Source organism: Daucus carota, chromosome 9, assembly GCF_001625215.2.
Source record: "Daucus carota subsp. sativus chromosome 9, DH1 v3.0, whole genome shotgun sequence".
Lineage (NCBI taxonomy): Eukaryota > Viridiplantae > Streptophyta > Magnoliopsida > Apiales > Apiaceae > Daucus > Daucus carota.
The window spans coordinates 18,119,453-18,191,541 of record NC_030389.2 but is presented as its reverse complement, the minus strand read 5'-3'; the positions used below and the strand labels follow the sequence as shown (position 1 = coordinate 18,191,541).

Genomic DNA, 72,089 nt, shown 5'->3' with positions numbered 1-72,089 from the left:
AAGCTACAAGTTATTTTCAACTTCAAACGAGTCCGAATGAAGCTAAAAATTATTTTCAACTTAAATATAGTCAATAATGAAACTATAAGTTGTTTCCAGGCTCAAACGAGTCAAGAATGAAACTACAAGTCGATTCCAATTTCAAACAACCGAAAATGAAGCTACAAGTTGTTTCCAACTTCAATCTAGTCAATAATGAATCTACAAGTTGTTTCCGGCCTCAAACGAGCCAAGATTGAAACTACAAGTTGATTCCGATTTCAAACAACCGAAAATGAAGCTACAAGTTGTTTCCAACTTCAATCTAGTCAACAATGAATCTACAAGTTGTTTCCGGGCTCAAACGAGTCAAGATTGAAACTACAAGTTGATTCGAATTTCAAACAACTGAAAATGAAGATACAAGTTGGTGTCAACTTCAAACAAGTCCGGAATGAAGTTACAAGTTGTTTCCAACTCATTTAGCAAAAAAAAGTTGTTTCCAACTTCAATCTAGTCAATAATGAAGCTACAAGTTGTTTCCGGGCTCAAACGAGTCAAGAATGAAACTACAAGTCGATTCCAATTTCAAACAACCGAATATGAACCTACAAGTTGTTTTCAACTTCAAACGAGTCCGGAATGAAGTTAAAATTGTTTCCAACTTTAATCTAGTCAATAGTGAAGCTACAAGTTGTTTCCGGGCTCAAACGAGTGAAGAATGAAACTACAAGTTGATTCCAATTTCAAACAACTGAAAATGGAGCTACAAGTTGTTTCCAACTTCAATCTAGTCAATAATAAAGCTACAAGTTGTTTCCGGGCTCAAACGAGTCAAGAATGAAAGTACAAGTTGATTCCAATTTCAAACAACCGAAAATGAAGCTACAAGTTGTTTTCAACTTCAAACGAGTATGGAATGAAGCTACAAGTTGTTTCCAACTTCAATATAGTCAATAATGAAGCTACAAGTTGTTTCCGGGCTCAAACGAGTCAAGAATGAAACTACAAGTTGATTCCAATTTCAAACAACCGAATATGAAACTACAAGTTGTTTTCAACTTCAAACGAGTCCGGAATGAAGCTAAAAATTGTTTCCAACTTTAATCTAGTCAATAGTGAAGCTACAAGTTGTTTCCGGGCTCAAACGAGTGAAGAATGAAACTACAAGTTGATTCCAATTTCAAACAACCGAAAATGAAGCTACAAGTTGTTTTCAACTTCAAACGAGTCCGGAATGAAGCTAAAAATTGTTTCAAACTTCAATCTAGTCAATAATGAAGCTACAAGTTGTTTCCAGGCTCAAACGAGTCAAGAATGAAACTACAAGTTGATTCCAATATCAAACAACCGAAAATGCAGCTATAAGTTGTTTTCAACTTCACAAGAGTCCAGAATGAAGCTACAAGTTGTTTTCAACTTCAAACGAGTCCGGAATGAAGCTAAAAATTGTTTCCAACTTCAATCTAGTCAACAATGAATCTACAAGTTGTTTCCGGGCTCAAACGAGTCAAGATTGAAACTACAAGTTGATTCTAAGTTCAAACAACAGAAAATGAAGATACAAGTTGGTGTCAACTTCAAACCAGTCCGCAATGAAGTTACAAGTTGTTTCCAACTCATTTAGCAAAAAAAAAATTGTTTTCAACTTCAATCTAGTCAATAATGAAGCTACAAGTTGTTTCCGGGCTCAAACGAGTCAAGAATGAAACTACAAGTTGATTCCAATTTCAAACAACCGAATATGAACCTACAAGTTGTTTTCAACTTCAAACGAGTCCGAAATGAAGCTAAAAATTGTTTCCAACTTTAATCTAGTCAATAGTGAAACTACAAGTTGTTTCCGGGCTCAAACGAGTGAAGAATGAAAGTACCAGTTGATTCCAATTTCAAACAACCGAAAATGAAGCTACAAGTTGTTTCCAACTTCAAACGAGTCCGGAATGAAGCTAAAAATTGTTTCCAACTTCAATCTAGTCAATAATGAAGCTACAAGTTGTTTCCAGGCTAAACGAGTCAAGAATGCAACTACAAGTTAATTGCAATTTCAAACAACCAAAAATGAAGCTACAAGTTGTTTTCAACTTCAAACGAGTCCGGAATGAAGCTAAAAATTGTTTCCAACTTCAATCTAGTCAATAGTGAAGCTACAAGTTGTTTCCAAGCTCAAACGAGTCAAGATTGAAACTACAAGTTGATTCCAATTTCAAACAACCGAAAATGAAGCTATAAGTTGTTTTCAACTTCACATGAGTCCAGAATGAAGCTACAAGTTGTTTTCAACTTCAAACGAGTCCGGAATGAAGCTAAAAATGGTTTCCAACTTCAATCCAGTCAATAGTGAAGCTACAAGTTGTTTCTGGGCTCAAACGAGCCAAGAATGAAACTACAAGTTGATTCCAATTTCAAACAACCGAAAATGAAGCTACAACTTGTTTTCAACTTCAAACGAGTATGGGATGAAGCTACAAGTTGTTTCCAACTTCAATCTAGTCAATAATGAAGCTACAAGTTGTTTCCGGGCTCAAACGAGTCAAGAATGAAACTACAAGTTGATTCCAATTTCAAACAACCGAATATGAACCTACAAGTTGTTTTCAACTTCAAACGAGTCCAGAATGAAGCTAAAAATTATTTGCAACTTCAATCTAGTCAATAGAGAAGCTACAAGTTGTTTCCGGGCTCAAACGAGTCGGGAATGAAAGTACAAGTTGATTTCAATTTCAAACAACCGAAAATGAAGCTACAAGTTATTTTCAACTTCAAACGAGTCCGAATGAAGCTAAAAATTATTTTCAACTTAAATATAGTCAATAATGAAACTATAAGTTGTTTCCAGGCTCAAACGAGTCAAGAATGAAACTACAAGTCGATTCCAATTTCAAACAACCGAAAATGAAGCTACAAGTTGTTTCTAACTTCAATCTAGTCAATAATGTATCTACAAGTTGTTTCCGGGCTCAAACGAGCCAAGATTGAAACTACAAGTTGATTCCGATTTCAAACAACCGAAAATGAAGCTACAAGTTGTTTCCAACTTTAATCTAGTCAATAGTGAAGCTACAAGTTGTTTTCGGGCTTAAACGAGTGAAGAATGAAACTACAAGTTGATTCCAATTTCAAACAACCGAAAATGAAGCTACAAGTTGTTTTCAACTTCAAACGAGTCCGGAATGAAGCTAAAAATTGTTTCCAACTTCAATCTAGTCAATAGTGAAGCTACAAGTTGTTTCCAAGCTCAAACGAGTCAAGAATGAAACTACAAGTTGATTCCAATTTCAAACAACCGAAAATGAAGCTATAAGTTGTTTTCAACTTCACATGAGTCCAGAATGAAGCTACAAGTTGTTTTCAACTTCAAACGAGTCCGGAATGAAGCTAAAAATGGTTTCCAACTTCAATCCAGTCAATAGTGAAGCTACAAGTTGTTTCTGGGCTCAAACGAGCCAAGAATGAAACTACAAGTTGATTCCAATTTCAAACAACCGAAAATGAAGCTACAACTTGTTTTCAACTTCAAACGAGTATGGGATGAAGCTACAAGTTGTTTCCAACTTCAATCTAGTCAATAATGAAGCTACAAGTTGTTTTCGGGCTCAAACGAGTCAAGAATGAAACTACAAGTTGATTCCAATTTCAAACAACCGAATATGAACCTACAAGTTGTTTTCAACTTCAAACTAGTCCAGAATGAAGCTAAAAATTATTTGCAACTTCAATCTAGTCAAGAGAGAAGCTACAAGTTGTTTCCGGGCTCAAACGAGTCGGGAATGAAAGTACAAGTTGATTTCAATTTCAAACAACCGAAAATGAAGCTACAAGTTGTTTTCAACTTCAAACGAGTCAGGAATGAAGCTAAAAATTGTTTCCAACTTCAATCTAGTCAATAGTGAAGCTACAAGTTGTTTTCAGGCTCAAACGAGTCAAGAATGAAACTACAAGTTGATTCCAATTTCAAACAACCGAAAATGAAGCTATAAGTTGTTTTCAACTTCACATGAGTCCAGAATGAAGCTACAAGTTGTTTTCAACTTCAAACGAGTCCGGAATGAAGCTAAAAATGGTTTCCAACTTCAATCCAGTCAATAGTGAAGCAACAAGTTGTTTCTGGGCTCAAACGAGCCAAGAATGAAACTACAAGTTGATTCCAATTTCAAACAACCGAAAATGAAGCTACAACTTGTTTTCAACTTCAAACGTGTATGGGATGAAGCTACAAGTTGTTTCCAACTTCAATCTAGTCAATAATGAAGCTACAAGTTGTTTCCGCTCAAACGAGTCAAGAATGAAACTACAAGTTGATTCCAATTTCAAACAACCGAATATGAACCTACAAGTTGTTTTCAACTTCAAACGAGTCCAGAATGAAGCTAAAAATTATTTCCAACTTCAATCTAGTCAATAGAGAAGCTACAAGTTGTTTCCGGGCTCAAACGAGTCGAGAATGAAAGTACAAGTTGATTTCAATTTCAAACAACCGAAAATGAAACTACAAGTTATTTTCAACTTCAAACGAGTCCGAATGAAGCTAAAAATTACTTTCAACTTAAATATAGTCAATAATGAAACTATAAGTTGTTTCCAGGCTCAAACGAGTCAAGAATGAAACTACAAGTCGATTCCAATTTCAAACAACCGAAAATGAAGCTACAACTTTCCAACTTCAATCTAGTCAATAATGAATCTACAAGTTGTTTCCGGACTCAAACGAGCCAAGTTTGAAACTACAAGTTGATTCCGATTTCAAACAACCGAAAATGAAGCTACAAGTTGTTTCCAACTTCAATCTAGTCAACAATGAATCTACAAGTTGTTTCCGGGCTCAAACGAGTCAAGATTGAAACTACAAGTTGATTCGAATTTCAAACAACTGAAAATGAAGATACAAGTTGGTGTCAACTTCAAACAAGTCCGGAATGAAGTTACAAGTTGTTTCCAACTCATTTAGCAAAAAAAAGTTGTTTCCAACTTCAATCTAGTCAATAATGAAGCTACAAGTTGTTTCCGGGCTCAAACGAGTCAAGAATGAAACTACAAGTCGATTCCAATTTCAAACAACCGAATATGAACCTACAAGTTGTTTTCAACTTCAAACGAGTCCGGAATGAAGTTAAAATTGTTTCCAACTTTAATCTAGTCAATAGTGAAGCTACAAGTTGTTTCCGGGCTCAAACGAGTGAAGAATGAAACTACAAGTTGATTCCAATTTCAAACAACTGAAAATGGAGCTACAAGTTGTTTCCAACTTCAATCTAGTCAATAATAAAGCTACAAGTTGTTTCCGGGCTCAAACGAGTCAAGAATGAAAGTACAAGTTGATTCCAATTTCAAACAACCGAAAATGAAGCTACAAGTTGTTTTCAACTTCAAACGAGTCCGGAATGAAGTTAAAATTGTTTCCAACTTTAATCTAGTCAATAGTGAAGCTACAAGTTGTTTCCGGGCTCAAACGAGTGAAGAATGAAACTACAAGTTGATTCCAATTTCAAACAACTGAAAATGGAGCTACAAGTTGTTTCCAACTTCAATCTAGTCAATAATGAAGCTACAAGTTGTTTCCGGGCTCAAACGAGTCAAGAATGAAACTACAAGTTGATTCCAATTTCAAACAACCGAATATGAAACTACAAGTTGTTTTCAACTTCAAACGAGTCCGGAATGAAGCTAAAAATTGTTTCCAACTTTAATCTAGTCAATAGTGAAGCTACAAGTTGTTTCCGGGCTCAAACGAGTGAAGAATGAAACTACAAGTTGATTCCAATTTCAAACAACCGAAAATGAAGCTACAAGTTGTTTTCAACTTCAAACGAGTCCGGAATGAAGCTAAAAATTGTTTCGAACTTCAATCTAGTCAATAATGAAGCTACAAGTTGTTTCCAGGCTCAAACGAGTCAAGAATGAAACTACAAGTTGATTCCAATATCAAACAACCGAAAATGCAGCTATAAGTTGTTTTCAACTTCACAAGAGTCCAGAATGAAGCTACAAGTTGTTTTCAACTTCAAACGAGTCCGGAATGAAGCTAAAAATTGTTTCCAACTTCAATCTAGTCAACAATGAATCTACAAGTTGTTTCCGGGCTCAAACGAGTCAAGATTGAAACTACAAGTTGATTCTAAGTTCAAACAACAGAAAATGAAGATACAAGTTGGTGTCAACTTCAAACCAGTCCGCAATGAAGTTACAAGTTGTTTCCAACTCATTTAGCAAAAAAAAAATTGTTTTCAACTTCAATCTAGTCAATAATGAAGCTACAAGTTGTTTCCGGGCTCAAACGAGTCAAGAATGAAACTACAAGTTGATTCCAATTTCAAACAACCGAATATGAACCTACAAGTTGTTTTCAACTTCAAACGAGTCCGAAATGAAGCTAAAAATTGTTTCCAACTTCAATCTAGTCAATAATGAAGCTACAAGTTGTTTCCAGGCTAAACGAGTCAAGAATGCAACTACAAGTTAATTGCAATTTCAAACAACCAAAAATGAAGCTACAAGTTGTTTTCAACTTCAAACGAGTCCGGAATGAAGCTAAAAATTGTTTCCAACTTCAATCTAGTCAATAATGAAGCTACAAGTTGTTTCCAGGCTAAACGAGTCAAGAATGCAACTACAAGTTAATTGCAATTTCAAACAACCAAAAATGAAGCTACAAGTTGTTTTCAACTTCAAACGAGTCCGGAATGAAGCTAAAAATTGTTTCCAACTTCAATCTAGTCAATAGTGAAGCTACAAGTTGTTTCCAAGCTCAAACGAGTCAAGAATGAAACTACAAGTTGATTCCAATTTCAAACAACCGAAAATGAAGCTATAAGTTGTTTTCAACTTCACATGAGTCCAGAATGAAGCTACAAGTTGTTTTCAACTTCAAACGAGTCCGGAATGAAGCTAAAAATGGTTTCCAACTTCAATCCAGTCAATAGTGAAGCTACAAGTTGTTTCTGGGCTCAAACGAGCCAAGAATGAAACTACAAGTTGATTCCAATTTCAAACAACCGAAAATGAAGCTACAACTTGTTTTCAACTTCAAACGAGTATGGGATGAAGCTACAAGTTGTTTCCAACTTCAATCTAGTCAATAATGAAGCTACAAGTTGTTTCCGGGCTCAAACGAGTCAAGAATGAAACTACAAGTTGATTCCAATTTCAAACAACCGAATATGAACCTACAAGTTGTTTTCAACTTCAAACGAGTCCAGAATGAAGCTAAAAATTATTTGCAACTTCAATCTAGTCAATAGAGAAGCTACAAGTTGTTTCCGGGCTCAAACGAGTCGGGAATGAAAGTACAAGTTGATTTCAATTTCAAACAACCGAAAATGAAGCTACAAGTTATTTTCAACTTCAAAGAGTCCGAATGAAGCTAAAAATTATTTTCAACTTAAATATAGTCAATAATGAAACTATAAGTTGTTTCCAGGCTCAAACGAGTCAAGAATGAAACTACAAGTCGATTCCAATTTCAAACAACCGAAAATGAAGCTACAAGTTGTTTCTAACTTCAATCTAGTCAATAATGTATCTACAAGTTGTTTCCGGGCTCAAACGAGCCAAGATTGAAACTACAAGTTGATTCCGATTTCAAACAACCGAAAATGAAGCTACAAGTTGTTTCCAACTTTAATCTAGTCAATAGTGAAGCTACAAGTTGTTTTCGGGCTTAAACGAGTGAAGAATGAAACTACAAGTTGATTCCAATTTCAAACAACCGAAAATGAAGCTACAAGTTGTTTTCAACTTCAAACGAGTCCGGAATGAAGCTAAAAATTGTTTCCAACTTCAATCTAGTCAATAGTGAAGCTACAAGTTGTTTCCAAGCTCAAACGAGTCAAGAATGAAACTACAAGTTGATTCCAATTTCAAACAACCGAAAATGAAGCTATAAGTTGTTTTCAACTTCACATGAGTCCAGAATGAAGCTACAAGTTGTTTTCAACTTCAAACGAGTCCGGAATGAAGCTAAAAATGGTTTCCAACTTCAATCCAGTCAATAGTGAAGCTACAAGTTGTTTCTGGGCTCAAACGAGCCAAGAATGAAACTACAAGTTGATTCCAATTTCAAACAACCGAAAATGAAGCTACAACTTGTTTTCAACTTCAAACGAGTATGGGATGAAGCTACAAGTTGTTTCCAACTTCAATCTAGTCAATAATGAAGCTACAAGTTGTTTTCGGGCTCAAACGAGTCAAGAATGAAACTACAAGTTGATTCCAATTTCAAACAACCGAATATGAACCTACAAGTTGTTTTCAACTTCAAACGAGTCCAGAATGAAGCTAAAAATTATTTGCAACTTCAATCTAGTCAATAGAGAAGCTACAAGTTGTTTCCGGGCTCAAACGAGTCGGGAATGAAAGTACAAGTTGATTTCAATTTCAAACAACCGAAAATGAAGCTACAAGTTATTTTCAACTTCAAACGAGTCCGAATGAAGCTAAAAATTATTTTCAACTTAAATATAGTCAATAATGAAACTATAAGTTGTTTCCAGGCTCAAACGAGTCAAGAATGAAACTACAAGTCGATTCCAATTTCAAACAACCGAAAATGAAGCTACAAGTTGTTTCTAACTTCAATCTAGTCAATAATGTATCTACAAGTTGTTTCCGGGCTCAAACGAGCCAAGATTGAAACTACAAGTTGATTCCGATTTCAAACAACCGAAAATGAAGCTACAAGTTGTTTCCAACTTTAATCTAGTCAATAGTGAAGCTACAAGTTGTTTCCGGGCTCAAACGAGTGAAGAATGAAACTACAAGTTGATTCCAATTTCAAACAACCGAAAATGAAGCTACAAGTTGTTTTCAACTTCAAACGAGTCCGGAATGAAGCTAAAAATTGTTTCCAACTTCAATCTAGTCAATAATGAAGCTACAAGTTGTTTCCAACTTCAATATAGTCAATAATGAAGCTACAAGTTGTTTCCAGGCTAAAACGAGTCAAGAATGCAACTACAAGTTAATTGCAATTTCAAACAACCAAAAATGAAGCTACAAGTTGTTTTCAACTTCAAACGAGTCAGGAATGAAGCTAAAAATTGTTTCCAACTTCAATCTAGTCAATAGTGAAGCTACAAGTTGTTTTCAGGCTCAAACGAGTCAAGAATGAAACTACAAGTTGATTCCAATTTCAAACAACCGAAAATGAAGCTATAAGTTGTTTTCAACTTCACATGAGTCCAGAATGAAGCTACAAGTTGTTTTCAACTTCAAACGAGTCCGGAATGAAGCTAAAAATGGTTTCCAACTTCAATCCAGTCAATAGTGAAGCAACAAGTTGTTTCTGGGCTCAAACGAGCCAAGAATGAAACTACAAGTTGATTCCAATTTCAAACAACCGAAAATGAAGCTACAACTTGTTTTCAACTTCAAACGTGTATGGGATGAAGCTACAAGTTGTTTCCAACTTCAATCTAGTCAATAGTGAAGCTACAAGTTGTTTTCGGGCTTAAACGAGTGAAGAATGAAACTACAAGTTGATTCCAATTTCAAACAACCGAAAATGAAGCTACAAGTTGTTTTCAACTTCAAACGAGTCCGGAATGAAGCTAAAAATTGTTTCCAACTTCAATCTAGTCAATAGTGAAGCTACAAGTTGTTTCCAAGCTCAAACGAGTCAAGAATGAAACTACAAGTTGATTCCAAGTTCAAACAACCGAAAATGAAGCTATAAGTTGTTTTCAACTTCACATGAGTCCAGAATGAAGCTACAAGTTGTTTTCAACTTCAAACGAGTCCGGAATGAAGCTAAAAATGGTTTCCAACTTCAATCCAGTCAATAGTGAAGCTACAAGTTGTTTCTGGGCTCAAACGAGCCAAGAATGAAACTACAAGTTGATTCCAATTTCAAACAACCGAAAATGAAGCTACAACTTGTTTTCAACTTCAAACGAGTATGGGATGAAGCTACAAGTTGTTTCCAACTTCAATCTAGTCAATAATGAAGCTACAAGTTGTTTTCGGGCTCAAACGAGTCAAGAATGAAACTACAAGTTGATTCCAATTTCAAACAACCGAATATGAACCTACAAGTTGTTTTCAACTTCAAACGAGTCCAGAATGAAGCTAAAAATTATTTGCAACTTCAATATAGTCAATAGAGAAGCTACAAGTTGTTTCCGGGCTCAAACGAGTCGGGAATGAAAGTACAAGTTGATTTCAATTTCAAACAACCGAAAATGAAGCTACAAGTTATTTTCAACTTCAAACGAGTCCGAATGAAGCTAAAAATTATTTTCAACTTAAATATAGTCAATAATGAAACTATAAGTTGTTTCCAGGCTCAAACGAGTCAAGAATGAAACTACAAGTCGATTCCAATTTCAAACAACCGAAAATGAAGCTACAAGTTGTTTCTAACTTCAATCTAGTCAATAATGTATCTACAAGTTGTTTCCGGGCTCAAACGAGCCAAGATTGAAACTACAAGTTGATTCCGATTTCAAACAACCGAAAATGAAGCTACAAGTTGTTTCCAACTTTAATCTAGTCAATAGTGAAGCTACAAGTTGTTTCCGGGCTCAAACGAGTGAAGAATGAAACTACAAGTTGATTCCAATTTCAAACAACCGAAAATGAAGCTACAAGTTGTTTTCAACTTCAAACGAGTCCGGAATGAAGCTAAAAATTGTTTCCAACTTCAATCTAGTCAATAATGAAGCTACAAGTTGTTTCCAACTTCAATATAGTCAATAATGAAGCTACAAGTTGTTTCCAGGCTAAAACGAGTCAAGAATGCAACTACAAGTTAATTGCAATTTCAAACAACCAAAAATGAAGCTACAAGTTGTTTTCAACTTCAAACGAGTCAGGAATGAAGCTAAAAATTGTTTCCAACTTCAATCTAGTCAATAGTGAAGCTACAAGTTGTTTTCAGGCTCAAACGAGTCAAGAATGAAACTACAAGTTGATTCCAATTTCAAACAACCGAAAATGAAGCTATAAGTTGTTTTCAACTTCACATGAGTCCAGAATGAAGCTACAAGTTGTTTTCAACTTCAAACGAGTCCGGAATGAAGCTAAAAATGGTTTCCAACTTCAATCCAGTCAATAGTGAAGCAACAAGTTGTTTCTGGGCTCAAACGAGCCAAGAATGAAACTACAAGTTGATTCCAATTTCAAACAACCGAAAATGAAGCTACAACTTGTTTTCAACTTCAAACGTGTATGGGATGAAGCTACAAGTTGTTTCCAACTTCAATCTAGTCAATAATGAAGCTACAAGTTGTTTCCGCTCAAACGAGTCAAGAATGAAACTACAAGTTGATTCCAATTTCAAACAACCGAATATGAACCTACAAGTTGTTTTCAACTTCAAACGAGTCCAGAATGAAGCTAAAAATTATTTCCAACTTCAATCTAGTCAATAGAGAAGCTACAAGTTGTTTCCGGGCTCAAACGAGTCGAGAATGAAAGTACAAGTTGATTTCAATTTCAAACAACCGAAAATGAAACTACAAGTTATTTTCAACTTCAAACGAGTCCGAATGAAGCTAAAAATTATTTTCAACTTAAATATAGTCAATAATGAAACTATAAGTTGTTTCCAGGCTCAAACGAGTCAAGAATGAAACTACAAGTCGATTCCAATTTCAAACAACCGAAAATGAAGCTACAACTTTCCAACTTCAATCTAGTCAATAATGAATCTACAAGTTGTTTCCGGACTCAAACGAGCCAAGTTTGAAACTACAAGTTGATTCCGATTTCAAACAACCGAAAATGAAGCTACAAGTTGTTTCCAACTTCAATCTAGTCAACAATGAATCTACAAGTTGTTTCCGGGCTCAAACGAGTCAAGATTGAAACTACAAGTTGATTCGAATTTCAAACAACTGAAAATGAAGATACAAGTTGGTGTCAACTTCAAACAAGTCCGGAATGAAGTTACAAGTTGTTTCCAACTCATTTAGCAAAAAAAAGTTGTTTCCAACTTCAATCTAGTCAATAATGAAGCTACAAGTTGTTTCCGGGCTCAAACGAGTCAAGAATGAAACTACAAGTCGATTCCAATTTCAAACAACCGAATATGAACCTACAAGTTGTTTTCAACTTCAAACGAGTCCGGAATGAAGTTAAAATTGTTTCCAACTTTAATCTAGTCAATAGTGAAGCTACAAGTTGTTTCCGGGCTCAAACGAGTGAAGAATGAAACTACAAGTTGATTCCAATTTCAAACAACTGAAAATGGAGCAACAAGTTGTTTCCAACTTCAATCTAGTCAATAATAAAGCTACAAGTTGTTTCCGGGCTCAAACGAGTCAAGAATGAAAGTACAAGTTGATTCCAATTTCAAACAACCGAAAATGAAGCTACAAGTTGTTTTCAACTTCAAACGAGTATGGAATGAAGCTACAAGTTGTTTCCAACTTCAATATAGTCAATAATGAAGCTACAAGTTGTTTCCGGGCTCAAACGAGTCAAGAATGAAACTACAAGTTGATTCCAATTTCAAACAACCGAATATGAAACTACAAGTTGTTTTCAACTTCAAACGAGTCCGGAATGAAGCTAAAAATTGTTTCCAACTTTAATCTAGTCAATAGTGAAGCTACAAGTTGTTTCCGGGCTCAAACGAGTGAAGAATGAAACTACAAGTTGATTCCAATTTCAAACAACCAAAAATGAAGCTACAAGTTGTTTTCAACTTCAAACGAGTCAGGAATGAAGCTAAAAATTGTTTCGAACTTCAATCTAGTCAATAATGAAGCTACAAGTTGTTTCCAGGCTCAAACGAGTCAAGAATGAAACTACAAGTTGATTCCAATATCAAACAACCGAAAATGCAGCTATAAGTTGTTTTCAACTTCACAAGAGTCCAGAATGAAGCTACAAGTTGTTTTCAACTTCAAACGAGTCCGGAATGAAGCTAAAAATTGTTTCCAACTTCAATCTAGTCAACAATGAATCTACAAGTTGTTTCCGGGCTCAAACGAGTCAAGATTGAAACTACAAGTTGATTCTAAGTTCAAACAACAGAAAAAGAAGATACAAGTTGGTGTCAACTTCAAACCAGTCCGCAATGAAGTTACAAGTTGTTTCCAACTCATTTAGCAAAAAAAAAAAAATTGTTTTCAACTTCAATCTAGTCAATAATGAAGCTACAGGTTGTTTCCGGGCTCAAACGAGTCAAGAATGAAACTACAAGTTGATTCCAATTTCAAACAACCGAATATGAACCTACAAGTTGTTTTCAACTTCAAACGAGTCCGAAATGAAGCTAAAAATTGTTTCCAACTTTAATCTAGTCAATAGTGAAGCTACAAGTTGTTTCCGGGCTCAAACGAGTGAAGAATGAAAGTACCAGTTGATTCCAATTTCAAACAACCGAAAATGAAGCTACAAGTTGTTTTCAACTTCAAACGAGTATGGAATGAAGCTACAAGTTGTTTCCAACTTCAATATAGTCAATAATGAAGCTACAAGTTGTTTCCGGGCTCAAACGAGTCAAGAATGAAACTACAAGTTGATTCCAATTTCAAACAACCGAATATGAAACTACAAGTTGTTTTCAACTTCAAACGAGTCCGGAATGAAGCTAAAAATTGTTTCCAACTTTAATCTAGTCAATAGTGAAGCTAGAAGTTGTTTCCGGGCTCAAACGAGTGAAGAATGATACTACAAGTTGATTCCAATTTCAAACAACCGAAAATGAAGCTACAAGTCGTTTCCAACTTCAAACGAGTCCGGAATGAAGCTAAAAATTGTTTCCAACTTCAATCTAGTCAAAAATGAAGCTACAAGTTGTTTCCAGGCTAAACGAGTCAAGAATGCAACTACAAGTTAATTGCAATTTCAAACAACCAAAAATGAAGCTACAAGTTGTTTTCAACTTCAAACGAGTCCGGAATGAAGCTAAAAATTGTTTCCAACTTCAATCTAGTCAATAGTGAAGCTACAAGTTGTTTCCAGGCTCAAACGAGTCAAGAATGAAACTACAAGTTGATTCCAATTTCAAACAACCGAAAATGAAGCTATAAGTTGTTTTCAACTTCACATGAGTCCAGAATGAAGCTACAAGTTGTTTTCAACTTCAAACGAGTCCGGAATGCAGCTAAAAATGGTTTCCAACTTCAATCCAGTCAATAGTGAAGCTACAAGTTGTTTCCGGGCTCAAACGAGCCAAGAATGAAACTACAAGTTGATTCCAATTTCAAACAACCGAAAATGAAGCTACAACTTGTTTTCAACTTCAAACGAGTATGGGATGAAGCTACAAGTTGTTTCCAACTTCAATCTAGTCAATAATGAAGCTACAAGTTGTTTCCGGGCTCAAACGAGTCAAGAATGAAACTACAAGTTGATTCCAATTTCAAACAACCGAATATGAACCTACAAGTTGTTTTCAACTTCAAACGAGTCCAGAATGAAGCTAAAAATTATTTCCAACTTCAATCTAGTCAATAGAGAAGCTACAAGTTGTTTCCGGGCTCAAACGAGTCGAGAATGAAAGTACAAGTTGATTTCAATTTCAAACAACCGAAAATGAAGCTACAAGTTATTTTCAACTTCAAACGAGTCCGAATGAAGCTAAAAATTATTTTCAACTTAAATATAGTCAATAATGAAACTATAAGTTGTTTCCAGGCTCAAACGAGTCAAGAATGAAACTACAAGTCGATTCCAATTTCAAACAACCGAAAATGAAGCTACAAGTTGTTTCTAACTTCAATCTAGTCAATAATGAATCTACAAGTTGTTTCCGGGCTCAAACGAGCCAAGATTGAAACTACAAGTTGATTCCGATTTCAAACAACCGAAAATGAAGCTACAAGTTGTTTCCAACTTCAATCTAGTCAACAATGAATCTACAAGTTGTTTCCGGGCTCAAACGAGTCAAGATTGAAACTACAAGTTGATTCGAATTTCAAACAACTGAAAATGAAGATACAAGTTGGTGTCAACTTCAAACAAGTCCGGAATGAAGTTACAAGTTGTTTCCAACTCATTTAGCAAAAAAAAAAGTTGTTTCCAACTTCAATCTAGTCAATAATGAATTTACAAGTTGTTTCCGGGCTCAAACGAGTCAAGAATGAAACTACAAGTCGATTCCAATTTCAAACAACTGAATATGAACCTACAAGTTGTTTTCAACTTCAAACGAGTCCGGAATGAAGCTAAAAATTGTTTCCAACTTTAATCTAGTCAATAGTGAAGCTACAAGTTGTTTCCAGGCTCAAACGAGTGAAGAATGAAACTACAAGTTGATTCCAATTTCAAACAACTGAAAATGGAGCTACAAGTTGTTTCCACCTTCAATCTAGTCAATAATAAAGCTACAAGTTGTTTCCGGGCTCAAACGAGTCAAGAATGAAAGTACAAGTTGATTCCAATTTCAAACAACCGAAAATGAAGCTACAAGTTGTTTTCAACTTGAAACGAGTATGGAATGAAGCTAAAAGTTGTTTCCAACTTCAATATAGTCAATAATGAAGCTACAAGTTGTTTCCGGGCTCAAACGAGTCAAGAATGAAACTACAAGTTGATTCCAATTTCAAACAACCGAATATGAAACTACAAGTTGTTTTCAACTTCAAACGAGTCCGGAATGAAGCTAAAAATTGTTTCCAACTTTAATCTAGTCAATAGTGAAGCTACAAGTTGTTTCCGGGCTCAAACGAGTGAAGAATGAAACTACAAGTTGATTCCAATTTCAAACAACCGAAAATGAAGCTACAAGTTGTTTTCAATTTCAAACGAGTCCGGAATGAAGCTAAAAATTGTTTCCAACTTCAATCTAGTCAATAATGAAGCTACAAGTTGTTTCCAGGCTAAAACGAGTCAAGAATGCAACTACAAGTAAATTGCAATTTCAAACAACCAAAAATGAAGCTACAAGTTGTTTTCAATTTCAAACGAGTCCGGAATGAAGCTAAAAATTGTTTCCAACTTCAATCTAGTCAATAGTGAAGCTACAAGTTGTTTCCAGGCTCAAACGAGTCAAGAATGAAACTACAAGTTGATTCTAATTTCAAACAACCGAAAATGAAGCTACAATTTGTTTTCAACTTCAAACGAGTCCGGAATGAAGCTAAAAATTGTTTCCAACTTCAATCTAGTCAATAATGAAGCTACAAGTTGTTTCCAGGCTCAAACGAGTCAAGAATGAAACTACAAGTTGATTCCAATATCAAACAACCGAAAATGCAGCTATAAGTTGTTTTCAACTTCACAAGAGTCCAGAATGAAGCTACAAGTTGTTTTCAACTTCAAACGAGTCCGGAATGAAGCTAAAAATTGTTTCCAACTTCAATCTAGTCAACAATGAATCTACAAGTTGTTTCCGGGCTCAAACGAGTCAAGATTGAAACTACAAGTTGATTCTAAGTTCAAACAACAGAAAATGAAGATACAAGTTGGTGTCAACTTCAAACCAGTCCGGAATGAAGTTACAAGTTGTTTCAAACTCATTTAGCAAAAAAAAAGTTGTTTCCAACTTCAATCTAGTCAACAATGAATCTTCAAGTTGTTTCCGGGCTCAAACGAGTCAAGATTGAAACTACAAGTTGATTCGAATTTCAAACAACTGAAAATGAAGATACAAGTTGGTGTCAACTTCAAACAAGTCCGGAATGAAGTTACAAGTTGTTTCCAACTCATTTAGCAAAAAAAAAAAGTTGTTTCCAACTTCAATCTAGTCAATAATGAAGCTACAAGTTGTTTCCGGGCTCAAACGAGTCAAGAATGAAACTACAAGTCGATTCCAATTTCAAACAACCGAATATGAACCTACAAGTTGTTTTCAACTTCAAACGAGTCCGGAATGAAGCTAAAAATTGTTTCCAACTTTAATCTAGTCAATAGTGAAGCTACAAGTTGTTTCCGGGCTCAAACGAGTGAAGAATGAAACTACAAGTTGATTCCAATTTCAAACAACTGAAAATGGAGCTACAAGTTGTTTCCAACTTCAATCTAGTCAATAATAAAGCTACAAGTTGTTTCCGGGCTCAAACGAGTCAAGAATGAAAGTACAAGTTGATTCCAATTTCAAACAACCGAAAATGAAGGTACAAGTTGTTTTCAACTTCAAACGAGTATGGAATGAAGCTAAAAGTTGTTTCCAACTTCAATATAGTCAATAATGAAGCTACAAGTTGTTTCCGGGCTCAAACGAGTCAAGAATGAAACTACAAGTTGATTCCAATTTCAAACAACCGAATATGAAACTACAAGTTGTTTTCAACTTCAAACGAGTCCGGAATGAAGCTAAAAATTGTTTCCAACTTTAATCTAGTCAATAGTGAAGCTACAAGTTGTTTCCGGGCTCAAACGAGTGAAGAATGAAACTACAAGTTGATTCCAATTTCAAACAACCGAAAATGAAGCTACAAGTTGTTTTCAACTTCAAACGAGTCCAGAATGAGGCTAAAAATTGTTTCCAACTTCAATCTAGTCAATAATGAAGCTACAAGTTATTTCCAGGCTAAAACGAGTCAAGAATGCAACTACAAGTTAATTGCAATTTCAAACAACCAAAAATGAAGCTACAAGTTGTTTTCAACTTCCAACGAGTCCCCACAGATCTTGTCAGAATAGATGGAACTCTAATAAAATTCTCTCGATTACTGACTCTGCTGGAACCACTGTCCATTCTCATGAAGAAATTGCAGCAGTTGCTGTTGACTATTATCAGAACCTTCTTGGTATGCAAACCACGGTGAGCAGCATTGAGGATGATCTGGAGTTGCCCTGTCTATCCTCTACTCAACAAAACTTTCTTTGCACTCCATTTCTGGAGTCTGAAATACATGATGTGTTTAAACATATGGCAAAGAAGAAAAGCCCTGGACCTGATGGCTTAACCTCTGAGTTTTTCATTGCTGCCTGGTCTATTATTGGTCCAGAGGTGATCAAAGGTGTGCAATATTTCTTTGATACTCTCAGTATGCCTAGAATTATTAATTCAGTAGCTATTGCATTGGTTCCGAAGTGTGATAATCCTTCTTTTATGGAACATTTTAGACCTATTTCATGCTGTAATAGTCTGTACAAATGCATTGCTAAACTTATTTCTGGTTGAATTCAGAGGGTGATAGGTTCTCTTGTCTCCCCTAATCAATCTGCATTTGTGCCTCATCGTATTATTGGAGACAATATCATGCTTGTGCAAGCAATTTGTAGAGACTATCATAAAAATGCTGGTATTCCTCGATGCTCTTTTAAATTGGACATACATAAAGCTTTTGACAGCCTTAATTGGAGTTTTCTTTTCTCTGTTCTTGAGAAAATGAGGTTTCCTTCTCGGTTCATTGCCTGGATAAAAAAGTGCATTACTGGATGTATGGTGTCAGTCAAAGTAAATGGTGTTCTGGAGGGGTTTTTTCAGTGCAAACAAGGATTACGCCAAGGTGACCCTTTGTCACCTTACTTATTTGTCTTAAGCATGGAGGTGCTCACTGTCCTTCTCAGGACCAAGCTGCAAAACAGTCTCTTTAACTACCACTAGAGAACGAAGCAGCTCAAGTTAACTCATGTTATTTTTGCTGATGACCTATTCTTGTTCTGTCAAGGGGATATGCAGTCCATCTCTCTTCTTCTTGATACAGTAGATAGTTTCACATCTTGCTCTGGTCTGAGATTAAATGAAAGAAAGAGCCAAGCTTTCTTTTGTAATGTTGGGGAAGCAGTGGTTCCTAGTATTACTCAGAAGTATGGCTTCTCAGTTGGTGAGCTCCCAATATCTTATCTTGGTCTTCCTCTTATTACTGGTCAAGTAACTCAGCAGGTATGTGCTCCTTTAATTCAAAGATTATGCCAGAGGGTGGAAACCTGGTCTGTTAGAGTGCTGAGATACAGTGGAAGACTCCAACTAATTACCTCTGTTCTTCAAGGAATCCAAGGCTATTGGGCGACTTATCTTTTCCTGCCAAAAGGGGTACTGAAAAAAATTCAATCTATATTTGCTAGATTTCTCTGGAGTGGTAATTTGCAAACTGCTTGTCATTACAAGGTCGCATGGGAAGAATGTTGTGCTAAAAAAGATGAAGGGGGTTTAGGCATTCGGAATCTCTTTGAATGGAATAGGGCTGCAGTTTTATTTCAAATATGGAGATTATCTTCTCCTAATCCTGCTTCTTTATGGCTTCTATGGGTTCACTCTTGCCTACTGAAAAATAAAGCTTTTTGGATGGCGACAGTCCCGTATAAATGCCCCTGGAATATCCGGAAAATTCTTAATCACAGGAGGGAAGCTATTCATTTTTTGTCCTACACTGTTGCTACTGATTCTCAGTTTAAACTTTGGAAAGACCCTTGGCTTTCGGAACGCCCCTTGCTTGAGACTTATGGCACAAGTATAATCTCTGCTATGGACTCCTCTGAAAATGCTCTTATACAGTCTTGGATTATCAATGGTGTATGGGCTGTTTCTTCGTCTAATGACTACAGAGCTGTTGAAATTCGAAGCAAGGTATGTTCACATATTATTGGAACTTCTGATATGGTCCGGTGGGATGGGGAAAGTAATGTTCGAATGCGTACTGTTTGGGAAACCATAAGACGAAGGCATGCTCCTAAACCTTGGTTGTGTCTCGTCTGGAATTGTTTCTACATTCCTTCTTCTACTTTTATTACTTGGCTGGCTCTTCGTGGGAGGCTAAGTACAAAAGATAGACAAGTCTTCTTGAGCAATACAATTGACAGGAGATGTGTTTTATGCCGATGTTATGATGAATCAATTGAGCATATTTTTACAATTTGCCCATATTCTTATGTCTTATTTCGAGAATGTCCTTATGCCATTAATCTCGATTGGAATGGTTGGCAAGGTGGCGATTTCTTCCAAGATAGACTCACTGCTCTTCAAAAAAATATTGGGTATTTGTACATTACAATATCGATTTATTTGATTTGGAGGGAAAGAAATGACAGAGTTCATTCCAATGGCATTAAAAGAGTGGAGCAGGTTAATCAACATATCAAGAGGATGTTTAGGGAGAAGCTGTCAAGTTCCGTAGTGAAGTAGTAAAGGACCCAAGCCTTAGCAATATTTTATATTAATTTGTATTATAATGTAATGTACTGCTAGGACGTTTGTTTGTCCTTTGCTCTAGTTTAGCTTCTTAGCTTCACTTATCTCGACTATTAGCAGGCCTGTTGCTATAGTTATGGTTTATCGCGGGGTATGCCCCTAGAAATGTACCTTTTTTCCTTTTTATTCAATCATTATTTAGCAAAAAAAAAAAAACTTCAAACGAGTCCGGAATGAAGCTAAAAATTGTTTCCAACTTCAATCTAGTCAATAGTGAAGCTACAAGTTGTTTCCAGGCTCAAACGAGTCAAGAATGAAACTACAAGTTGATTCCAATTTCAAACAACCGAAAATGAAGCTACAATTTGTTTTCAACTTCAAACGAGTCCGGAATGAAGCTAAAAATTGTTTCCAACTTCAATCTAGTCAATAATGAAGCTACAAGTTGTTTCCAGGCTCAAACGAGTCAAGAATGAAACTACAAGTTGATTCCAATATCAAACAACCGAAAATGCAGCTATAAGTTGTTTTCAACTTCACAAGAGTCCAGAATGAAGGTACAAGTTGTTTTCAACTTCAAACGAGTCCGGAATGAAGCTAAAAATTGTTTCCAACTTCAATCTAGTCAACAATGAATCTACAAGTTGTTTCCGGGCTCAAACGAGTCAAGATTGAAACTACAAGTTGATTCTAAGTTCAAACAACAGAAAATGAAGATACAAGTTGGTGTCAACATCAAACCAGTCCGGAATGAAGTTACAAGTTGTTTCCAACTCATTTAGCAAAAAAAAAAGTTGTTTCCAACTTCAATCTAGTCAATAATGAAGCTACAAGTTGTTTCCGGGCTCAAACGAGTCAAGAATGAAACTACAAGTTGATTTCAATTTCAAACAACCGAAAATGAAGCTACAAGTTATTTTCAACTTCAAACGAGTCCGAATGAAGCTAAAAATTATTTTCAACTTAAATATAGTCAATAATGAAACTATAAGTTGTTTCCAGGCTCAAACGAGTCAAGAATGAAACTACAAGTCGATTCCAATTTCAAACAACCGAAAATGAAGCTACAAGTTGTTTCCAACTTCAATCTAGTCAACAATGACTCTACAAGTTGTTTCCGGGCTCAAACGAGTCAAGATTGAAACTACAAGTTGATTCGAATTTCAAACAACTGAAAATGAAGATACAAGTTGGTGTCAACTTCAAACAAGTCCGGAATGAAGTTACAAGTTGTTTCCAACTCATTTAGCAAAAAAAAAGTTGTTTCCAACTTCAATCTAGTCAATAATGAAGCTACAAGTTGTTTCCGGGCTCAAACGAGTCAAGAATGAAATTACAAGTCGATTCCAATTTCAAACAACCGAATATGAACCTACAAGTTGTTTTCAACTTCAAACGAGTCCGGAATGAAGCTATAAATTGTTTCCAACTTTAATCTAGTCAATAGTGAAGCTACAAGTTGTTTCCGGGCTCAAACGAGTGAAGAATGAAACTGCAAGTTGATTCCAATTTCAAACAACCGAAAATGAAGCTACAAGTTGTTTTCAACTTCAAACGAGTCCGGAATGAAGTTAAAAATTGTTTCCAACTTCAATCTAGTCAATAATGAAGCTACAAGTTGTTTCCAGGCTAAAACGAGTCAAGAATGCAACTACAAGTTAATTGCAATTTCAAACAACCAAAAATGAAGCTACAAGTTGTTTTCAACTTCAAACGAGTCCGGAATGAAGCTAAAAATTGTTTCCTACTTAAATCTAGTCAATAGTGAAGCTACAAGTTGTTTCCAGGCTCAAACAAGTCAAGAATGAAACTACAAGTTGATTCCAATATCAAACAACCGAAAATGCAGCTATAAGTTGTTTTCAACTTCACAAGAGTCCAGAATGAAGCTACAAGTTGTTTTCAACTTCAAACGAGTCTGGAATGAAGCTAAAAATTGTTTCCAACTTCAATCTAGTCAACAATGAATCTACAAGTTGTTTCCGGGCTCAAACGAGTCAAGATTGAAACTACAAGTTGATTCTGAGTTCAAACAACAGAAAATGAAGATACAAGTTGGTGTCAACTTCAAACCAGTCCGCAATGAAGTTACAAGTTGTTTCCAACTCATTTAGCAAAAAAAAAGTTGTTTTCAACTTCAATCTAGTCAATAATGAAGCTACAAGTTGTTTCCGGGCTCAAACGAGTCAAGAATGAAACTACAAGTTGATTCCAATTTCAAACAACCGAATATGAACCTACAAGTTGTTTTCAACTTCAAACGAGTCCGGAATGAAGCTAAAAATTGTTACCAACTTTGATCTAGTCAATAGTGAAGCTACAAGTTGTTTCCGAGCTCAAACGAGTGAAGAATGAGAGTACAAGTTGATTCCAATTTCAAACAACCGAAAATGAAGCTACAAGTTGTTTTCAACTTCAAACGAGTCCGGAATGAAGCTAAAAATTGTTTCCAACTTTAATCGAGTCAATAGTGAAGCTACAAGTTGTTTCCAGGCTCAAACGAGTCAAGAATGAAACTACAAGTTGATTCCAATTTCAAACAACCGAAAATGAAGCTATAAGTTGTTTTCAACTTCACATGAGTCCAGAATGAAGCTACAAGTTGTTTTCAACTTCAAACGAGTCCGGAATGAAGCTAAAAATGGTTTCCAACTTCAATCCAGTCAATAGTGAAGCTACAAGTTGTTTCTGGGCTCAAACGAGCCAAGAATGAAACTACAAGTTGATTCCAATTTCAAACAACCGAAAATGAAGCTACAACTTGTTTTCAACTTCAAACGAGTATGGGATGAAGCTACAAGTTGTTTCCAACTTCAATCTAGTCAATAATGAAGCTACAAGTTGTTTCCGGGCTCAAACGAGTCATGAATGAAACTACAAGTTGATTCCAATTTCAAACAACCGAATATGAACCTACAAGTTGTTTTCAACTTCAAACGAGTCCAGAATGAAGCTAAAAATTATTTCCAACTTCAATCTAGTCAATAGAGAAGCTACAAGTTGTTTCCGGGCTCAAACGAGTCAAGAATGAAGGTACAAGTTGATTCCAATTTCAAACAACCGAAAATGAAGCTAGAAGTTGTTTTCAACTTCAAACGAGTATGGAATGAAGCTATAAGTTGTTTCCAACTTCAATATAGTCAATAATGAAGCTACAAGTTGTTTCCGGGCTCAAACGAGTCAAGAATGAAACTACAAGTTGATTCCAATTTCAAACAACCGAATATGAAACTACAAGTTGTTTTCAACTTCAAACGAGTCCGGAATGAAGCTAAAAATTGTTTCTAACTTTAATCTAGTCAATAGTGAAGCTACAAGTTGTTTCCGGGCTCAAACGAGTCAAGAATGAAACTACAAGTTGATTCCAATTTCAAACAACCGAAAATGAAGCTACAAGTTGTTTTCAACTTCAAACGAGTCCGGAATGAAGCTAAAAATTGTTTCCAACTTCAATCTAGTCAATAATGAAGCTACAAGTTGTTTCCAGGCTCAAACGAGTCAAGAATGAAACTACAAGTTGATTCCAATATCAAACAACCGAAAATGCAACTATAAGTTGTTTTCAACTTCACAAGAGTCCGGAATGAAGCTACAAGTTGTTTTCAACTTCAAACGAGTCCGGAATGAAGCTAAAAATTGTTTCCAACTTTAATCGAGTCAATAGTGAAGCTACAAGTTGTTTCCAGGCTCAAACGAGTCAAGAATGAAACTACAAGTTGATTCCAATTTCAAACAACCGAAAATGAAGCTATAAGTTGTTTTCAACTTCACATGAGTCCAGAATGAAGCTACAAGTTGTTTTCAACTTCAAACGAGTCCGGAATGAAGCTAAAAATGGTTTCGAACTTCAATCCAGTCAATAGTGAAGCTACAAGTTGTTTCTGGGCTCAAACGAGCCAAGAATGAAACTACAAGTTGATTCCAATTTCAAACAACCGAAAATGAAGCTACAACTTGTTTTCAACTTCAAACGAGTATGGGATGAAGCTACAAGTTGTTTCCAACTTCAATCTAGTCAATAATGAAGCTACAAGTTGTTTCCGGGCTCAAACGAGTCAAGAATGAAACTACAAGTTGATTCCAATTTCAAACAACCGAATATGAACCTACAAGTTGTTTTCAACTTCAAACGAGTCCAGAATGAAGCTAAAAATTATTTCCAACTTCAATCTTGTCAATAGAGAAGCTACAAGTTGTTTCCGGGCTCAAACGAGTCAAGAATGAAAGTACAAGTTGATTCCAATTTCAAACAACCGAAAATGAAGCTAGAAGTTGTTTTCAACTTCAAACGAGTATGGAATGAAGCTATAAGTTGTTTCCAACTTCAATATAGTCAATAATGAAGCTACAAGTTGTTTCCGGGCTCAAACGAGTCAAGAATGAAACTACAAGTTGATTCCAATTTCAAGCAACCGAATATGAAACTACAAGTTGTTTTCAACTTCAAACGAGTCCGGAATGAAGCTAAAAATTGTTTCCAACTTTAATCTAGTCAATAGTGAAGCTACAAGTTGTTTCCGGGCTCAAACGAGTCAAGAATGAAACTACAAGTTGATTCCAATTTCAAACAACCGAAAATGAAGCTAAAAGTTGTTTTCAACTTCAAACGAGTCCGGAATGAAGCTAAAAATTGTTTCCAACTTCAATCTAGTCAATAATGAAGCTACATGTTGTTTCCAGGCTCAAACGAGTCAAGAATGAAACTACAAGTTGATTCCAATATCAAACAACCGAAAATGCAGCTATAAGTTGTTTTCAACTTCACAAGAGTCCGGAATGAAGCTACAAGTTGTTTTCAACTTCAAACGAGTCCGGAATGAAGCTAAAAATTGTTTCCAACTTCAATCTAGTCAATAATGAAGCTACAAGTTGTTTCCAGGCTCAAACGAGTCAAGAATGAAACTACAAGTTGATTCCAATATCAAACAACCGAAAATGCAGCTATAAGTTGTTTTCAACTTCACAAGAGTCCGGAATGAAGCTACAAGTTGTTTTCAACTTCAAACGAGTCCGGAATGAAGCTAAAAATTGTTTCCAACTTCAATCTAGTCAATAATGAAGCTACAAGTTGTTTCCAGGCTCAAACGAGTCAAGAATGAAACTACAAGTTGATTCCAATATCAAACAACCGAAAATGCAGCTATAAGTTGTTTTCAACTTCACAAGAGTCCGGAATGAAGCTACAAGTTGTTTTCAACTTCAAACGAGTCCGGAATGAAGCTAAAAATTGTTTCCAACTTTAATCGAGTCAATAGTGAAGCTACAAGTTGTTTCCAGGCTCAAACGAGTCAAGAATGAAACTACAAGTTGATTCCAATTTCAAACAACCGAAAATGAAGCTATAAGTTGTTTTCAACTTCACATGAGTCCAGAATGAAGCTACAAGTTGTTTTCAACTTCAAACGAGTCCGGAATGAAGCTAAAAATGGTTTCGAACTTCAATCCAGTCAATAGTGAAGCTACAAGTTGTTTCTGGGCTCAAACGAGCCAAGAATGAAACTACAAGTTGATTCCAATTTCAAACAACCGAAAATGAAGCTACAACTTGTTTTCAACTTCAAACGAGTATGGGATGAAGCTACAAGTTGTTTCCAACTTCAATCTAGTCAATAATGAAGCTACAAGTTGTTTCCGGGCTCAAACGAGTCAAGAATGAAACTACAAGTTGATTCCAATTTCAAACAACCGAATATGAACCTACAAGTTGTTTTCAACTTCAAACGAGTCCAGAATGAAGCTAAAAATTATTTCCAACTTCAATCTTGTCAATAGAGAAGCTACAAGTTGTTTCCGGGCTCAAACGAGTCAAGAATGAAAGTACAAGTTGATTCCAATTTCAAACAACCGAAAATGAAGCTAGAAGTTGTTTTCAACTTCAAACGAGTATGGAATGAAGCTATAAGTTGTTTCCAACTTCAATATAGTCAATAATGAAGCTACAAGTTGTTTCCGGGCTCAAACGAGTCAAGAATGAAACTACAAGTTGATTCCAATTTCAAACAACCGAATATGAAACTACAAGTTGTTTTCAACTTCAAACGAGTCCGGAATGAAGCTAAAAATTGTTTCCAACTTTAATCTAGTCAATAGTGAAGCTACAAGTTGTTTCCGGGCTCAAACGAGTCAAGAATGAAACTACAAGTTGATTCCAATTTCAAACAACCGAAAATGAAGCTAAAAGTTGTTTTCAACTTCAAACGAGTCCGGAATGAAGCTAAAAATTGTTTCCAACTTCAATCTAGTCAATAATGAAGCTACATGTTGTTTCCAGGCTCAAACGAGTCAAGAATGAAACTACAAGTTGATTCCAATATCAAACAACCGAAAATGCAGCTATAAGTTGTTTTCAACTTCACAAGAGTCCGGAATGAAGCTACAAGTTGTTTTCAACTTCAAACGAGTCCGGAATGAAGCTAAAAATTGTTTCCAACTTCAATCTAGTCAATAATGAAGCTACAAGTTGTTTCCAGGCTCAAACGAGTCAAGAATGAAACTACAAGTTGATTCCAATATCAAACAACCGAAAATGCAGCTATAAGTTGTTTTCAACTTCACAAGAGTCCGGAATGAAGCTACAAGTTGTTTTCAACTTCAAACGAGTCCGGAATGAAGCTAAAAATTGTTTCCAACTTCAATCTAGTCAATAATGAAGCTACAAGTTGTTTCCAGGCTCAAACGAGTCAAGAATGAAACTACAAGTTGATTCCAATATCAAACAACCGAAAATGCAGCTATAAGTTGTTTTCAACTTCACAAGAGTCCGGAATGAAGCTACAAGTTGTTTTCAACTTCAAACGAGTCCGGAATGAAGCTAAAAATTGTTTCCAACTTTAATCGAGTCAATAGTGAAGCTACAAGTTGTTTCCAGGCTCAAACGAGTCAAGAATGAAACTACAAGTTGATTCCAATTTCAAACAACCGAAAATGAAGCTATAAGTTGTTTTCAACTTCACATGAGTCCAGAATGAAGCTACAAGTTGTTTTCAACTTCAAACGAGTCCGGAATGAAGCTAAAAATGGTTTCGAACTTCAATCCAGTCAATAGTGAAGCTACAAGTTGTTTCTGGGCTCAAACGAGCCAAGAATGAAACTACAAGTTGATTCCAATTTCAAACAACCGAAAATGAAGCTACAACTTGTTTTCAACTTCAAACGAGTATGGGATGAAGCTACAAGTTGTTTCCAACTTCAATCTAGTCAATAATGAAGCTACAAGTTGTTTCCGGGCTCAAACGAGTCAAGAATGAAACTACAAGTTGATTCCAATTTCAAACAACCGAATATGAACCTACAAGTTGTTTTCAACTTCAAACGAGTCCAGAATGAAGCTAAAAATTATTTCCAACTTCAATCTTGTCAATAGAGAAGCTACAAGTTGTTTCCGGGCTCAAACGAGTCAAGAATGAAAGTACAAGTTGATTCCAATTTCAAACAACCGAAAATGAAGCTAGAAGTTGTTTTCAACTTCAAACGAGTATGGAATGAAGCTATAAGTTGTTTCCAACTTCAATATAGTCAATAATGAAGCTACAAGTTGTTTCCGGGCTCAAACGAGTCAAGAATGAAACTACAAGTTGATTCCAATTTCAAACAACCGAATATGAAACTACAAGTTGTTTTCAACTTCAAACGAGTCCGGAATGAAGCTAAAAATTGTTTCCAACTTTAATCTAGTCAATAGTGAAGCTACAAGTTGTTTCCGGGCTCAAACGAGTCAAGAATGAAACTACAAGTTGATTCCAATTTCAAACAACCGAAAATGAAGCTAAAAGTTGTTTTCAACTTCAAACGAGTTCGGAATGAAGCTAAAAATTGTTTCCAACTTCAATCTAGTCAATAATGAAGCTACATGTTGTTTCCAGGCTCAAACGAGTCAAGAATGAAACTACAAGTTGATTCCAATATAAAACAACCGAAAATGCAGCTATAAGTTGTTTTCAACTTCACAAGAGTCCGGAATGAAGCTACAAGTTGTTTTCAACTTCAAACGAGTCCGGAATGAAGCTAAAAATTGTTTCCAACTTCAATCTAGTCAACAATGAATCTACAAGTTGTTTCCGGGCTCAAACGAGTCAAGATTGAAACTACAAGTTGATTCTAAGTTCAAACAACAGAAAATGAAGATACAAGTTGGTGTCAACTTCAAACCAGTCCGGAATGAAGTTACAAGTTGTTTCCAACTCATTTAGCAAAAAAAAAGTTGTTTCCAACTTCAATCTAGTCAATAATGAAGCTACAAGTTGTTTCCGGGCTCAAACGAGTCAAGAATGAAACTACAAGTTGATTCCAATTTCAAACAACCGAATATGAACCTACAAGTTGTTTTCAACTTCAAACGAGTCCAGAATGAAGCTAAAAATTATTTCCAACTTCAATCTAGTCAATAGAGAAGCTACAAGTTGTTTCCGGGCTCAAACGAGTCAAGAATGAAAGTACAAGTTGATTCCAATTTCAAACAACCGAAAATGAAGCTACAAGTTGTTTTCAACTTGAAACGAGTATGGAATGAAGCTACAAGTTGTTTCCAACTTCAATATAGTCAATAATGAAGCTACAAGTTGTTTCCGGGCTCAAACGAGTCAAGAATGAAACTACAAGTTGATTCCAATTTCAAACAACCGAATATGAACCTACAAGTTGTTTTCAACTTCAAACGAGTCCAGAATGAAGCTAAAAATTATTTCCAACTTCAATCTAGTCAATAGAGAAGCTACAAGTTGTTTCCGGGCTCAAACGAGTCAAGAATGAAAGTACAAGTTGATTCCAATTTCAAACAACCGAAAATGAAGCTACAAGTTGTTTTCAACTTGAAACGAGTATGGAATGAAGCTACAAGTTGTTTCCAACTTCAATATAGTCAATAATGAAGCTACAAGTTGTTTCCGGGCTCAAACGAGTCAAGAATGAAACTACAAGTTGATTCCAATTTCAAACAACCGAATATGAAACTACAAGTTGTTTTCAACTTCAAACGAGTCCGGAATGAAGCTAAAAATTGTTTCCAACTTCAATCTAGTCAATAATGAAGCTACAAGTTGTTTCCAGGCTCAAACGAGTCAAGAATGAAACTACAAGTTGATTCCAATATCAAACAACCGAAAATGCAGCTATAAGTTGTTTTCAACTTCACAAGAGTCCGGAATGAAGCTACAAGTTGTTTTCAACTTCAAACGAGTCCGGAATGAAGCTAAAAATTGTTTCCAACTTTAATCGAGTCAATAGTGAAGCTACAAGTTGTTTCCAGGCTCAAACGAGTCAAGAATGAAACTACAAGTTGATTCCAATTTCAAACAACCGAAAATGAAGCTATAAGTTGTTTTCAACTTCACATGAGTCCAGAATGAAGCTACAAGTTGTTTTCAACTTCAAACGAGTCCGGAATGAAGCTAAAAATGGTTTCGAACTTCAATCCAGTCAATAGTGAAGCTACAAGTTGTTTCTGGGCTCAAACGAGCCAAGAATGAAACTACAAGTTGATTCCAATTTCAAACAACCGAAAATGAAGCTACAACTTGTTTTCAACTTCAAACGAGTATGGGATGAAGCTACAAGTTGTTTCCAACTTCAATCTAGTCAATAATGAAGCTACAAGTTGTTTCCGGGCTCAAACGAGTCAAGAATGAAACTACAAGTTGATTCCAATTTCAAACAACCGAATATGAACCTACAAGTTGTTTTCAACTTCAAACGAGTCCAGAATGAAGCTAAAAATTATTTCCAACTTCAATCTTGTCAATAGAGAAGCTACAAGTTGTTTCCGGGCTCAAACGAGTCAAGAATGAAAGTACAAGTTGATTCCAATTTCAAACAACCGAAAATGAAGCTAGAAGTTGTTTTCAACTTCAAACGAGTATGGAATGAAGCTATAAGTTGTTTCCAACTTCAATATAGTCAATAATGAAGCTACAAGTTGTTTCCGGGCTCAAACGAGTCAAGAATGAAACTACAAGTTGATTCCAATTTCAAACAACCGAATATGAAACTACAAGTTGTTTTCAACTTCAAACGAGTCCGGAATGAAGCTAAAAATTGTTTCCAACTTTAATCTAGTCAATAGTGAAGCTACAAGTTGTTTCCGGGCTCAAACGAGTCAAGAATGAAACTACAAGTTGATTCCAATTTCAAACAACCGAAAATGAAGCTAAAAGTTGTTTTCAACTTCAAACGAGTCCGGAATGAAGCTAAAAATTGTTTCCAACTTCAATCTAGTCAATAATGAAGCTACATGTTGTTTCCAGGCTCAAACGAGTCAAGAATGAAACTACAAGTTGATTCCAATATCAAACAACCGAAAATGCAGCTATAAGTTGTTTTCAACTTCACAAGAGTCCGGAATGAAGCTACAAGTTGTTTTCAACTTCAAACGAGTCCGGAATGAAGCTAAAAATTGTTTCCAACTTCAATCTAGTCAACAATGAATCTACAAGTTGTTTCCGGGCTCAAACGAGTCAAGATTGAAACTACAAGTTGATTCTAAGTTCAAACAACAGAAAATGAAGATACAAGTTGGTGTCAACTTCAAACCAGTCCAGAATGAAGTTACAAGTTGTTTCCAACTCATTTAGCAAAAAAAAAGTTGTTTCCAACTTCAATCTAGTCAATAATGAAGCTACAAGTTGTTTCCGGGCTCAAACGAGTCAAGAATGAAACTACAAGTTGATTCCAATTTCAAACAACCGAATATGAACCTACAAGTTGTTTTCAACTTCAAACGAGTCCAGAATGAAGCTAAAAATTATTTCCAACTTCAATCTAGTCAATAGAGAAGCTACAAGTTGTTTCCGGGCTCAAACGAGTCAAGAATGAAAGTACAAGTTGATTCCAATTTCAAACAACCGAATATGAACCTACAAGTTGTTTTCAACTTCAAACGAGTCCAGAATGAAGCTAAAAATTATTTCCAACTTCAATCTAGTCAATAGAGAAGCTACAAGTTGTTTCCGGGCTCAAACGAGTCAAGAATGAAAGTACAAGTTGATTCCAATTTCAAACAACCGAAAATGAAGCTACAAGTTGTTTTCAACTTGAAACGAGTATGGAATGAAGCTACAAGTTGTTTCCAACTTCAATATAGTCAATAATGAAGCTACAAGTTGTTTCCGGGCTCAAACGAGTCAAGAATGAAACTACAAGTTGATTCCAATTTCAAACAACCGAATATGAACCTACAAGTTGTTTTCAACTTCAAACGAGTCCAGAATGAAGCTAAAAATTATTTCCAACTTCAATCTAGTCAATAGAGAAGCTACAAGTTGTTTCCGGGCTCAAACGAGTCAAGAATGAAAGTACAAGTTGATTCCAATTTCAAACAACCGAAAATGAAGCTACAAGTTGTTTTCAACTTGAAACGAGTATGGAATGAAGCTACAAGTTGTTTCCAACTTCAATATAGTCAATAATGAAGCTACAAGTTGTTTCCGGGCTCAAACGAGTCAAGAATGAAACTACAAGTTGATTCCAATTTCAAACAACCGAATATGAAACTACAAGTTGTTTTCAACTTCAAACGAGTCCGGAATGAAGCTAAAAATTGTTTCCAACTTCAATCTAGTCAATAATGAAGCTACAAGTTGTTTCCAGGCTCAAACGAGTCAAGAATGAAACTACAAGTTGATTCCAATATCAAACAACCGAAAATGCAGCTATAAGTTGTTTTCAACTTCACAAGAGTCCGGAATGAAGCTACAAGTTGTTTTCAACTTCAAACGAGTCCGGAATGAAGCTAAAAATTGTTTCCAACTTTAATCGAGTCAATAGTGAAGCTACAAGTTGTTTCCAGGCTCAAACGAGTCAAGAATGAAACTACAAGTTGATTCCAATTTCAAACAACCGAAAATGAAGCTATAAGTTGTTTTCAACTTCACATGAGTCCAGAATGAAGCTACAAGTTGTTTTCAACTTCAAACGAGTCCGGAATGAAGCTAAAAATGGTTTCGAACTTCAATCCAGTCAATAGTGAAGCTACAAGTTGTTTCTGGGCTCAAACGAGCCAAGAATGAAACTACAAGTTGATTCCAATTTCAAACAACCGAAAATGAAGCTACAACTTGTTTTCAACTTCAAACGAGTATGGGATGAAGCTACAAGTTGTTTCCAACTTCAATCTAGTCAATAATGAAGCTACAAGTTGTTTCCGGGCTCAAACGAGTCAAGAATGAAACTACAAGTTGATTCCAATTTCAAACAACCGAATATGAACCTACAAGTTGTTTTCAACTTCAAACGAGTCCAGAATGAAGCTAAAAATTATTTCCAACTTCAATCTTGTCAATAGAGAAGCTACAAGTTGTTTCCGGGCTCAAACGAGTCAAGAATGAAAGTACAAGTTGATTCCAATTTCAAACAACCGAAAATGAAGCTAGAAGTTGTTTTCAACTTCAAACGAGTATGGAATGAAGCTATAAGTTGTTTCCAACTTCAATATAGTCAATAATGAAGCTACAAGTTGTTTCCGGGCTCAAACGAGTCAAGAATGAAACTACAAGTTGATTCCAATTTCAAACAACCGAATATGAAACTACAAGTTGTTTTCAACTTCAAACGAGTCCGGAATGAAGCTAAAAATTGTTTCCAACTTTAATCTAGTCAATAGTGAAGCTACAAGTTGTTTCCGGGCTCAAACGAGTCAAGAATGAAACTACAAGTTGATTCCAATTTCAAACAACCGAAAATGAAGCTAAAAGTTGTTTTCAACTTCAAACGAGTCCGGAATGAAGCTAAAAATTGTTTCCAACTTCAATCTAGTCAATAATGAAGCTACATGTTGTTTCCAGGCTCAAACGAGTCAAGAATGAAACTACAAGTTGATTCCAATATCAAACAACCGAAAATGCAGCTATAAGTTGTTTTCAACTTCACAAGAGTCCGGAATGAAGCTACAAGTTGTTTTCAACTTCAAACGAGTCCGGAATGAAGCTAAAAATTGTTTCCAACTTCAATCTAGTCAACAATGAATCTACAAGTTGTTTCCGGGCTCAAACGAGTCAAGATTGAAACTACAAGTTGATTCTAAGTTCAAACAACAGAAAATGAAGATACAAGTTGGTGTCAACTTCAAACCAGTCCAGAATGAAGTTACAAGTTGTTTCCAACTCATTTAGCAAAAAAAAAGTTGTTTCCAACTTCAATCTAGTCAATAATGAAGCTACAAGTTGTTTCCGGGCTCAAACGAGTCAAGAATGAAACTACAAGTTGATTCCAATTTCAAACAACCGAATATGAACCTACAAGTTGTTTTCAACTTCAAACGAGTCCAGAATGAAGCTAAAAATTATTTCCAACTTCAATCTAGTCAATAGAGAAGCTACAAGTTGTTTCCGGGCTCAAACGAGTCAAGAATGAAAGTACAAGTTGATTCCAATTTCAAACAACCGAAAATGAAGCTACAAGTTGTTTTCAACTTGAAACGAGTATGGAATGAAGCTACAAGTTGTTTCCAACTTCAATATAGTCAATAATGAAGCTACAAGTTGTTTCCGGGCTCAAACGAGTCAAGAATGAAACTACAAGTTGATTCCAATTTCAAACAACCGAATATGAAACTACAAGTTGTTTTCAACTTCAAACGAGTCCGGAATGAAGCTAAAAATTGTTTCCAACTTTAATCTAGTCAATAGTGAAGCTACAAGTTGTTTCCGGGCTCAAACGAGTGAAGAATGAAACTACAAGTTGATTCCAATTTCAAACAACCGAAAATGAAGCTACAAGTTGTTTTCAACTTCAAACGAGTCCGGAATGAAGCTAAAAATTGTTTCCAACTTCAATCTAGTCAATAATGAAGCTACAAGTTGTTTCCAGGCTCAAACGAGTCAAGAATGCAACTACAAGTTGATTCCAATATCAAACAACCGAAAATGCGGCTATAAGTTGTTTTCAACTTCACAAGAGTCCAGAATGAAGCTACAAGTTGTTTTCAACTTCAAACGAGTCCGGAATGAAGCTAAAAATTGTTTCCAACTTCAATCTAGTCAACAATGAATCTACAAGTTGTTTCCGGGCTCAAACGAGTCAAGATTGAAACTACAAGTTGATTCTAAGTTCAAACAACAGAAAATGAAGATACAAGTTCGTGTCAACTTCAAACCAGTCCGGAATGAAGTTACAAGTTGTTTCCAACTCATTTAGCAAAAAAAAAAGTTGTTTCCAACTTCAATCTAGTCAATAATGAAGCTACAAGTTGTTTCCGGGCTCAAACGAGTGAAGAATGAAACTACAAGTTGATTTCAATTTCAAACAACCGAAAATGAAGCTACAAGTTATTTTCAACTTCAAACGAGTCCGAATGAAGCTAAAAATTATTTTCAACTTAAATATAGTCAATAATGAAACTATAAGTTGTTTCCAGGCTCAAACGAGTCAAGAATGAAACTACAAGTCGATTCCAATTTCAAACAACCGAAAATGAAGCTACAAGTTGTTTCCAACTTCAATCTAGTCAACAATGAATCTACAAGTTGTTTCCGGGCTCAAACGAGTCAAGATTGAAACTACAAGTTGATTCGAATTTCAAACAACTGAAAACTCAGTACCATCTGTGATTCTATTCGGGTCAGGGGGACTCCTAAAGCTTAGCAGATTCTCTTATGGCACAAATTTCACATCCCAACATGTTCATTTATCTCGTGGCTTGCATGTCGTGATAGATTGCTCACAAAAGATCGTATGATTTTGTTCCATATGAATGTGGATTCTCGGTGTTTATTTTGTCACTGCACTTATGAAAATGTTGTACATTTATTTACCCAGTGCCCATACTCTTATCTCCTGCTTCGGGATTGTCCCTACAAATTAATCATTGATTGGAGCAGATGGCAACAAGGCGATTTCTTCCAAGACCAGTTGACTTCAGTTCAGAAAAATATTGGTTTTCTTTATATTACGGTTGTAATATATTTAGTCTGGCTAGAAAGGAATGCAAGGAATCATGGTAAAGGAGTTATGTCCTTTAATCAGATGAGTGCTAAGGTTAAACGTATGGTTAGGGAGAAGCTTTACACATGTGGTGCTTTTCAGAAAGAAGTCAGAAGGGATCCCACCTTTAGCCAAATTTTATATTAATTTAGTTAAAGTTTGACTTTATGTCATTGTATTGCTTGTTGCATTCCTGTTGAGGAGTCTCTGGTTGTTTAAGTTCTATCTTTTATTCCGCGGGGTATGCCCCTAGAAATGTAATTTCTTCTTTTCCTTTTATAAAATTTTCAATTAGCAAAAAAAAAAAAAAAGTTGGTGTCAACTTCAAACAAGTCCGGAATGAAGTTACAAGTTGTTTCCAACTCATTTAGCAAAAAAAAAGTTGTTTCCAACTTCAATCTAGTCAATAATGAAGCTACAAGTTGTTTCCGGGCTCAAACGAGTCAAGAATGAAATTACAAGTCGATTCCAATTTAAAACAACCGAATATGAATCTACAAGTTGTTTTCAACTTCAAACGAGTCCGGAATGAAGCTAAAAATTGTTTCCAACTTTAATCTAGTCAATAGTGAAGCTACAAGTTGTTTCCGGGCTCAAACGAGTGAAGAATGAAACTACAAGTTGATTCCAATTTCAAACAACTGAAAATGGAGCTACAAGTTGTTTCCAACTTCAATCTAGTCAATAATAAAGCTACAAGTTGTTTCCGGGCTCAAACGAGTCAAGAATGAAAGTACAAGTTGATTCCAATTTCAAACAACCGAAAATGAAGCTACAAGTTGTTTTCAACTTCAAACGAGTATGGAATGAAGCTAGAAGTTGTTTCCAACTTTAATCTAGTCAATAGTGAAGCTACAAGTTGTTTCCGGGCTCAAACGAGTGAAGAATGAGAGTACAAGTTGATTCCAATTTCAAACAACCGAAAATGAAGCTACAAGTTGTTTTCAACTTCAAACGAGTATGGAATGAAGCTACAAGTTGTTTCCAACTTAAATATAGTCAATAATGAAACTACAAGTTGTTTCCGGGCTCAAACGAGTCAAGAATGAAACTACAAGTTGATTCCAATTTCAAACAACCGAATATGAAACTACAAGTTGTTTTCAACTTCAAACGAGTCCGGAATGAAGCTAAAAATTGTTTCCAACTTCAATCTAGTCAATAATGAAGCTACAAGTTGTTTCCAGGCTAAAACGAGTCAAGAATGCAACTACAAGTTAATTGCAATTTCAAACAACCAAAAATGAAGCTACAAGTTGTTTTCAACTTCAAACGAGTCCGGAATGAAGCTAAAAATTGTTTCCAACTTCAATCTAGTCAACAATGAATCTACAAGTTGTTTCCGGGCTCAAACGAGTCAAGATTGAAACTACAAGTTGATTCTAATTTCAAACAACCGAAAATGAAGCTACAAGTTGGTGTCAACTTCAAACAAGTCCGGAATGAAGTTACAAGTTGTTTCCAACTCATTTAGCAAAAAAAAAAAAGTTGTTTCCAACTTCCATCTAGTCAATAATGAAGCTACAAGTTGATTCCGGGCACAAACGAGTCAAGAATGAAACTACAAGTTGATTCCAATTTCAAACAACCGAAAATGAAGCTATAAGTTGTTTTCAACTTCACATGAGTCCAGAATGAAGCTACAAGTTGTTTTCAACTTCAAACGAGTCCGGAATGAAGCTAAAAATGGTTTCCAACTTCAATCCAGTCAATAGTGAAGCTACAAGTTGTTTCTGGGCTCAAACGAGCCAAGAATGAAACTACAAGTTGATTCCAATTTCAAACAACCGAAAATGAAGCTACAACTTGTTTTCAACTTCAAACGAGTATGGGATGAAGCTACAAGTTGTTTCCAACTTCAATCTAGTCAATAATGAAGCTACAAGTTGGTTCCGGGCTCAAACGAGTCAAGAATGAAACTACAAGTTGATTCCAATTTCAAACAACCGAATATGAACCTACAAGTTGTTTTCAACTTCAAACGAGTCCAGAATGAAGCTAAAAATTATTTCCAACTTCAATCTAGTCAATAGAGAAGCTACAAGTTGTTTCCGGGCTCAAACGAGTCAAGAATGAAAGTACAAGTTGATTCCAATTTCAAACAACCGAAAATGAAGCTACAAGTTGTTTTCAACTTCAAACGAGTATGGAATGAAGCTATAAGTTGTTTCCAACTTCAATATAGTCAATAATGAAGCTACAAGTTGTTTCCGGGCTCAAACGAGTCAAGAATGAAACTACAAGTTGATTCCAATTTCAAACAACCGAATATGAAACTACAAGTTGTTTTCAACTTCAAACGAGTCCGGAATGAAGCTAAAAATTGTTTCCAACTTTAATCTAGTCAATAGTGAAGCTACAAGTTGTTTCCGGGCTCAAACGAGTCAAGAATGAAACTACAAGTTGATTCCAATTTCAAACAACCGAAAATGAAGCTATAAGTTGTTTTCAACTTCAAACGAGTCCGGAATGAAGCTAAAAATTGTTTCCAACTTCAATCTAGTCAATAATGAAGCTACAAGTTGTTTCCAGGCTCAAACGAGTCAAGAATGAAACTACAAGTTGATTCCAATATCAAACAACCGAAAATGCAGCTATAAGTTGTTTTCAACTTCACAAGAGTCCGGAATGAAGCTACAAGTTGTTTTCAACTTCAAACGAGTCCGGAATGAATCTAAAAATTGTTTCCAACTTCAATCTAGTCAACAATGAATCTACAAGTTGTTTCCGGGCTCAAACGAGTCAAGATTGAAACTAAAAGTTGATTCTAAGTTCAAACAACAGAAAATGAAGATACAAGTTGGTGTCAACTTCAAACCAGTCCGGAATGAAGTTACAAGTTGTTTCCAACTCATTTAGCAAAAAAAAAGTTGTTTCCAACTTCAATCTAGTCAATAATGAAGCTACAAGTTATTTCCGGGCTCAAACGAGTCAAGAATGAAACTACAAGTTGATTCCAATTTCAAACAACCGAATATGAACCTACAAGTTGTTTTCAACTTCAAACGAGTCCAGAATGAAGCTAAAAATTATTTCCAACTTCAATCTAGTCAATAGAGAAGCTACAAGTTGTTTCCGGGCTCAAACGAGTCAAGAATGAAAGTACAAGTTGATTCCAATTTCAAACAACCGAAAATGAAGCTACAAGTTGTTTTCAACTTCAAACGAGTATGGAATGAAGCTACAAGTTGTTTCCAACTTCAATATAGTCAATAATGAAGCTACAAGTTGTTTCCGGGCTCAAACGAGTCAAGAATGAAACTACAAGTTGATTCCAATTTCAAACAACCGAATATGAAACTACAAGTTGTTTTCAACTTCAAACGAGTCCGGAATGAAGCTAAAAATTGTTTCCAACTTCAATCTAGTCAATAATGAAGCTACAAGTTGTTTCCAGGCTAAAACGAGTCAAGAATGCAACTACAAGTTAATTGCAATTTCAAACAACCAAAAATGAAGCTACAAGTTGTTTTCAACTTCAAACGAGTCCGGAATGAAGCTAAAAATTGTTTCCAACTTCAATCTAGTCAACAATGAATCTACAAGTTGTTTCCGGGCTCAAACGAGTCAAGATTGAAACTACAAGTTCATTCTAATTTCAAACAACCGAAAATGAAGCTACAAGTTGGTGTCAACTTCAAACAAGTCCGGAATGAAGTTACAAGTTGTTTCCAACTCATTTAGCAAAAAAAAAAAAGTTGTTTCCAACTTCCATCTAGTCAATAATGAAGCTACAAGTTGATTCCGGGCACAAACGAGTCAAGAATGAAACTACAAGTTGATTCCAATTTCAAACAACCGAAAATGAAGCTATAAGTTGTTTTCAACTTCACATGAGTCCAGAATGAAGCTACAAGTTGTTTTCAACTTCAAACGAGTCCGGAATGAAGCTAAAAATGGTTTCCAACTTCAATCCAGTCAATAGTGAAGCTACAAGTTGTTTCTGGGCTCAAACGAGCCAAGAATGAAACTACAAGTTGATTCCAATTTCAAACAACCGAAAATGAAGCTACAACTTGTTTTCAACTTCAAACGAGTATGGGATGAAGCTACAAGTTGTTTCCAACTTCAATCTAGTCAATAATGAAGCTACAAGTTGGTTCCGGGCTCAAACGAGTCAAGAATGAAACTACAAGTTGATTCCAATTTCAAACAACCGAATATGAACCTACAAGTTGTTTTCAACTTCAAACGAGTCCAGAATGAAGCTAAAAATTATTTCCAACTTCAATCTAGTCAATAGAGAAGCTACAAGTTGTTTCCGGGCTCAAACGAGTCAAGAATGAAAGTACAAGTTGATTCCAATTTCAAACAACCGAAAATGAAGCTACAAGTTGTTTTCAACTTCAAACGAGTATGGAATGAAGCTATAAGTTGTTTCCAACTTCAATATAGTCAATAATGAAGCTACAAGTTGTTTCCGGGCTCAAACGAGTCAAGAATGAAACTACAAGTTGATTCCAATTTCAAACAACCGAATATGAAACTACAAGTTGTTTTCAACTTCAAACGAGTCCGGAATGAAGCTAAAAATTGTTTCCAACTTTAATCTAGTCAATAGTGAAGCTACAAGTTGTTTCCGGGCTCAAACGAGTCAAGAATGAAACTACAAGTTGATTCCAATTTCAAACAACCGAAAATGAAGCTACAAGTTGTTTTCAACTTCAAACGAGTCCGGAATGAAGCTAAAAATTGTTTCCAACTTCAATCTAGTCAATAATGAAGCTACAAGTTGTTTCCAGGCTCAAACGAGTCAAGAATGAAACTACAAGTTGATTCCAATATCAAACAACCGAAAATGCAGCTATAAGTTGTTTTCAACTTCACAAGAGTCCGGAATGAAGCTACAAGTTGTTTTCAACTTCAAACGAGTCCGGAATGAATCTAAAAATTGTTTCCAACTTCAATCTAGTCAACAATGAATCTACAAGTTGTTTCCGGGCTCAAACGAGTCAAGATTGAAACTAAAAGTTGATTCTAAGTTCAAACAACAGAAAATGAAGATACAAGTTGGTGTCAACTTCAAACCAGTCCGGAATGAAGTTACAAGTTGTTTCCAACTCATTTAGCAAAAAAAAAGTTGTTTCCAACTTCAATCTAGTCAATAATGAAGCTACAAGTTATTTCCGGGCTCAAACGAGTCAAGAATGAAACTACAAGTTGATTCCAATTTCAAACAACCGAATATGAACCTACAAGTTGTTTTCAACTTCAAACGAGTCCAGAATGAAGCTAAAAATTATTTCCAACTTCAATCTAGTCAATAGAGAAGCTACAAGTTGTTTCCGGGCTCAAACGAGTCAAGAATGAAAGTACAAGTTGATTCCAATTTCAAACAACCGAAAATGAAGCTACAAGTTGTTTTCAACTTCAAACGAGTATGGAATGAAGCTACAAGTTGTTTCCAACTTCAATATAGTCAATAATGAAGCTACAAGTTGTTTCCGGGCTCAAACGAGTCAAGAATGAAACTACAAGTTGATTCCAATTTCAAACAACCGAATATGAAACTACAAGTTGTTTTCAACTTCAAACGAGTCCGGAATGAAGCTAAAAATTGTTTCCAACTTCAATCTAGTCAATAATGAAGCTACAAGTTGTTTCCAGGCTAAAACGAGTCAAGAATGCAACTACAAGTTAATTGCAATTTCAAACAACCAAAAATGAAGCTACAAGTTGTTTTCAACTTCAAACGAGTCCGGAATGAAGCTAAAAATTGTTTCCAACTTCAATCTAGTCAACAATGAATCTACAAGTTGTTTCCGGGCTCAAACGAGTCAAGATTGAAACTACAAGTTGATTCTAATTTCAAACAACCGAAAATGAAGCTACAAGTTGGTGTCAACTTCAAACAAGTCCGGAATGAAGTTACAAGTTGTTTCCAACTCATTTAGCAAAAAAAAAAAAGTTGTTTCCAACTTCCATCTAGTCAATAATGAAGCTACAAGTTGATTCCGGGCACAAACGAGTCAAGAATGAAACTACAAGTTGATTCCAATTTCAAACAACCGAAAATGAAGCTATAAGTTGTTTTCAACTTCACATGAGTCCAGAATGAAGCTACAAGTTGTTTTCAACTTCAAACGAGTCCGGAATGAAGCTAAAAATGGTTTCCAACTTCAATCCAGTCAATAGTGAAGCTACAAGTTGTTTCTGGGCTCAAACGAGCCAAGAATGAAACTACAAGTTGATTCCAATTTCAAACAACCGAAAATGAAGCTACAACTTGTTTTCAACTTCAAACGAGTATGGGATGAAGCTACAAGTTGTTTCCAACTTCAATCTAGTCAATAATGAAGCTACAAGTTGGTTCCGGGCTCAAACGAGTCAAGAATGAAACTACAAGTTGATTCCAATTTCAAACAACCGAATATGAACCTACAAGTTGTTTTCAACTTCAAACGAGTCCAGAATGAAGCTAAAAATTATTTCCAACTTCAATCTAGTCAATAGAGAAGCTACAAGTTGTTTCCGGGCTCAAACGAGTCAAGAATGAAAGTACAAGTTGATTCCAATTTCAAACAACCGAAAATGAAGCTACAAGTTGTTTTCAACTTCAAACGAGTATGGAATGAAGCTATAAGTTGTTTCCAACTTCAATATAGTCAATAATGAAGCTACAAGTTGTTTCCGGGCTCAAACGAGTCAAGAATGAAACTACAAGTTGATTCCAATTTCAAACAACCGAATATGAAACTACAAGTTGTTTTCAACTTCAAACGAGTCCGGAATGAAGCTAAAAATTGTTTCCAACTTTAATCTAGTCAATAGTGAAGCTACAAGTTGTTTCCGGGCTCAAACGAGTCAAGAATGAAACTACAAGTTGATTCCAATTTCAAACAACCGAAAATGAAGCTACAAGTTGTTTTCAACTTCAAACGAGTCCGGAATGAAGCTAAAAATTGTTTCCAACTTCAATCTAGTCAATAATGAAGCTACAAGTTGTTTCCAGGCTCAAACGAGTCAAGAATGAAACTACAAGTTGATTCCAATATCAAACAACCGAAAATGCAGCTATAAGTTGTTTTCAACTTCACAAGAGTCCGGAATGAAGCTACAAGTTGTTTTCAACTTCAAACGAGTCCGGAATGAATCTAAAAATTGTTTCCAACTTCAATCTAGTCAACAATGAATCTACAAGTTGTTTCCGGGCTCAAACGAGTCAAGATTGAAACTAAAAGTTGATTCTAAGTTCAAACAACAGAAAATGAAGATACAAGTTGGTGTCAACTTCAAACCAGTCCGGAATGAAGTTACAAGTTGTTTCCAACTCATTTAGCAAAAAAAAAGTTGTTTCCAACTTCAATCTAGTCAATAATGAAGCTACAAGTTATTTCCGGGCTCAAACGAGTCAAGAATGAAACTACAAGTTGATTCCAATTTCAAACAACCGAATATGAACCTACAAGTTGTTTTCAACTTCAAACGAGTCCAGAATGAAGCTAAAAATTATTTCCAACTTCAATCTAGTCAATAGAGAAGCTACAAGTTGTTTCCGGGCTCAAACGAGTCAAGAATGAAAGTACAAGTTGATTCCAATTTCAAACAACCGAAAATGAAGCTACAAGTTGTTTTCAACTTCAAACGAGTATGGAATGAAGCTACAAGTTGTTTCCAACTTCAATATAGTCAATAATGAAGCTACAAGTTGTTTCCGGGCTCAAACGAGTCAAGAATGAAACTACAAGTTGATTCCAATTTCAAACAACCGAATATGAAACTACAAGTTGTTTTCAACTTCAAACGAGTCCGGAATGAAGCTAAAAATTGTTTCCAACTTCAATCTAGTCAATAATGAAGCTACAAGTTGTTTCCAGGCTAAAACGAGTCAAGAATGCAACTACAAGTTAATTGCAATTTCAAACAACCAAAAATGAAGCTACAAGTTGTTTTCAACTTCAAACGAGTCCGGAATGAAGCTAAAAATTGTTTCCAACTTCAATCTAGTCAACAATGAATCTACAAGTTGTTTCCGGGCTCAAACGAGTCAAGATTGAAACTACAAGTTGATTCTAATTTCAAACAACCGAAAATGAAGCTACAAGTTGGTGTCAACTTCAAACAAGTCCGGAATGAAGTTACAAGTTGTTTCCAACTCATTTAGCAAAAAAAAAAAAGTTGTTTCCAACTTCCATCTAGTCAATAATGAAGCTACAAGTTGATTCCGGGCACAAACGAGTCAAGAATGAAACTACAAGTTGATTCCAATTTCAAACAACCGAAAATGAAGCTATAAGTTGTTTTCAACTTCACATGAGTCCAGAATGAAGCTACAAGTTGTTTTCAACTTCAAACGAGTCCGGAATGAAGCTAAAAATGGTTTCCAACTTCAATCCAGTCAATAGTGAAGCTACAAGTTGTTTCTGGGCTCAAACGAGCCAAGAATGAAACTACAAGTTGATTCCAATTTCAAACAACCGAAAATGAAGCTACAACTTGTTTTCAACTTCAAACGAGTATGGGATGAAGCTACAAGTTGTTTCCAACTTCAATCTAGTCAATAATGAAGCTACAAGTTGGTTCCGGGCTCAAACGAGTCAAGAATGAAACTACAAGTTGATTCCAATTTCAAACAACCGAATATGAACCTACAAGTTGTTTTCAACTTCAAACGAGTCCAGAATGAAGCTAAAAATTATTTCCAACTTCAATCTAGTCAATAGAGAAGCTACAAGTTGTTTCCGGGCTCAAACGAGTCAAGAATGAAAGTACAAGTTGATTCCAATTTCAAACAACCGAAAATGAAGCTACAAGTTGTTTTCAACTTCAAACGAGTATGGAATGAAGCTATAAGTTGTTTCCAACTTCAATATAGTCAATAATGAAGCTACAAGTTGTTTCCGGGCTCAAACGAGTCAAGAATGAAACTACAAGTTGATTCCAATTTCAAACAACCGAATATGAAACTACAAGTTGTTTTCAACTTCAAACGAGTCCGGAATGAAGCTAAAAATTGTTTCCAACTTTAATCTAGTCAATAGTGAAGCTACAAGTTGTTTCCGGGCTCAAACGAGTCAAGAATGAAACTACAAGTTGATTCCAATTTCAAACAACCGAAAATGAAGCTACAAGTTGTTTTCAACTTCAAACGAGTCCGGAATGAAGCTAAAAATTGTTTCCAACTTCAATCTAGTCAATAATGAAGCTACAAGTTGTTTCCAGGCTCAAACGAGTCAAGAATGAAACTACAAGTTGATTCCAATATCAAACAACCGAAAATGCAGCTATAAGTTGTTTTCAACTTCACAAGAGTCCGGAATGAAGCTACAAGTTGTTTTCAACTTCAAACGAGTCCGGAATGAATCTAAAAATTGTTTCCAACTTCAATCTAGTCAACAATGAATCTACAAGTTGTTTCCGGGCTCAAACGAGTCAAGATTGAAACTAAAAGTTGATTCTAAGTTCAAACAACAGAAAATGAAGATACAAGTTGGTGTCAACTTCAAACCAGTCCGGAATGAAGTTACAAGTTGTTTCCAACTCATTTAGCAAAAAAAAAGTTGTTTCCAACTTCAATCTAGTCAATAATGAAGCTACAAGTTATTTCCGGGCTCAAACGAGTCTAGAATGAAACTACAAGTTGATTCCAATTTCAAACAACCGAATATGAACCTACAAGTTGTTTTCAACTTCAAACGAGTCCAGAATGAAGCTAAAAATTATTTCCAACTTCAATCTAGTCAATAGAGAAGCTACAAGTTGTTTCCGGGCTCAAACGAGTCAAGAATGAAAGTACAAGTTAATTGCAATTTCAAACAACCAAAAATGAAGCTACAAGTTGTTTTCAACTTCAAACGAGTCCGGAATGAAGCTAAAAATTGTTTCCAACTTTAATCGAGTCAATAGTGAAGCTACAAGTTGTTTCCAGGCTCAAACGAGTCAAGAACGAAACTACAAGTTGATTCCAATTTCAAACAACCGAAAATGAAGCTATAAGTTGTTTTCAACTTCACATGAGTCCAGAATGAAGCTACAAGTTGTTTTCAACTTCAAACGAGTCCGGAATGAAGCTAAAAATGGTTTCCAACTTCAATCCAGTCAATAGTGAAGCTACAAGTTGTTTCTGGGCTCAAACGAGCCAAGAATGAAACTACAAGTTGATTCCAATTTCAAACAACCGAAAATGAAGCTACAACTTGTTTTCAACTTCAAACGAGTATGGGATGAAGCTACAAGTTGTTTCCAACTTCAATCTAGTCAATAATGAAGCTACAAGTTGTTTCCGGGCTCAAACGAGTCAAGAATGAAACTACAAGTTGATTCCAATTTCAAACAACCGAATATGAACCTACAAGTTGTTTTCAACTTCAAACGAGTCCAGAATGAAGCTAAAAATTATTTCCAACTTCAATCTAGTCAATAGAGAAGTTACAAGTTGTTTCCGGGCTCAAACGAGTCAAGAATGAAAGTACAAGTTGATTCCAATTTCAAACAACCGAAAATGAAGCTACAAGTTGTTTTCAACTTCAAACGAGTATGGAATGAAGCTATAAGTTGTTTCCAACTTCAATATAGTCAATAATGAAGCTACAAGTTGTTTCCGGGCTCAAACGAGTCAAGAATGAAACTACAAGTTGATTCCAATTTCAAACAACCGAATATGAAACTACAAGTTGTTTTCAACTTCAAACGAGTCCGGAATGAAGCTAAAAATTGTTTCCAACTTTAATCTAGTCAATAGTGAAGCTACAAGTTGTTTCCGGGCTCAAACGAGTCAAAAATGAAACTACAAGTTGATTCCAATTTCAAACAACCGAAAATGAAGCTACAAGTTGTTTTCAACTTCAAACGAGTCCGGAATGAAGCTAAAAATTGTTTCCAACTTCAATCTAGTCAATAATGAAGCTACAAGTTGTTTCCAGGCTCAAACGAGTCAAGAATGAAACTACAAGTTGATTCCAATATCAAACAACCGAAAATGCAGCTATAAGTTGTTTTCAACTTCACAAGAGTCCAGAATGAAGCTACAAGTTGTTTTCAACTTCAAACGAGTCCGGAATGAAGCTAAAAATTGTTTCCAACTTCAATCTAGTCAACAATGAATCTACAAGTTGTTTCCGGGCTCAAACGAGTCAAGATTGAAACTACAAGTTGATTCTAAGTTCAAACAACAGAAAATGAAGATACAAGTTGGTGTCAACTTCAAACCAGTCCGGAATGAAGTTACAAGTTGTTTCCAACTCATTTAGCAAAAAAAAAGTGGTTTCCAACTTCAATCTAGTCAATAATGAAGCTACAAGTTGTTTCCGGGCTCAAACGAGTCAAGAATGAAACTACAAGTTGATTCCAATTTCAAACAACCGAATATGAACCTACAAGTTGTTTTCAACTTCAAACGAGTCCAGAATGAAGCTAAAAATTATTTCCAACTTCAATCTAGTCAATAGAGAAGCTACAAGTTGTTTCCGGGCTCAAACGAGTCAAGAATGAAAGTACAAGTTGATTCCAATTTCAAACAACCGAAAATGAAGCTACAAGTTGTTTTCAACTTCAAACGAGTATGGAATGAAGCTACAAGTTGTTTCCAACTTCAATATAGTCAATAATGAAGCTACAAGTTGTTTCCGGGCTCAAACGAGTCAAGAATGAAACTACAAGTTGATTCCAATTTCAAACAACCGAATATGAAACTACAAGTTGTTTTCAACTTCAAACGAGTCCGGAATGAAGCTAAAAATTGTTTCCAACTTTAATCTAGTCAATAGTGAAGCTACAAGTTGTTTCCGGGCTCAAACGAGTGAAGAATGAAACTACAAGTTGATTCCAATTTCAAACAACCGAAAATGAAGCTACAAGTTGTTTTCAACTTCAAACGAGTCCGGAATGAAGCTAAAAATTGTTTTCAACTTCAATCTAGTCAATAATGAAGCTACAAGTTGTTTCCAGGCTCAAACGAGTCAAGAATGCAACTACAAGTTGATTCCAATATCAAACAACCGAAAATGCAGCTATAAGTTGTTTCAACTTCACAAGAGTCCAGAATGAAGCTACAAGTTGTTTTCAACTTCAAACGAGTCCGGAATGAAGCTAAAAATTGTTTCCAACTTCAATCTAGTCAACAATGAATCTACAAGTTGTTTCCGGGCTCAAACGAGTCAAGATTGAAACTACAAGTTGATTCTAAGTTCAAACAACAGAAAATGAAGATACAAGTTGGTGTCAACTTCAAACCAGTCCGGAATGAAGTTACAAGTTGTTTCCAACTCATTTAGCAAAAGAAAAAGTTGTTTCCAACTTCAATCTAGTCAATAATGAAGCTACAAGTTGTTTCCGGGCTCAAACGAGTGAAGAATGAAACTACAAGTTGATTTCAATTTCAAACAACCGAAAATGAAGCTACAAGTTATTTTCAACTTCAAACGAGTCCGAATGAAGCTAAAAATTATTTTCAACTTAAATATAGTCAATAATGAAACTATAAGTTGTTTCCAGGCTCAAACGAGTCAAGAATGAAACTACAAGTCGATTCCAATTTCAAACAACCGAAAATGAAGCTACAAGTTGTTTCCAACTTCAATCTAGTCAACAATGAATCTACAAGTTGTTTCCGGGCTCAAACGAGTCAAGATTGAAACTACAAGTTGATTCGAATTTCAAACAACTGAAAATGAAGATACAAGTTGGTGTCAACTTCAAACAAGTCCGGAATGAAGTTACAAGTTGTTTCCAACTCATTTAGCAAAAAAAAAGTTGTTTCCAACTTCAATCTAGTCAATAATGAAGCTACAAGTTGTTTCCGGGCTCAAACGAGTCAAGAATGAAATTACAAGTCGATTCCAATTTCAAACAACCGAATATGAACCTACAAGTTGTTTTCAACTTCAAACGAGTCCCGAATGAAGCTAAAAATTGTTTCCAACTTTAATCTAGTCAATAGTGAAGCTACAAGTTGTTTTCGGGCTCAAACGAGTGAAGAATGAAACTACAAGTTGATTCCAATTTCAAACAACTGAAAATGGAGCTACAAGTTGTTTCCAACTTCAATCTAGTCAATAATAAAGCTACAACTTGTTTCCGGGCTCAAACGAGTCAAGAATGAAAGTACAAGTTGATTCCAATTTCAAACAACCGAAAATGAAGCTACAAGTTGTTTTCAACTTCAAACGAGTATGGAATGAAGCTAGAAGTTGTTTCCAAATTCAATATAGTCAATAATGAAGCTACAAGTTGTTTCCGGGCTCAAACGAGTCAAGAATGAAACTACAAGTTGATTCCAATTTCAAACAACCGAATATGAAACTACAAGTTGTTTTCAACTTCAAACGAGTCCGGAATGAAACTAAAAATTGTTTCCAACTTTAATCTAGTCAATAGTGAAGCTAAAAGTTGTTTCCGGGCTCAAACGAGTCAAGAATGAAACTACAAGTTGATTCCAATTTCAAACAACCGAAAATGAAGCTACAAGTTGTTTTCAACTTCAAACGAGTCCGGAATGAAGCTAAAAATTGTTTCCAACTTTAATCTAGTCAATAGTGAAGCTACAAGTTGTTTCCGGGCTCAAACGAGTCAAGAATGAAACTACAAGTTGATTCCAATTTCAAACAACCGAAAATGAAGCTACAAGTTGTTTTCAACTTCAAACGAGTCCGGAATGAAGCTAAAAATTGTTTCCAACTTCAATCTAGTCAATAATGAAGCTACAAGTTGTTTCCAGGCTCAAACGAGTCAAGAATGAAACTACAAGTTGATTCCAATATCAAACAACCGAAAATGCAGCTATAAGTTTTTTCAACTTCACAAGAGTCCAGAATGAAGCTACAAGTTGTTTTCAACTTCAAACGAGTCCGGAATGAAGCTAAAAATTGTTTCCAACTTCAATCTAGTCAACAATCAATCTACAAGTTGTTTCCGGGCTCAAACGAGTCAAGATTGAAACTACAAGTTGATTCTAAGTTCAAACAACAGAAAATGAAGATACAAGTTGGTGTCAACTTCAAACCAGTCCGGAATGAAGTTACAAGTTGTTTCCAACTCATTTAGCAAAAAAAAAGTTGTTTCCAACTTCAATCTAGTCAATAATGAAGCTACAAGTTGTTTCCGGGCTCAAACGAGTCAAGAATGAAACTACAAGTTGATTCCAATTTCAAACAACCGAATATGAACCTACAAGTTGTTTTCAACTTCAAACGAGTCCAGAATGAAGCTAAAAATTATTTCCAACTTCAATCTAGTCAATAGAGAAGCTACAAGTTGTTTCCGGGCTCAAACGAGTCAGGAATGAAAGTACAAGTTGATTCCAATTTCAAACAACCGAAAATGAAGCTACAAGTTGTTTTCAACTTCAAACGAGTATGGAATGAAGCTACAAGTTGTTTCCAACTTCAATATAGTCAATAATGAAGCTACAAGTTGTTTCCGGGCTCAAACGAGTCAAGAATGAAACTACAAGTTGATTCCAATTTCAAACAACCGAAAATGAAGCTACAAGTTGTTTTCAACTTCAAACGAGTCCGGAATGAAGCTAAAAATTGTTTCCAACTTCAATCTAGTCAATAATGAAGCTACAAGTTGTTTCCAGGAATTTAGCAAAAAAAAAAAAAAAAAAGTTGTTTCCAGGCTAAAACGAGTCAAGAATGCAACTACAAGTTAATTGCAATTTCAAACAACCAAAAATGAAGCTACAAGTTGTTTTCAACTTCAAACGAGTCCGGAATGAAGCTAAAAATTGTTTCCAACTTCAATCTAGTCAATAGTGAAGCTACAAGTTGTTTCCAGGCTCAAACGAGTCAAGAATGAAACTACAAGTTGATTCCAATTTCAAACAACCGAAAATGAAGCTACAAGTTGTTTTCAACTTCAAACGAGTCCGGAATGAAGCTAAAAATTGTTTCCAACTTCAATCTAGTCAATAATGAACCTACAAGTTGTTTCCAGGCTCAAACGAGTCAAGAATGAAACTACAAGTTGATTCCAATATCAAACAACCGAAAATGCAGCTATAAGTTGTTTTCAACTTCACAAGAGTCCAGAATGAAGCTACAAGTTGTTTTCAACTTCAAACGAGTCCGGAATGAAGCTAAAAATTGTTTCCAACTTCAATCTAGTCAACAATGAATCTACAAGTTGTTTCCGGGCTCAAACGAGTCAAGATTGAAACTACAAGTTGATTCTAAGTTCAAACAACAGAAAATGAAGATACAAGTTGGTGTCAACTTCAAACTAGTCCGGAATGAAGTTACAAGTTGTTTCCAACTCATTTAGCAAAAAAAAAGTTGTTTCCAACTTCAATCTAGTCAATAATGAAGCTACAAGTTGTTTCCGGGCTCAAACGAGTCAAGAATGAAACTACAAGTTGATTCCAATTTCAAACAACCGAATATGAACCTAGAAGTTGTTTTCAACTTCAAACGAGTCCAGAATGAAGCTAAAAATTATTTCCAACTTCAATCTAGTCAATAGAGAAGCTACAAGTTGTTTCCGGGCTCAAACGAGTCATGAATGAAAGTACAAGTTGATTCCAATTTCAAACAACCGAAAATGAAGCTACAAGTTGTTTTCAACTTCAAACGAGTATGGAATGAAGCTACAAGTTGTTTCCAACTTCAATATAGTCAATAATGAAGCTACAAGTTGTTTCCGGGCTCAAACGAGTCAAGAATGAAACTACAAGTTGATTCGAATTTCAAACAACCGAATATGAAACTACAAGTTGTTTTCAACTTCAAACGAGTCCGGAATGAAACTAAAAATTGTTTCCAACTTTAATCTAGTCAATAGTGAAGCTACAAGTTGTTTCCGGGCTCAAACGAGTGAAGAATGAAACTACAAGTTGATTCCAATTTCAAACAACCGAAAATGAAGCTACAAGTTGTTTTCAACTTCAAACGAGTCCGGAATGAAGCTAAAAATTGTTTCCAACTTCAATCTAGTCAATAATGAAGCTACAAGTTGTTTCCAGGCTAAAACGAGTCAAGAATGAAACTACAAGTTGATTCCAATTTCAAACAACCGAAAATGAAGCTACAAGTTGTTTTCAACTTCAAACGAGTCCGGAATGAAGCTAAAAATTGTTTCCAACTTCAATCTAGTCAATAATGAAGCTACAAGTTGTTTCCAGGCTAAAACGAGTCAAGAATGCAACTACAAGTTAATTGCAATTTCAAACAACCAAAAATGAAGCTACAAGTTGTTTTGAACTTCAAACGAGTCCGGAATGAAGCTAAAAATTGTTTCCAACTTCAATCTAGTCAATAGTGAAGCTACAAGTTGTTTCCAGGCTCAAACGAGTCAAGAATGAAACTACAAGTTCATTCCAATTTCAAACAACCGAAAATGAAGCTACAAGTTGTTTTCAACTTCAAACGAGTCCGGAATGAAGCTAAAAATTGTTTCCAACTTCAATCTAGTCAATAATGAAGCTACAAGTTGTTTCCAGGCTCAAACGAGTCAAGAATGAAACTACAAGTTGATTCCAATATCAAACAACCGAAAATGCAGCTATAAGTTGTTTTCAACTTCACAAGAGTCCAGAATGAAGCTACAAGTTGTTTTCAACTTCAAACGAGTCCGGAATGAAGCTAAAAATTGTTTCCAACTTCAATCTAGTCAACAATGAATCTACAAGTTGTTTCCGGGCTCAAACGAGTCAAGATTGAAACTACAAGTTGATTCTAAGTTCAAACAACAGAAAATGAAGATACAAGTTGGTGTCAACTTCAAACTAGTCCGGAATGAAGTTACAAGTTGTTTCCAACTCATTTAGCAAAAAAAAAGTTGTTTCCAACTTCAATCTAGTCAATAATGAAGCTACAAGTTGTTTCCGGGCTCAAACGAGTCAAGAATGAAACTACAAGTTGATTCCAATTTCAAACAACCGAATATGAACCTAGAAGTTGTTTTCAACTTCAAACGAGTCCAGAATGAAGCTAAAAATTATTTCCAACTTCAATCTAGTCAATAGAGAAGCTACAAGTTGTTTCCGGGCTCAAACGAGTGAAGAATGAAACTACAAGTTGATTCCAGTTTCAAACAACCGAAAATGAAGCTACAAGTTGTTTTCAACTTCAAACGAGTCCAGAATGAAGCTAAAAATTGTTTCCAACTTCAATCTAGTCAATAATGAAGCTCCAAGTTGTTTCCAGGCTAAAACGAGTCAAGAATGCAACTACAAGTTAATTGCAATTTCAAACAACCAAAAATGAAGCTACAAGTTGTTTTCAACTTCAAACGAGTCCGGAATGAAGCTAAAAATTGTTTCCAACTTCAATCTAGTCAATAGTGAAGCTACAAGTTGTTTCCAGGCTCAAACGAGTCAAGAACGAAACTACAAGTTGATTCCAATTTCAAACAACCGAAAATGAAGCTACAAGTTGTTTTCAACTTCAAACGAGTCCGGAATGAAGCTAAAAATTGTTTCCAACTTCAATCTAGTCAATAATGAAGCTACAAGTTGTTTCCAGGCTCAAACGAGTCAAGAATGAAACTACAAGTTGATTCCAATATCAAACAACCGAAAATGCAGCTATAAGTTGTTTTCAACTTCACAAGAGTCCAGAATGAAGCTACAAGTTGTTTTCAACTTCAAACGAGTCCGGAATGAAGCTAAAAATTGTTTCCAACTTCAATCTAGTCAACAATGAATCTACAAGTTGTTTCCGGGCTCAAACGAGTCAAGATTGAAACTACAAGTTGATTCTAAGTTCAAACAACAGAAAATGAAGATACAAGTTGGTGTCAACTTCAAACCAGTCCGGAATGAAGTTACAAGTTGTTTCCAACTCATTTAGCAAAAAAAAAGTTGTTTCCAACTTCAATCTAGTCAATAATGAAGCTACAAGTTGTTTTTTTTTTTTGCTAGTTATTGAATACACACGCACACGTGGGGAGTCGAACTCCCGACCTCCCGCAAGGGGTACAAGAGCTCTACCACCACACCAACACCATGTTGGCGAAGCTACAAGTTGTTTCCGGGCTCAAACGAGTCAAGAATGAAACTACAAGTTGATTCCAATTTCAAACAACCGAATATGAACCTACAAGTTGTTTTCAACTTCAAACGAGTCCGGAATGAAGCTAAAAATTGTTTCCAACTTTAATCTAGTCAATAGTGAAGCTATAAGTTGTTTCCGGGCTCAAACGAGTGAAGAATGAAAGTACAAGTTGATTCCAATTTCAAACAACCGAAAATGAAGTTACAAGTTGTTTTCAACTTCAAACGAGTATGGAATGAAGCTACAAGTTGTTTCCAACTTCAATATAGTCAATAATGAAGCTACAAGTTGTTTCCTGGCTCAAACGAGTCAAGAATGAAAGTACAAGTTGATTCCAATTTCAAACAACCGAAAATGAAGCTACAAGTTGTTTTCAAACGAGTCCGGAATGAAGCTAAAAATTGTTTCCAACTTCAATCTAGTCAATAATGAAGCTACAAGTTGTTTCCAGGCTCAAACGAGTCAAGAATGAAACTACAAGTTGATTCCAATATCAAACAACCGAAAATGCAGCTATAAGTTGTTTTAAACTTCACAAGAGTCCAGTATGAAGCTACAAGTTGTTTTCAACTTCAAACGAGTCCGGAATGAAGCTAAAAATTGTTTCCAACTTCAATCTAGTCAACAATGAATCTACAAGTTGTTTCCGGGCTCAAACGAGTCAAGATTGAAACTACAAGTTGATTCTAAGTTCAAACAACAGAAAATGAAGATACAAGTTGGTGTCAACTTCAAACCAGTCCGGAATGAAGTTACAAGTTGTTTCCAACTCATTTAGCAAAAAAAAAGTTGTTTCCAACTTCAATCTAGTCAATAATGAAGCTACAAGTTGTTTTTTTTTTTTTGCTAGTTATTGAATACACACGCACACGTGGGGAGTCGAACTCCCGACCTCCCGCAAGGGGTACAAGAGCTCTACCACCACACCAACACCATGTTGGCGAAGCTACAAGTTGTTTCCGGGCTCAAACGAGTCAAGAATGAAACTACAAGTTGATTCCAATTTCAAACAACCGAATATGAACCTACAAGTTGTTTTCAACTTCAAACGAGTCCGGAATGAAGCTAAAAATTGTTTCCAACTTTAATCTAGTCAATAGTGAAGCTATAAGTTGTTTCCGGGCTCAAACGAGTGAAGAATGAAAGTACAAGTTGATTCCAATTTCAAACAACCGAAAATGAAGCTACAAGTTGTTTTCAACTTCAAACGAGTATGGAATGAAGCTACAAGTTGTTTCCAACTTCAATATAGTCAATAATGAAGCTACAAGTTGTTTCCTGGCTCAAACGAGTCAAGAATGAAAGTACAAGTTGATTCCAATTTCAAACAACCGAAAATGAAGCTACAAGTTGTTTTCAACTTCAAACGAGTATGGAATGAAGCTAGAAGTTGTTTCCAACTTCAATATAGTCAATAATGAAGCTACAAGTTGTTTCCTGGCTCAAACGAGTCAAGATTGAAACTACAAGTTGATTCTAAGTTCAAACAACAGAAAATGAAGATACAAGTTGGTGTCAACTTCAAACTAGTCCGGAATTAAGTTACAAGTTGTTTCCAACTCATTTAGCAAAAAAAAAGTTGTTTCCAACTTCAATCTAGTCAATAATGATGCTACAAGTTGTTTCCGGGCTCAAACGAGTCAAGAATGAAACTACAAGTTGATTCCAATTTCAAACAACCGAATATGAACCTACAAGTTGTTTTCAACTTCAAACGAGTCCAGAATGAAGCTAAAATTTATTTCAAACTTCAATCTAGTCAATAGAGAAGCTACAAGTTGTTTCCGGGCTCAAACGAGTGAAGAATGAAACTACAAGTTGATTCCAATTTCAAACAACCGAAAATGAAGCTACAAGTTGTTTTCAACTTCAAACGAGTCCGGAATGAAGCTAAAAATTGTTTCCAACTTCAATCTAGTCAATAATGAAGCTACAAGTTGTTTCCAGGCTAAAACGAGTCAAGAATGCAACTACAAGTTAATTGCAATTTCAAACAACCAAAAATGAAGCTACAAGTTGTTTTCAACTTCAAACGAGTCCGGAATGAAGCTAAAAATTGTTTCCAACTTCAATCTAGTCAACAATGAATCTACAAGTTGTTTCCGGGCTCAAACGAGTCAAGATTGAAACTACAAGTTGATTCTAAGTTCAAACAACAGAAAATGAAGATACAAGTTGGTGTCAACTTCAAACTAGTCCGGAATGAAGTTACAAGTTGTTTCCAACTCATTTAGCAAAAAAAAAGTTGCTTCCAACTTCAATCTAGTCAATAATGAAGCTACAAGTTGTTTTTTTTTTTTGCTAGTTATTGAATACACACGCACACGTGGGGAGTCGAACTCCCGACCTCCCGCAAGGGGTACAAGAGCTCTACCACCACACCAACACCTTGTTGGCGAAGCTACAAGTTGTTTCCGGGCTCAAACGAGTCAAGAATGAAACTACAAGTTGATTCCAATTTCAAACAACCGAATATGAACCTACAAGTTGTTTTCAACTTCAAACGAGTCCGGAATGAAGCTAAAAATTATTTCCAACTTTAATCTAGTCAATAGTGAAGCTACAAGTTGTTTCCGGGCTCAAACGAGTGAAGAATGAAAGTACAAGTTGATTCCAATTTCAAACAACCGAAAATGAAGCTACAAGTTGTTTTCAACTTCAAACGAGTATGGAATGAAGCTACAAGTTGTTTCCAACTTCAATATAGTCAATAATGAAGCTACAAGTTGTTTCCAGGCTCAAACGAGTCAAGAATGAAATTACAAGTTGATTCCAATTTCAAACAACCGAATATGAAACTACAAGTTGTTTTCAACTTCAAACGAGTCCGGAATGAAGCTAAAAATTGTTTCCAACTTTAATCTAGTCAATAGTGAAGCTACAAGTTGTTTCCGGGCTCAAACGAGTGAAGAATGAAACTACAAGTTGATTCCAATTTCAAACAACTGAAAATGGAGCTACAAGTTGTTTCCAACTTCAATCTAGTCAATAATAAAGCTACAAGTTGTTTCCGGGCACAAACGAGTCAAGAATGAAAGTACAAGTTGATTCCAATTTCAAACAACCGAAAATGAAGCTACAAGTTGTTTTCAACTTCAAACGAGTATGGAATGAAGCTACAAGTTGTTTCCAACTTCAATATAGTCAATAATGAAGCTACAAGTTGTTTCCGGGCTCAAACGAGTCAAGAATGAAACTACAAGTTGATTCCAATTTCAAACAACCGAATATGAAACTACAAGTTGTTTTCAACTTCAAACGAGTCCGGAATGAAGCTAAAAATTGTTTCCAACTTCAATCTAGTCAATAATGAAGCTACAAGTTGTTTCCAGGCTCAAACGAGTCAAGAATGAAACTACAAGTTGATTCCAATATCAAACAACCGAAAATGCAGCTATAAGTTGTTTTCAACTTCACAAGAGTCCAGAATGAAGCTACAAGTTGTTTTCAACTTCAAACGAGTCCGGAATGAAGCTAAAAATTGTTTCCAACTTCAATCTAGTCAACAATGAATCTACAAGTTGTTTCCGGGCTCAAACGAGTCAAAATTGAAACTACAAGTTGATTCTAAGTTCAAACAACAGAAAATGAAGATACAAGTTGGTGTCAACTTCAAACTAGTCCGGAATGAAGTTACAAGTTGTTTCCAACTCATTTAGCAAAAAAAAAAGTTGTTTCCAACTTCAATCTAGTCAATAATGAAGCTACAAGTTGTTTCGGGCTCAAACGAGTCAAGAATGAAACTACAAGTTGATTCCAATTTCAAACAACCGAATATGAACCTACAAGTTGTTTTCAACTTCAAACGAGTCCAGAATGATGCTTAAAATTATTTCCAACTTCAATCTAGTCAATAGAGAAGCTACAAGTTGTTTCCGGGCTCAAACGAGTCAAGAATGAAAGTACAAGTTGATTCCAATTTCAAACAACCGAAAATGAAGCTACAAGTTGTTTTCAACTTCAAACGAGTATGGAATGAAGCTACAAGTTGTTTCCAACTTCAATATAGTCAATAATGAAGCTACAAGTTGTTTCCGGGCTCAAACGAGTCAAGAATGAAACTACAAGTTGATTCCAATTTCAAACAACCGAATATGAAACTACAAGTTGTTTTCAACTTCAAACGAGTCCGGAATGAAGCTAAAAATTGTTTCCAACTTTAATCTAGTCAATAGTGAAGCTACAAGTTGTTTCCGGGCTCAAACGAGTGAAGAATGAAACTACAAGTTGATTCCAATTTCAAACAACCGAAAATGAAGCTACAAGTTGTTTTCAACTTCAAACGAGTCCGGAATGAAGCTAAAAATTGTTTCCAACTTCAATCTAGTCAATAATGAAGCTACAAGTTGTTTCCAGGCTAAAACGAGTCAAGAATGCAACTACAAGTTAATTGCAATTTCAAACAACCAAAATGAAGCTACAAGTTGTTTTCAACTTCAAACGAGTCCGGAATGAAGCTAAAAATTGTTTCCAACTTCAATCTAGTCAACAATGAATCTACAAGTTGTTTCCGGGCTCAAACGAGTCAAGATTGAAACTACAAGTTGATTCTAAGTTCAAACAACAGAAAATGAAGATACAAGTTGGTGTCAACTTCAAACTAGTCCGGAATGAAGTTACAAGTTGTTTCCAACTCATTTAGCAAAAAAAAAGTTGCTTCCAACTTCAATCTAGTCAATAATGAAGCTACAAGTTGTTTTTTTTTTTGCTAGTTATTGAATACACACGCACACGTGGGGAGTCGAACTCCCGACCTCCCGCAAGGGGTACAAGAGCTCTACCACCACACCAACACCTTGTTGGCGAAGCTACAAGTTGTTTCCGGGCTCAAACGAGTCAAGAATGAAACTACAAGTTGATTCCAATTTCAAACAACCGAATATGAACCTACAAGTTGTTTTCAACTTCAAACGAGTCCGGAATGAAGCTAAAAATTATTTCCAACTTTAATCTAGTCAATAGTGAAGCTACAAGTTGTTTCCGGGCTCAAACGAGTGAAGAATGAAAGTACAAGTTGATTCCAATTTCAAACAACCGAAAATGAAGCTACAAGTTGTTTTCAACTTCAAACGAGTATGGAATGAAGCTACAAGTTGTTTCCAACTTCAATATAGTCAATAATGAAGCTACAAGTTGTTTCCAGGCTCAAACGAGTCAAGAATGAAATTACAAGTTGATTCCAATTTCAAACAACCGAATATGAAACTACAAGTTGTTTTCAACTTCAAACGAGTCCGGAATGAAGCTAAAAATTGTTTCCAACTTTAATCTAGTCAATAGTGAAGCTACAAGTTGTTTCCGGGCTCAAACGAGTGAAGAATGAAACTACAAGTTGATTCCAATTTCAAACAACTGAAAATGGAGCTACAAGTTGTTTCCAACTTCAATCTAGTCAATAATAAAGCTACAAGTTGTTTCCGGGCACAAACGAGTCAAGAATGAAAGTACAAGTTGATTCCAATTTCAAACAACCGAAAATGAAGCTACAAGTTGTTTTCAACTTCAAACGAGTATGGAATGAAGCTAGAAGTTGTTTCCAACTTCAATATAGTCAATAATGAAGCTACAAGTTGTTTCCGGGCTCAAACGAGTCAAGAATGAAACTACAAGTTGATTCCAATATCAAACAACCGAAAATGCAGCTATAAGTTGTTTTCAACTTCACAAGAGTCCGTAATGAAGCTACAAGTTGTTTTCAACTTCAAACGAGTCCGGAATGAAGCTAAAAATTGTTTCCAACTTCAATCTAGTCAACAATGAATCTACAAGTTGTTTCCGGGCTCAAACGAATCAAAATTGAAACTACAAGTTGATTCTAAGTTCAAACAACAGAAAATGAAGATACAAGTTGGTGTCAACTTCAAACTAGTCCGGAATGAAGTTACAAGTTGTTTCCAACTCATTTAGCAAAAAAAAAGTTGTTTCCAACTTCAATCTAGTCAATAATGAAGCTACAAGTTGTTTCGGGCTCAAACGAGTCAAGAATGAAACTACAAGTTGATTCCAATTTCAAACAACCGAATATGAACCTACAAGTTGTTTTCAACTTCAAACGAGTCCAGAATGATGCTAAAAATTATTTCCAACTTCAATCTAGTCAATAGAGAAGCTACAAGTTGTTTCCGGGCTCAAACGAGTCAAGAATGAAAGTACAAGTTGATTCCAATTTCAAACAACCGAAAATGAAGCTACAAGTTGTTTTCAACTTCAAACGAGTATGGAATGAAGCTACAAGTTGTTTCCAACTTCAATATAGTCAATAATGAAGCTACAAGTTGTTTCCGGGCTCAAACGAGTCAAGAATGAAACTACAAGTTGATTCCAATTTCAAACAACCGAATATGAAACTACAAGTTGTTTTCAACTTCAAACGAGTCCGGAATGAAGCTAAAAATTGTTTCCAACTTTAATCTAGTCAATAGTGAAGCTACAAGTTGTTTCCGGGCTCAAACGAGTGAAGAATGAAACTACAAGTTGATTCCAATTTCAAACAACCGAAAATGAACTACAAGTTGTTTTCAACTTCAAACGAGTCCGGAATGAAGCTAAAAATTGTTTCCAACTTCAATCTAGTCAATAATGAAGCTACAAGTTGTTTCCAGGCTAAAACGAGTCAAGAATGCAACTACAAGTTAATTGCAATTTCAAACAACCAAAAATGAAGCTACAAGTTGTTTTCAACTTCAAACGAGTCCGGAATGAAGCTAAAAATTGTTTCCAACTTCAATCTAGTCAACAATGAATCTACAAGTTGTTTCCGGGCTCAAACGAGTCAAGATTGAAACTACAAGTTGATTCTAAGTTCAAACAACAGAAAATGAAGATACAAGTTGGTGTCAACTTCAAACTAGTCCGGAATGAGGTTACAAGTTGTTTCCAACTCATTTAGCAAAAAAAAAGTTGTTTCCAACTTCAATCTAGTCAATAATGAAGCTACAAGTTGTTTCGGGCTCAAACGAGTCAAGAATGAAACTACAAGTTGATTCCAATTTCAAACAACCGAATATGAACCTACAAGTTGTTTTCAACTTCAAACGAGTCCAGAATGAAGCTAAAAATTATTTCCAACTTCAATCTAGTCAATAGAGAAGCTACAAGTTGTTTCCGGGCTCAAACGAGTCAAGAATGAAACTACAAGTTCATTCCAATTTCAAACAACCGAAAATGAAGCTACAAGTTGTTTTCAACTTCAAACGAGTATGGAATGAAGCTAAAAGTTGTTTCCAACTTCAATATAGTCAATAATGAAGCTACAAGTTGTTTCCAACTTCAATATAGTCAATAATGAAGCTACAAGTTGTTTCCGGGCTCAAACGAGTCAAGAATGAAACTACAAGTTGATTCCAATTTAAAACAACCGAATATGAAACTACAAGTTGTTTTCAACTTCAAACGAGTCCGGAATGAAGCTAAAAATTGTTTCCAACTTTAATCTAGTCAATAGTGAAGCTACAAGTTGTTTCCGGGCTCAAACGAGTGAAGAATGAAACTACAAGTTGATTCCAATTTCAAACAACCGAAAATGAAGCTACAAGTTGTTTTCAACTTCAAACGAGTCCGGAATGAAGCTAAAAATTGTTTCCAACTTCAATCTAGTCAATAATGAAGCTACAAGTTGTTTCCAGGCTAAAACGAGTCAAGAATGCAACTACAAGTTAATTGCAATTTCAAACAACCAAAAATGAAGCTACAAGTTGTTTTCAACTTGAAACGAGTCCGGAATGAAGCTAAAAATTGTTTCCAACTTCAATCTAGTCAATAGTGAAGCTACAAGTTGTTTCCAGGCTCAAACGAGTCAAGAATGAAAGTACAAGTTGATTCCAATTTCAAACAACCGAAAATGAAGCTACAAGTTGTTTTCAACTTCAAACGAGTCCGGAATGAAGCTAAAAATTGTTTCCAACTTCAATCTAGTCAATAATGAAGCTACAAGTTGTTTCCAGGCTCAAACGAGTCAAGAATGAAACTACAAGTTGATTCCAATATCAAACAACCGAAAATGCAGCTATAAGTTGTTTTCAACTTCACAAGAGTCCAGTATGAAGCTACAAGTTGTTTTCAACTTCAAACGAGTCCGGAATTAAGCTAAAAATTGTTTCCAACTTCAATCTAGTCAACAATGAATCTACAAGTTGTTTCCGGGCTCAAACGAGTCAAGATTGAAACTACAAGTTGATTCTAAGTTCAAACAACAGAAAATGAAGATACAAGTTGGTGTCAACTTCAAACCAGTCCGGAATGAAGTTACAAGTTGTTTCCAACTCATTTAGCAAAAAAAAAGTTGTTTCCAACTTCAATCTAGTCAATAATGAAGCTACAAGTTGTTTTTTTTTTTTGCTAGTTATTGAATACACACGCACACGTGGGGAGTCGAACTCCCGACCTCCCGCAAGGGGTACAAGAGCTCTACCACCACACCAACACCTTGTTGGCGAAGCTACAAGTTGTTTCCGGGCTCAAACGAGTCAAGAATGAAACTACAAGTTGATTCCAATTTCAAACAACCAAATATGAACCTACAAGTTGTTTTCAACTTCAAACGAGTCCGGAATGAAGCTAAAAATTGTTTCCAACTTTAATCTAGTCAATAGTGAAGCTACAAGTTGTTTCCGGGCTCAAACGAGTGAAGAATGAAAGTACAAGTTGATTCCAATTTCAAACAACCGAAAATGAAGCTACAAGTAGTTTTCAACTTCAAACGAGTATGGAATGAAGCTACAAGTTGTTTCCAACTTCAATATAGTCAATAATGAAGCTACAAGTTGTTTCCAGGCTCAAACGAGTCAAGAATGAAATTACAAGTTGATTCCAATTTCAAACAACCGAATATGAAACTACAAGTTGTTTTCAACTTCAAACGAGTCCGGAATGAAGCTAAAAATTGTTTCCAACTTTAATCTAGTCAATAGTGAAGCTACAAGTTGTTTCCGGGCTCAAACGAGTGAAGAATGAAACTACAAGTTGATTCCAATTTCAAACAACCGAAAATGAAGCTACAAGTTGTTTTCAACTTCAAACGAGTCCGGAATGAAGCTAAAAATTGTTTCCAACTTCAATCTAGTCAATAATGAAGCTACAAGTTGTTTCCAGGCTAAAACGAGTCAAGAATGCAACTACAAGTTAATTGCAATTTAAAACAACCAAAAATGAAGCTACAAGTTGTTTTCAACTTCAAACGAGTCCGGAATGAAGCTAAAAATTGTTTCCAACTTCACTCTAGTCAATAGTGAAGCTACAAGTTGTTTCCAGGCTCAAACGAGTCAAGAATGAAACTACAAGTTGATTCCAATTTCAAACAACCGAAAATGAAGCTACAAGTTGTTTTCAACTTCACATGAGTCCAGAATGAAGCTACAAGTTGTTTTCAACTTCAAACGAGTCTGGAATGAAGCTAAAAATTGTTTCCAACTTCAATCCAGTCAATAGTGAAGCTACAAGTTGTTTCTGGGCTCAAACGAGCCAAGAATGAAACTACAAGTTGATTCCAATTTCAAACAACCGAAAATGAAGCTACAACTTGTTTTCAACTTCAAACGAGTATGGGATGAAGCTACAAGTTGTTTCCAACTTCAATCTAGTCAATAATGAAGCTACAAGTTGTTTCCGGGCTCAAACGATGCAAGAATGAAACTACAAGTTGATTCCAATTTCAAACAACCGAATATGAACCTACAAGTTATTTTCAACTTCAAACGAGTCCAGAATGAAGCTAAAAATTATTTCCAACTTCAATCTAGTCAATAGAGAAGCTACAAGTTGTTTCCGGGCTCAAACGAGTCGAGAATGAAAGTACAAGTTGATTTCAATTTCAAACAACCGAAAATGAAGCTACAAGTTATTTTCAACTTCAAACGAGTCCGAAATGAAGCTAAAAATTATTTTCAACTTAAATATAGTCAATAATGAAACTATAAGTTGTTTCCAGGCTCAAACGAGTCAAGAATGAAACTACAAGTCGATTCCAATTTCATGTTGGGTTTCGGGGCAACAAACGCAGCGGATAATCGACGTAAAATCAAAAATTCCGAAACCCTAACCCGAGGATCCATCTATAAAGTATGGCTGATCATGGAGATACGAAGTAATACCTTGTTGAAGCTTTACGTTAGCGAAAGATGGAGGTCCGGAACAAGCAATCACCACGCAGCCCTCGGTCTAAGGATCGCGTCTCTAAGCAGTCCACACGAACGTCTGATCGCCAAAGATCACCGGAGCCGGTACTAGCCGAATGCAGCCTCTCTCTCTCTCTCTCTCTAGCCTCTCTCTGATGTAGAGCTGCTAGGGTTTTAGTAAAACGAATTTTGTATCACTTAACCCTAAAACAATACATCATTATGTATTTATAGGGAAGAGAGAGATAGATGGGCCAAACCCTAATCGGATTTGGGCTTCTCCAAACCTAATCCGATTTCGGTTTTAATATTAAATTCGAAATACTAATTACTTAATTAAGACCGGCTCAATTAAATAATTTATTTCGAACTTAATCATTTAATTTAAATTCAGAATTTAAATTAAAACTCCTTTAAACGTTCAAAGTGTGTGACCCTTTAGGTTATTATTACGTTGGCAATAATTTTAATATCCAATAATAAAATTATAAACAATGAGCGGCATCTAGTAATACATCATTGCTACCCAAGTAATAATAATAATTGGTGATTCAATTAAACCTTTTTGTGAATAATGTACAATGTAATATAATCCCTTTAACCTTATATTATAGATCAGACTCAAGGCATGTATTATGTCATCCTCTTCATCGTCTAATCCGAATTTCCTTGATCAATGAGTAGACTATTAAACAAATCAATATTTGAGCACGACCATGCATTTTATAGTCTCACTCAATCAAGAGGCCAATAATATCACTCTTAAAATAGGAGGGTTAAATCCTTTCTAGATCATTCATATTTCTCATACGATTCATAATATACCTAATGTACATTTCATCATCACCCGGTCAAAGGTAACTTTTAGTGCAACCAAAGTATATTAATTCTCATATAGAAATATAATGATATCAAGTCAGAGGATCATTACATCATTATCACAGTGAGAATTTCCAATGACACTTATTAACATGTAAAATCTCACGGTGGGTCATTCCAGTGCCATGTGTCGATACATGCACTTATGTTCTTGACTTTAGCATCACTATACCTATGATCAATGAGATGTTGTAACAACCGGTAATTTTGAACTTCTTCATAAGCACGATACTTATATTCTATGTTATTATGTCGATACATGGAATTGTTATACAAGAGTGTATATATATTCTCTTGTTATGTGGTATTGCAAGTATCACTAATATAATTTCTACGCGATATATTTTGTACGCGAGTAAGATTTCTTGTTACGCGATTTAGTGATAATTGGGATTTATACATGACTTGATGGCATAATTAGATTCTATTTCGTGTATAAATAGTCGTATGCGAGAAATTTAGCTACGCGATTAACTATCTTGCACGATTCGATGTTAATTTAATAGTTGCGGCTACGCGATTTAATAATAGTAGAGATTATCGTAAATAGTGGTAAATTGTAATGCGAGCGATTACGTGATATGATATACATATATAATTGTAGTGGAAAGTCGTTTCGTTGTGAATTATTACGTGTATTATTGTGTGTAAATTCTTTTTATACATAGATTATATATTAGAGGGTAATACTTGAAAATGCTTTTAAAAATATTTCTTGGTCCAAAATTTTTGATCATGATTTTGTTAAACTTGTAAAATCTCATAGTATTTATAGTATTAATTTGATGATTTATGGGATTGTAGTTTATTTATTAAAATCCATTCATTTTATTCATACTTTTAATAATTATAAGATTACACTAGTACCCTTGCATGCATTTTGGTAGAGAATAGAGTCCAAGGGCATGACCGACTATTCACACCATTTGACTCTTGTAATTACATCAAAAACCCCACATGCAATTCCACTCAAGCTTGCTAGAGGGTTAGATTGGTAACTTCTTAAATCCACTAACACTTTTGGTCAAGTCATGATGATAAAAACAAGAGAGCACTCAACTTTCTCCACTTCACAAGATCAAAAAACCACCAAAACTCTCCTCCCTCTCTCTCTCATTTCAGCCGAATACTACCTCCCTCCCAAACCCTTAAAATTTTCACTTCATAACCTCATATACACACATATTTTGCAACCCATCCAAGAGAGAAAAATCATCTCCTAGTCACAAGCTTCCATTTAAGGTTAGTTTGAGTACTTGCATGTCATCAAGCCAAGAGTTTTCGACTTTGGTTCTCATGGACCTAGAGTTGAACTCATTGTGGCTTAAATACTTGGACAAGGAATGGTCTTGAGGGAGTGTATCACCCCCATTTGTCAAGCCATAACCTTGGTTCAAGCCCTCGGCAATGACTCTCAAAGAGCCGAAGGGAGTCCATTGATTTGGATGATTTTTGTGGATGGAATGAGATGTTTCTTACTGGGTTCTTTGAGTTCTAGTCTTTACAAGATTGTTTTACAAAGTTTTAAACATTGCATGTCAAGATCTTGCCAAGAAAGTTAGAGTTTATAAGTGCATGTCATGATTTTCATAGTATAAAGTGTATGCTGATTTTGTCATTTTTTAAACTGGTTTTTGATCATTGCATGCCTCGGTTTTTGCCATAAAATGCTAGTATAATATGTGCCATGATTAGTCATGTTCAGTTTTGATGTATTATATGATTTTATATGGATTATGAGTTCGAAATCATGCTTAAAAATGCTGAAAACCAATCTGCTCTGCTCTGCTGTGATTTTTGGCTTCGGTAATGTGATTTTTGAGGCTTGATTTGTGTTGTAATTTCTTGTATAAGGCTATACAGTAGTGGTATATAGATTATAGATTAGAGTTGTTGGCTTGGTTGTTGTTGAATGGTGTTAAGATGGGTGATAAGGTGGAAGGAGGCACACACTAGCACTGGACAGATTTTTGCACATAGAAACTAGGAGTTCTGGTGTTGATTTGGTTGGGTTTTGCTTGTCCCTAATGTTCAGGAGTTGGGAATGAGTTTTGTTATGATTCCAGTAGGCTTAAATCACCAAATCCCCTGCATTTAGGTAGGTATACACACTCAAAACAGTAGATACCCCAAAACAGGGCAGAATTGAGCAACCTGTGTTCTTGTGACGTTTTCACCTTGTCATGAGTGAGGCCTTCATGGGGCCTTGGCTTAACTGAGCTTAGTGAACACTAAGGAAGCCTAACAAACCATTAGAACCCAAAACCTCATGAGAAAACAGAGTTTTAAATCAGTAAACACAAGGCAGTTGGGAAACAGGGTAGTTTTCAGCAGTGTCAACTATGAGTAATAACCTGGGAAGTTTCAGATGGGGCCTTGGAGTGAAACCAAGTCTGAGAGATAGCCTTAAGAGTTGGGAATCCATGGGAATTGATTTGGTAGGAATGCACTTAGTACACATTAAGTTATCTCAGTTAGGATGCAGGTAGTGCAGAGAGGTTACAACAGAGAACCTCACTGTGCCCTTTTAACATTTTAAACCAATTTGTGTGAGGCCTTTGTATTGTATCAATTGCACAAGTAATTTTAGAGTCTTAGTAACCTATTAGGAGTAAATTAGAGTGAAGGCCCTAGTTAGAGCATCTTATTTTCACTAAGAAACCGAGAGCAACCTTAGAGAGCCATTGGAGAGTTGTAAGTGCAACTCTTGCATGATTGTCAAGGGTATAAGGGCTGAGTTTTTTGCAAGCACTATTAGGATTAAGATAAGGTCAGTATGGGGAGTTTAGAAGCTTAGAAATAAGCCTTTGTGTGTTACTTGCTCATGTGTTTAGGAGTTTAAGTATGTAGTATATATATATATATAGTTAATAAATCATGCCATGCCATTATGTGACTATGTGAATTATGTGACTATGTGGAGTATGTGAATACATGATTATGTTAATTGTCTTTCATATGTATAAATGAGCATGTATACCTATAATTAAATACGTGTAATGACTCTTATAGCGATAATTAGCTAATAATAGAGTATTAAGATACGTAACTAGAGAATAGGCGCGTGTAATGTAAATTAGACTTAAAGTGCCATTTAGTGACGAGGTTAATATAATGTGTAGGTTCCGAGGCGAAAGGAAAAGCTCGTACTATCAAGATTGAATAATCTCAGAATCTTGCAAAGGCAAGTTACTACATCCTTAACTTTACAATTGTTGCAAATATATGTGCACCCGTGAACTCATAAATCCTTATGAATATTTAGTTGCGATAATCACCATACCTATTATGTTCGCAAATACCTTGATATAAAAATTCCGATCATACTAGTACCTTCCTTTCAAATATATCCTTACACTTGTACCCAAAATGTTAGATTCCCTATTAAAAACTTCCAATAACACCATGACACGTATACTTTCATAAATACCGAATAACACTTGATAGAATTGACTTTCTTTTGACTTTGGAACTTATCCCCTTAAGTCCAATATGCGTTGACACATTATTAGTGAACTTGAACCCTTTTGCCATATTTCAATAAAAGATGATATAAACCTTTTTCCGGCATCCATGTTATAAATCAAAATGAATTATAAAATGTTTTCTTTAGTGATTTGGACTAGACGCAAGTCCTTTTCACATATTATTAGGCTCACAGATAGCCTAGGGATCCCAGTATATTTGAGAACCCAGCGCGGTTCGGGATTACTTCGCGGCTGATCACCGGCTGTAATCCGTAGCGTCCTAAAATGAATTTTGATGATGATATGATTATAACATGTTGCCATATTGCCACGATGCCATGATTTCTATACCATGATTATCCATGTGTTTTGCCATGTCCATTCATCATATTATCATGAACCTTAATGAATGCTTTATCATTTATCCTTGAATTTGTTTCGGACACCTTTGATATTATTATGATGCCATGTGTTTAGGACTGTTAGTACTTGCTGAGCGTCTTTGCTCATGTTCTCGTATATAACCCCTTTTACAGCTAGCAAATATGGTACGCACAAAGCAAACAGCACGTAAATCGACCACTGGCTACGCAGAGAATTGTTTAAGGGCGAAGGTAGCATATATGATATAAGCGGCTCTCGCTATTATGTTTTGTACTAGTTAGATGGGCTGATCCACACTCTGAACTTATAAGATCTTTTGGGACTTTATTTCACCTTTTTGGACTTGTAATTAACTAAAGGTTACCCTTTTGGGATTTAAATTATGTAATCCTAATTTCCGGATTTATTATTTATCTGTCTCTTGTTCATATTATATCAATTCGTGTGTGTGTGTTGGTTTGGGGTGTGACATTTTTGGTATCAGAGCGGGGTTTAGAGTCCCTGGACAGCCCAATTAGGATCATAGGGTGTATAAGTATATTATATATATATATATATATATATATATATATATATATATATATATATATATCGGGAGTATTATTATGCGTCGTTCGATTTAATCGTATCTAACCCTTTTGTATATATATATATATATTATTGACAGCAACGTGCGCACTCATCTTCGGTCCCGCCGCCTGAACCTATCCCCTTTTCTGCTTATGCTGACTTGAGGCTGGAGCTCGACACTATCCAAGGGAAGTATGACAGGCTCATGGAGCGCATTGAGGAGGTTTATTCGAGTGATCATATCATGGGTGACGGACTTAAGGAGAAGACCATCTCTAGGCTTGAGTCATTGATCCAGGTGGCCACATTCAGGTTGGAGAAGATGCCAGTACACCGTGACCGGTCCAGCCAGCTCACTGTGCAGATGATAGCGGATGAACTTAGGAGCATGGTCAAGATGCTGCGTGAGGACACGACCCCTGACATCCCTAGGACCCGTGAGGAGGAGACCGAGGAGGAGGACGAGGACTAGAGGACGTGACCTTTAGTTGCTTAGGCTGTTTCTTTTATCATGATGTTGTTTATTTCTGTTTCTAGACTTTCGTACTATTTTGATTCAGATCTGTACTCGTATTTCGTACTTTGACATTCGTACCTTTCGTTTCGAACCATGTTTTAATTCAGTAATGCACTTTCCTCGATTCCTATATTGCTCTTTAAATTTGCTTATAACCATGCATCTTTTCTATTGTTTATATCGAACTGCATACCATGATAATTGTGAATAATCCCGTAACCTTGTATCATTTAAAATTGTATAACTCTTATTTCAGAATATGGCACCTAAAAGAGCTCGAGGAAGACCCTCTAATAACCGAGAGAATGAAGAAGGAAACCGAAACGCGAACCAGAACCTTGATATAGCACAACTTCTAGAATTGGTACGCCAACAGACAGCCACTATTGCCCAACAACAACAACTTCTTCAACAAATGCAACCACCACAACCACCTCCAGGAAATGTCACCACTTTCAAAACCTTCCAATCCGTAAAACCCCCGGAATTCAAAGGAACTCAAGATCCGGTTGAAGCTCATGCTTGGTTAAAGGAGCTGGAGAAGGCTTTTGCCTTGACAAATGTTGGAGATAATCAGAAGGTGGAGTATGCTGCTTATTTTCTTAAAGGAGAATCGAACTATTGGTGGGAAACAACAAAAGCTTTAGAACCCGAAGGAATTATTACTTGGGACAGATTTAAGAGAATGTTTTTGGATAAGTACTTTCCTCGCTATATGCAAACACAAATGGAGATGAAGTTCTTTGAATTAAAACAAGATAATATGACAGTTGGGGAGTATGAGAAGAAGTTCACTGAACTATCTAGATTTATGGGAGAGTATGTTGATTCTGAAGAGAAGAGAGCGAAGAGATTTCAACAAGGACTAAAGCCGTGGTTGAGAAGTCGGGTGGTAGCTTTTGAATTGACTACTTATGCTGAAGTAGTTCAAAAAGCAATGGTAATTGAAGGCGAAAGTGAGCAGAATCAGAAGGAGAAAGGCAACAAAAAGAGAAGATTTGAATCGGGAGAAGAAGGCACAAGTTACAAGGGCCAGAATCAAAAAGTTAATCAAAGGTTTAAACTTCAAAGTGGACCCGGAAACTTCAAGAAGAGAGAATCTGGGAACAAGTCACAAGAAAACAGATTTCAATCGAGTGGACAGAAACCCCCGCAAGGATCAATTCCGGAGTGTAAAGTTTGTAATAAGAAGCATACGGGGATTTGCAACAAGGCGAATGTAGTTTGTTTCAAGTGTCACGCAAAAGGCCATTATGCTCATGAATGTAAGAATCAGAAGGCCAATGTCACGTGCTACAAGTGTGGTAAAGTAGGACATGTGTCAAGGGAATGCAAAGGAGCGGTTAACAATCAATTGCTACAAATGACTGCTATGCCGTATCCGATGAATCAAGTAACTCCTATGCCAGCACCATCATTTCCAATGCCTTTCAATCAACCTCAAATGGCATCATCCTCATCTCATCCAGCTTTGACCTATCCGGCACAAGCAAGGACTTTCAACATGAATGTAAAGGATGCAATTCAAAGTTCTGATGTAGTTTCAGGTACGCTTTCTGTGAACGCTGCTAGTGCTAAAGTATTGATTGACTCGGGAGCTACAAGGTCATTTATTTCGAAGTCTTTTGTTGATAAGTGGAATTGTGAAACCCAATTGATGCATGAACCCCTATCTGTTGTCTTAGCTAATCAAGATAGAATATCTGTAGAACATGTGTGCCCCCATTGTACAATAGTGATAGCCGGACACGTTTTTCCTGCGAGTCTTATTCCTTTCCAGTTAGGCGAATTCGACGTGATTTTAGGGATGGATTGGTTGACAAGCTTTAATGCTCAAATAGATTGCAAGAACAAAACGGTAGTATTGAGTTCACCACAAGGCAAGAAGGTAACATTTAAGGGTCAAAGGCAAACTCAAGGATTTCTTACTTCGATGCAAGCAAAGAAGATGATTCGGAAGGGATGCGAGGCGTATTTGGCATATGTAATTGATAAGAGTAAAGAAGTTTCTAGCCCTGAAGACATTCCAGTAGTAAGAGATTTTATAGATGTGTTTCCCGAAGAACTTCCTGGCTTACCCCCGGACCGACAAATCGAGTTTACAATAGAACTTGCACCCGGCACCGAACCTGTTTCGAAGGCTCCTTATAGAATGGCTCCGTCGGAGATGAAGGAATTGGCGAAGCAAATACAAGAACTATTAGACAAGGGATTTATACCGCCAAGTGTTTCACCTTGGGGCGCACCGGTCTTGTTTGTGAAGAAGAAAGACGGGAGTATGAGACTTTGTATAGATTATCGAGAATTGAACAAATTGACGATTAAGAATAGGTACCCTTTGCCTAGAATTGATGATCTGTTTGACCAACTCAAGGGAGCTTCTTGTTTTTCGAAAATTGATCTACGGTCGGGATACCACCAATTGAAGATTAAGGCTGAAGACATACCGAAGACAGCTTTTCGAACACGATACGGACATTACGAATTCCTTGTTATGGCTTTTGGATTGACGAACGCACCGGCTGCTTTCATGGACTTAATGAATCGGGTATTCAAGGAATATTTAGATAAATTCGTCATAGTTTTCATCGATGATATTTTGGTGTATTCAAAGACGGAAGCTGATCATGAAGAACATTTGAGAATAGTGTTGGAAGTGTTGCGAAAGGAAAGATTGTATGCCAAATTTTCGAAATGTGAGTTTTGGTTGACGGAAGTAAGATTTCTAGGACATATTGTTGGAAGTGAGGGGATTAGAGTGGACCCCGAAAAGATTGAGGCTGTGATGAATTGGGAGAGACCAAAGACGCCAACAGAAGTGAGAAGTTTCATGGGATTAGCAGGATATTACCGAAGGTTTGTGAAGGATTTTTCCAAGATTGCCGTACCATTGACCAAATTAACAAGGAAGAATGAGAAGTTTGAATGGACGGAGAAGTGCGAAAATAGTTTTCAGGAATTAAAGCAAAGATTAGTAACTGCACCGGTTTTAGCATTACCCGATGACAAGGGAGATTTTGTGATATACAGTGACGCCTCTTACAAAGGACTTGGATGCGTGTTGATGCAACATGGAAAAGTAATAGCGTACGCTTCGAGACAACTTAAGCCACATGAACAGAAGTACCCAACTCATGATTTAGAATTGGCTGCGATAGTTTTTGCTTTGAAATTGTGGAGACACTACTTGTACGGGGAGAAATGTGAGATATATACAGATCATAAGAGCCTGAAGTACCTTTTCACTCAAAAAGAGCTAAATATGAGACAGCGCCGATGGTTGGAGTTGATCAAAGACTATGATTGTTCGATACAATATCATCCCGGGAAGGCCAACGTGGTAGCGGACGCATTAAGTAGAAAAGAGAAGTTAAA

At 35.8% G+C, this 72,089-nt stretch overlaps 1 protein-coding gene across 1 annotated transcript; it reads left to right on the top strand.

Annotated features, from left to right (window-relative positions):
* The first annotated feature begins 17,740 nt into the window (after nt 1-17,740).
* On the top strand, nt 17,741-68,669 carry LOC135149450 (uncharacterized). The gene is made up of 5 exons (XM_064085178.1): nt 17,741-17,896; nt 18,002-18,401; nt 18,486-19,879; nt 20,028-20,096; nt 68,295-68,669. The coding sequence occupies exons 1-5, from the start codon at nt 17,741-17,743 to the stop codon at nt 68,667-68,669; spliced, it is 2,394 nt and encodes a 797-aa protein (XP_063941248.1).
* The last annotated feature ends 3,420 nt before the right edge of the window (nt 68,670-72,089 follow it).

Bases quoted from the DNA above. Each gene is read 5' to 3' on its own strand.
- LOC135149450 (XM_064085178.1), top strand. From the start codon at position 17,741: ATGGCAAAGAAGAAAAGCCCTGGACCTGATGGCTTAACCTCTGAGTTT. The intron at 17,897-18,001 runs GTTCCGAAGTGT...GGTTGAATTCAG, and splicing joins ATTCAGTAGCTATTGCATTG to AGGGTGATAGGTTCTCTTGT. The intron at 18,402-18,485 runs GTCTCTTTAACT...TGTTCTGTCAAG, and splicing joins CAGGACCAAGCTGCAAAACA to GGGATATGCAGTCCATCTCT.